Source organism: Ruditapes philippinarum, unplaced genomic scaffold (genome assembly GCF_026571515.1).
Source record: "Ruditapes philippinarum isolate M1 unplaced genomic scaffold, ASM2657151v2 ctg3902_1_1_1_1, whole genome shotgun sequence".
NCBI lineage: Eukaryota > Metazoa > Mollusca > Bivalvia > Venerida > Veneridae > Ruditapes > Ruditapes philippinarum.
The window spans coordinates 355-72,443 of NW_026853731.1; the positions used below are offsets into that span (position 1 = coordinate 355).

Sequence of the window (72,089 nt, forward strand, 5' to 3'; positions counted from 1 at the left end):
GATTGAGAAAATATGACGGTATTAGATATAGCAGGAACCTTCCCCAGAAAATAATTTGGTTAATAACATATGATCTTTTTAAATCAAACACATTTTATTACTTTGCAGTTAAGGAGTTACGAATAGTGTCTAGACAAACTATAATTAGTTATAAGTCATTCACAAAACATACACAACAGTCATGCCAACAGCAAATACATACCATATTTGATAAATTTATTGTCTTTGAACGTGGTAACTCATACTTATTATCAATTATGATATTTGTCATTGTTAACTTAACTTTTCTGTTGATATTTCTGTTCTTTGCTTAATTGGTGACCATTTACACTGTTGATTTGTAGATTTGTAATAATGTCATGAATTGCTTCTATTGTAATGTTTTCGCAATAAAGTAGTAGTTTTTGCCATATATTTTCTTCTTTTATAAGTAAGATATTTCTAAAGAAAGAGCTGATATTCCTGTTAATAGTGAGCCATTCTAATGCATTTCATCTAAAAACAGAATCTCTAAAGAACACCCAAAATTGAAAATGTTGCAGGCTCGGTTTGATCTGTAAATGGACGGTACTGCCTCCAATTTCCTATTATTTTCATGAAAAGATTGAAAATGTATTTAAAGTAAAATATTATGAAGTGAAAAAAGAAAGTGATTTACACATAACTGCAAACAACACTTAAAATTAACTCAATATACCAAAAAGAGGTAAATATATGCAAAAATAGCCTTAACTATGTTAGTTACGCAGTAGAAATATGGTTATAAATACTGCACACTCAGTCATTCATTGCACATAACATGTAAATTATTACTTGAATCTTTTTACTTTTCTTAAAATCTTAGAATATTTATCTCGACTTTGATTATTTTAAAATATTTTAGCTCATTTATAGACATGCCTTTAATAGTATTAAAGTAGAAATAATTGAACCTCCAAAGCAGAAAAACGATCAAAAAGAATATAAATCACTACAAACATGCACCACGACAATTATGTCGTCTGAATGAACGAAAACATAACATATTTGATTATACGAGTATATAAGTGGCGGCTTTTTATGCATCCACACGGTACAAATAACACTTAATAGAGAAAAACAGAATCGCAAAAGAACACCGCCTAAAATAGCAAAAATAAAAAGTTGCAGGCACGATTTGATTGAGCCTGTTTATTAACGGTACTGGTAAATGCAAGCTACCATCCACGCCCCTAGCACCGGCTTAAGCAGAATTCAACTTTTCATTTAGAAAGCGGATACGAAGTTTATATTACCGACAAGAAGTCTAAAGACACATTTAAAGCAAGCAACGTATATTAAGGGTGATAAACAATATTCTATAAATATTTGCAGCAACTAATCCTTGAGCGATAATGTACCAAGCCATTGTACCATTTCACTCGATCAATAGATAAATAAGTTAACTTATTTGTTTTCATTACTTTTGACAATTGAGGTATTTTGATGTATTTACTTTTCAATTTGAATACTTTCTTTTTTTCAATAATGAAGAAAATCTATGCAAGAGGAGTGATGGAATACGGTAGTTATCTAATTATCTAGTACCGCTCAGCACAGTTCAGTGGTCGTTAGACAAGCCCTTCCTTGGTCAGGTCCAAACAAGAAACCAGTGCTGCTCTATTTAGCGAACGGGAGGGTTTGAATAAGATTTTTATCCGCACTCAGGACTTAAGTCAAACATGTTAACTTTTAAACAAATGTATTTCTTGCAGCTTTTTTCTCATAACTGGTATGAGTGCAATAGGATAAGGAGCTGTCCGAATCAATTGTATGACATAAAGTCTTACCATACAGTACTTTAATGATATTATCATCATCTCCATCCATAAGATATAACCGCACGATAAAATAGTTCTTACATTAATCTAATTTTGACAACACATTACTCATTTTAAAACGAGAAACATATCATTTGATTCAGTTAGATGATTGATTAATGTATCTGAACAGAGTTTTTGCCTGAACATCAGGGGAAACACAAAGTCTTGCTTCTGTTTTATATATTAAATGAATTTTGAAAATCAATTCTAATACAATTAGTTTGTGTATTTTATTATTTTAAATGTTATTTCTGATGCTTTTGGCATAAAACAAACAGATAAAAATAGTTTCAAAACGGGAAAATAGAATCGGTAAATTGATGATTTGGCATAATGGTTATTTACAAACTTAAACATAAAACAATTTGTTTTGATAAATTGCGTTATTCTGTATCATATGTATTTTCAACTTTTAGGCCGAGGACAACTAAAGAAAAGTCATAAGAATTTCGGTAAAAAAATTTATGAGAGTTAACATGAATAATAAATGAGTGTAAAAAGTATGTTTATAAAATTGAATAAGGAGAAAAAATGTAGTCTTTCCACAACACACATTTGAAGTTGTTTCTGGAAAGTGAGGATATTTTGCCGCTATGTTTATTTAACAAACATGTAGATGACCATTTCAAATTCCAATTATAGTTGTTGATTCATATGTGTACAACCATTATTGTTTATATTAATTATTAACGAGGATTACATCATAAAAAGGCGAAATAATTATATTGATAACTGAAGAATTATTTTCAGTCTCACTTTTGTTTCATATGCTAATAAATCAACATCTTTTATGATTTACAATACATAAAATACGAGATATGAATGCTTAACTTAAAATACGTTGCTAAAGCGCATTAGAAGTCAAAACTTGTTCAGCTGTTTGGAAACCGCAAAAGAACATTAAAAATGCTGAAAAATATAAATAATACCCTTTTTAGCTTAATTTACCTTGAAGTAAACTTTAAAGAATAGTTTTGAAAATTTTAAAACATATTCTAACCTCCTAAAGTTAGTTAGTTAGTAAGCCAGTTGGCTAGTTAGTTAGTTAGTTTAGTTAGTTAGTTAGTTAGTTAGTTAGTTAGTTAGTTAGTTAGTTAATTAATTTGTTAGTTAGTTAGTTAGTTAGTTTATTTAATTAGTTAGTTAGTTAGTTAGTTAGTTGGTTGGTTGGTTGGTTGGTTGGTTGGTTAGTAAGTTAGTTAGTTAGTTAGTTAGTTGGTTGGTTGGTTGGTTGGTTGGTTGGTTGGTTGGTTGGTTGGTTGGTTGGTTGGTTGGTTGGTTAGTTAGTTAGTTAGTTAGTTAGTTAGTTAGTTAGTTAGTTAGTTAGTTAGTTAGTTAGTTAGTTAGTTAGTTAGTTAGTTAGTTAGTTAGTTAGTTAGTTAGTTAGTTAGTTAGTTAGTTAGTTAGTTCTTTTTTGTTGGGCAGATAAAAACCAGTAGAAAGCTTTTGCTTTAAAAGTCAAGCTGCATTTAATAAATTTATATGGACAATTTCAAGACATGATTCTGCTTCAATCTGTAGGATCTATTTGATTTATCACATAAAGGAATATAGCATTGTTTCTGGACCAGACAAATAAACCGAATAAATAATTTGACAGCAAACACGTACTGAGAGCAGTGAGTTTTCAACTGAATTTAGTAACTATTTCTATAAATATTTGTGCAAAATACTATTATCAACAGACACTCATTTAAAGAGAAATAATTAAGTAGAAGTTGTACATATTTGATAATATCTTATTAAATGAACATATTAAGGCCTTTCAACATTCCTTTTATTCCGTTTTTAATCAATATTTATTATCTAATAAATACTAATTATTGTCATATTAAACCGAGTCAGTTATACCGAAAACTAAAGTATTGGGATGAATTAAAGCAAGACGACAGATATCTGATTGACAAGATGTGTGTTCCATTCATAAATATTATCGTTATTCAGTTTCTTCTGACCGTTAATCAATTGTGTAGAACCACTTAAAACAGAGAGAAAAATTAATTCACTTGTCGACGAAGCATTTTATATTTCATCTTTTCCATAATAATTCTTTCACAACCGCAATCAAATTATTATAGTGATGTTTTAAAGCAAACGTGGTAGTAGGATGCATTTTAGGAAAGCAAAATTGATTTCTGCGGAAAGTTTAATATGTTAACTTAATATTTGCCTGTCAATGTTTGTCTTATTTGTATAATGACAAAATGATGAATGCATGCGCAAATCAAACATAAAAATATTACTGAGTCTGTACATGAAGGATGATGAAATAATGCAGCATCCCACAAGACAAATAAACAACTTATGCTCATTTAACAAATGTAGCAATGTTATACGAAAATAAGAAACGAATATGACCGCTACATCTGATAGCAACAGAAAGCAAGCATTGAAAATAAGAAAATAGATAAGGTCACCTACAAGTTCCAGAGATGAAACAAATAATTTATTTCTGAGGAAATTGTGAAAAGCAGAACATAAAAATATATCCGGCAGTAAAATCCAGAAAATTTTGATTACAAATAAATTGCAATATTGAGTAATATGTCGTCCGTTTGCAATTGTCAGTATTCTGCGTATCTTTGGAAATCCTTTACATATGTTAAATGATGTTAACAATATTAAGAACAACCGTTAATTTCATTGAGCGGACTTGCAGAATCAATGTTGCATATTCATAGCCACAGCTGAATGTTTAGGACTGGAGCCATATCCACATTATAAATTTAGCTTACAAAGGAAAAATTAATATACAAACTTCAAAGTTTCTTTTTAGGCATCAAACATGTGTTGTAGGGATTCATATTCATTAAAACTTATTTCAATAGAATGTGTTTCAAACAATGTCAGATAGCATATGCATAGTAATCTGATATTACTTCATGTAACACTCGGTCTAAATGGCATATACCATATGAAGATTTGACCATTATCAGTATAACTCAACATAAATCATACAATTTGTTGAGCTGAAGTGGTTTAATCAAATATTATATATATTTTGCTAATTGACAATGTTTCTGCGAACATATAAGCTAAGTATACGAGCATAACATTTTAATTTTATATTTAAGACCCATTATGCCTCAGAAATGTTATAAATTTAATTCCCCAAAATCTATTTATTTTTGAAATCGTGTTACAGTTTTACAAAATATACTAATTTACCATTTAAATGAACTGTCATTTGCTACCTCTGCTAAGTTGAAAGTTTCACACAAAACAATTTTAAACAAAGATTAATCGGTGTCACTTCAAATTTGGAACTGGCATTATGCCTTGCACTTTGGATAATTATAAAAACAGGCTATTTTGTGACTATCATCTCTTTTGTTGTATGACAGTAATAGACTCAATCGAGAGGATATCCCGTTTTAACCAGATGTTTATTAGGAATCAGTAGTTTAAATTTATTGTGAAAATATATAAAAAATATTTCATGTAAATAAACTATAAAAATAAGAAATAATGGTTACTGAACCCTCTATAGCTTTGGTTCGAATCCGTCCTTTGACTTTGATGATTTTCTCCATATAAGGAAGCTATTCAACTATATTTCAGAAGTCCTGAGTGTTCTCTCGCGTGTGCCTGAAAAAATAGACACGAATACGCACATGAGGTCTTCCTACACCAACCGGTATGGCACCATAACCCTTTATAAAGTGTGACTTAATTCAGTTATATATTATTGATACTATCTGCTGGTATGTTGACGGCAGCTTGTTCTTATCTCTTACGCCAATGAATAGGCTGAGACAAACCAAACCTGCATCATTTTTATAAAACCTTGTTTTATCTTTTTTCAATTGTATAAAAAAATACTGTGATGTTATCTGCTGACTGAAAGCCGATATAAAGAAATGTTTTTGATTACAGACATTAATATCACACATGGTGTTGCACAGAAATAACAACTTCACTTGCAAATCCGATAATCATTATCAAGCTATTTGATGTTTGTTGTTTCATTTGGTTTGTAATTTAATTTAAGTGTGTACGATTCCATACCTTCTTACATAAATGTTTGTCGTCGGATGTATTAATTAACACACTTATTGAATTCTAGATTAAATGTACGTTCTAGTAACAAAAATATTATATAAGATTTTTTTATTGTATGAAAATATTCCAAGAAATTATCTTTTGCTTCTAAAGCCAGTTAAATCATTGATTTATCTGGACTAAATTCAGTTAAATCATAAATTAATTTTATAAAAATGATATTCACCATGAAAATACCTACAAAATGAGTTGTTTGGATAATTTTAGCATTTTAGATCATTGATCTCCAATCCTGAGCACTTTTTTAAAACTTTTGACAAAGGAAAAAGAGTTGATTGAGTGCAAAGTGAGTCTGAAATGTAACGGGAATTAAAATTTCATTCAATAAGGGACAGCTAGAAATTCTAAATGAGAATTATCCATAGTATTTATACAACGATGCTAATATATTCTTACAAAAGTATTTTCCGATAGCCATCAGTTATCCAGCATTGATGTTTTGTCATTTATATTTGCTTCGTCTTAGGGATTGTCTAACAATGATATACTTTGCATGTGCAAACCAAAATATGTAGCTGATTCAACATAGGTTAAGAAATAATGAGAACAATATCGTTAGATAATGTATGCATTTTGCAGTTCTTAATGAAAACCCCGATAGCAGCACTGCGTATACGTCTGGCTCATTCTTAGTAATTATATGTTTGCCTATTTTTGTTATAATTTGTAGGCTTAAACCGAAATAGTATGTTTGTAAACATTAAAGCTATTCCAACATTCATTTCAAGACATATTTATTATATTTGATTATATTTTTATCGATTTAAACAAACATGTATTTTAATACGTATATTCTGAAGTGACCGACAATAGAAAAAATCCCAGACATGATGGTTAATTATCTTGTCAATTTCTAATACGTTATGAACAGTTTTACTTCTAAATAGGGAAAATATCAGTGTCACAAATCTTCAATTTTCACAAACACTTCAAATATCTAAAAACTATAAAAGATAGCTTTGTTTGCTATTTTTTCTTTTTATAATGAATAATTAAATAATAGCTATCAGTTTCACCAAAGCGGTTTTATAAAGTGAAATGCTTTTTCAAGTTAATGGGAAGTCCTTTTGATGTTTCTTATGAAAGTTTATTAAGCATTGAAAAGTCTTCATTTAAAATATTGAAAATATTTATTTTTTGTCAAAAACTGAATTGTTTTTCGGGGCCAAAACCATGTGTTAAAATAGTCACGCACTCTTGTTATAGCCTGGTTTTACCTATGCGCAATACATACCATATAGAGCCAAGTAAACAAACAAAAAATGACGATTATGCCTGTTTGCCAAAGAGTCATGCCCTCTTGTTATATTGAAATTATTGATTCGAGGGCCTCAATCACATTACGACGAGCAGCATTTAAGTAACTATGCCGGAAATACGGCGTATAGACATCGCCGCTAATCTTGGTTGTCGCCCTTTCTAAGAAACGGTCGATTAACTTACAAAACAAGATAACACAAAATGAATAAGAGAGAATGTTGTTTAATTGATGTTCATATTGTTCTGAGCATTTGCATTTCCCAAGTTGTTGGCCCCGGAAAAATAAAAGGCATACGTAAAACATCTATAATTGGATAAATACCGTCCAAGCACAAGGATTTAATGTATGTGTTTTGTATTAAATATACATCATGAATCTGTTTTAAAATTTTATGCTATAATAGCGTCAACGCACGTTTATTTCGTGTCATAAAGTTTGCATGTTGGAGCCATTCCTCGGGACTCTGCAGACGTTATAATATGGGAAAACGTGCGTTAACCCTATAAAATTCTACACGCAATAAGTGGTCACAATATGAATTAATGTGTAATTAAAGTGTAATTAAAAAATATTGCAGTTACAAAAGGACCAAATTTACTTGACTTAAAATAGGAAACGCAGCTTCCCATACATAGTTATTCATTCTTATAATTCAAATTAGACATATTCAGTAAGAATTTCATAGATTTCAATAAATCTCTGTGATGAAATTTTTTTAGGATTTTTATGCTCCCCGAAGGGCGAGCATATAGTCGCCGCCTTGTCCGTCTGTCCGTCCGTTGTTTTGTCTGGAACATAACTTGAAAACCCTTAGAGATAATTTGTTTAAACTTCACACAGTGGTAGAGGGCATTAAGGCGTGCAGTGTCAAAGAACCATAACTTTATTTTGCACTTTTTTAAATATCTCCCCTTTTAGAACCATCTTTTCAGGGTCATAACTCTAAAAGTATAAGAGATATCAACATTAAACTTTGTAGGTAGATAGATCTTAATGGGTAGATGTGCAGTGCACAAAAAACATAACTCTGTCTTGGCTTATTTTGGAGTTATTGCCCTTTGTTCATTTTTACATTTTCAACTTTGTCCGGGACATAACTCGGAAATCAAAAGCGGTATCAACAAGAATCATTGTAGGTACATGTAGATAGATCTAATTTATTAGAAGTCTAGTGCAAAGAACTATAACTCTGCCTTGTCTCATTCTGGAACTATCGCACTTTGAACTTTGTCAAGGGACATAACTCTGAAACTACAATATTTGTACTTTCCGGTGTCAAAATCTATTCAGGGAGCATCACCCGGTTGAAACCGGGCTCTTGTTTGAAAGCATCAGGTCACCAGATCACAAAAAGATTCACTTTGGCAACCAAAATTTAATTTCTTTCCTGTTTTTGTCAGAGACAAATGTCCGTGACTATTATAACTTCTGAGAAGAAAAAAACATTGTTGTCTTGCATAAAAATGTAAGCATTGGCAAATATTCTTTGTGTGACGTCTCTACCAGAGAATAAAAAAAAAAGTTAAAAATAGGATAGCAAAAGATATGTTATCATTGATGTAAGCTATCTGTCTATGTCCTACTGTACGATTATCAAATCAGTTTAATACGTAATCTTACAAAACAATCTCAATGCGCCTTTTTATATCATTTTTATCCTTGCTATAATATTCAATTGAATTAAATGACGTTCTATACAATTCCAAGCTTTTCTCTTCTATTTTCTATATTCAGGAAACTTTAACATAAATCAAATTAAGGAATATCCATGTTTCCGGAAACAACAAATCGACCCAAAACAATTTTGACAGTTGTCAATTAAATCTGATTCCGGTAATTTGCATATGATTGCAAAGTGGATATGATAATTTTACTTGTTTTCAGCTTGCTCCAAATAAACGCGATGATATCTTTTTGTTCAATTTGCCTTCTTTTATTTGAAGTATGCAACTGTAGCTAAATTTGCATCAACTAAAATATATGTTTGAGACATGCTTGTATGATTGATATAATCTAGGAAACCGTTCCAAAAGTTAATTGTATGGATTTCTAATTACCTGTATAATTCTGTGTTACTCCATTTTATTCTTATTTTAGATACCATTTACATTTGTGAATCTTTTATCGTCAAATATGTGGTGTGAGAAAAATAAATGCTGTGATGAATCTTTTTGTTTTAATCATTTTTTTTTAAATTTCTTTCACGAGACAGATGTCATGTTAGAAAAATGTAATACATACATCATACATTTCAACAAATATGCAATTTAAAGAAACAAATAGTGTTTTCGACCTGTACTTAGTTAAAACGTAACATAGGATAGAACATAACCAATCGCGATCATCAATTTTATAAAATGTGAACAGACCAAATACGAATTAGGATAGCTGTCTCTTTTAGAAACAGATTCCGGCATTAAGAAGTCACCCAATTACATGATTGATAAGCTCCCATAACAAAGGCAACCAATAACAAAAACTTGTCTGCATTTAAGAAAAAAAACTCTGCGCACAGACTGGATTTTAAAGAAAATTTTAATATCATTCTATTAAATATGTGTCCATTTTTGTAACTTTTTTTTTGGTCGCACCAGCAGAGTAAATGTTATTTTGCAACTTTCCAGCTTTTCTGGTGGGGGACGTTGTGTAAGCTAGATGGAAAGCTTCCTCACTTGAAATAAAATCCCTGGCAACCACAGCAGTGAGAGGCAAATTGTTTGAAGTCCAACCGGACACGGACACCATATCATTTAAAGTGGTTTTAGAATCAATAAAAATATTCGAAATGTTTCAATCATTTAAACTTGACGTTTTTATCAGCATTAAGTAGATTGTGCAAAGTAGATTTTCGCTAGAAGAATTACATATTTGTGCACTAAGCTTAGATACTCAGTATCCACCATGCAATTTAGAATCACTTGATAAGTATTGTATCTTTTGTAACATTGTTTTAGACAAGAACGTAGTTGACTAAAGAAATCAAGTCATGGGATTGTGCCATAGTTTACACATTTCCAGTTTTAGCAAACAAGAGCCAGAAGAAGTGTTCTATGAATTGATATCCTTTCTTTTATGTTCAGAGATTCTTTACTAAAATAATCTTTCTTTGCAAGTCTGATTGAGAAAACTGCGTGTATTGAATATTGCAGTAACCTTCCCAAATATATAATTTGGTTAATGCCATATGATCTGTTCATTCAAACACATTTTATTACTTTGCAGTAAAGAAATTACGAATAGTGTCTAGACAAACTATAATTAGTTATAAGTCATTCACAACAGTCAAGCCAACAGCAAATACATACCAGATTTGATAAAGGTCTTGTCTTTTAATTTGGTTAGTCATACTAATAACTATAAGAAATATAATGTTTATCATTGTTTACTTAACTTTCTTTTTGATATTTCTGTTATTTGCTCTATTGGTTACAATTTATACTGGTGATTTGCAATAATGTCATAAAATTGATCTTTTATAATGTTTTCGCAATAAAGTAGTATATTTTCTTTCTTTTTAGAAGTAAGATTCTTTTTATTTAAAACAAAGAGATTATATTCCTGCTAATACTGAGCCATTCTAATGCATTTCATCTAAACAAACAGAATCTCTAAAGAACGCCCAAAACTGAAATGTTGCAGGCTCGGTTTGATTGAGCCTGTAAATGGACGGTACTGGTAAATGCAAGCTTCTTCAACTGCCTCCAGTTTCGTGTTATTTTCATAAAAAATGAAAATGTATTTAAAAGTAAAATATAATGAAGTGAACAAAGAAAGTAATTTACACATAATTGCAAACGACACTTACAATTCACTCAAATTATCAACGAAAGGTTAAAACATATGCAAAAATAGCTCCAACTGTGTTAGTCACGCAGTAGAAATATGGTGATCAATACTGCATACTCAGTCATTAATCGCACATAACATGTACAATATTACTTAAATCTAGAATCTTTTTTAACTTTTCTAAACATCTTAAAACATTTGTCTCAAATTTGATTTTTTTTAACATTTAAACTCATTTAGAGGCTTGCAGCTTTTACATTATAAAAGTAGAAAAACTTGCACCACCCAAACAGAAAACAGATCAAATAAAAGAACATAAATCACTTCAAACATACACACATCAATTATATCGTCTCAAGGATCGATAATACAACATCTTTGATTATATGTATGGGTCGCTTTTTAATGACTCCACACGGTAAAAATAACCCTAAATAGAGGAAAACAGAATTGTGAAAGAACGCCGCCTAAAACAGCAAACATGAAAAACTTGCAGACTCGATTTGATAGTGCCTGTTTAGTAACGGTACTGGTAAATGTAAGCTACAATCCACGCCCCTAGTACCGGCTTAAGCAAAATTCATCTTTTCATTTTGAAAGCCGATACAAAGTTTATATTACCGACAAGAGGTCAAAAGAGTAAAAATACACATTTAAAAAGCAGGTAACTTATTCTAAAGATGATTAAACAACATTCATGTAGGAATATCTGAAACACCCACACAGAAAATGTTTAAGTACTGCTAACTGCATATTGCAAACGGCAATTGAAATGAATCATGAACGTTGCAGCAACTAATCACCGAGCGATAATGTACCAAACCATTGTACAATTTCACTCAATTAAAAGATAAATAAGTTAAAGTTAAGTTAAAACTATTTTCATAATTTTGACTATTGTGGTATCTTGATATATTTTCTTTTAAATTCGAATGCTTTTTAATGTTTCCATTAATGAAGAGAATCTATGCAATGGAATAGTTATCTAAGTTATCTACCGCTCAGTTCAACGGTCATAAGAGGAGCCCTTCTTTGGTCAGGTCCAAACAAGAAACCAGTTCTGCTCTAGCGAACTCGAGGGTCTGAATAAGATTGTTATCCGCACTCAGAACTTAAGTCAAACATGTTAACTTTTAAACAAATGAATTTCTTGCAGTTTTTTACACATTACTGGTATGTGTGCATTATGATGAGGAGCTGTCCGAATCAATTGTATGACACAAGTCTTACTATACAGTACTTTTATGATATTATCATCATCTCCATCCATAATATATAACCGCACGATAAGATATTTCTTACATTAATCTAATTTTGACAACACATTACTCATTTTAAAACGAGAAACATATCATTTGATTCAGTTAGATGATTGATTAATGTATCTGAACAGAGTTTTTGCCTGAACATCAGGAGAAACACATAGTCTTGCTTCTATTTTATATAAATGAATTTTGAAAATCAATTCTAATACAATTAGTTTGTGTATTTTATTATTTAAAATGTTATTTCTGAAGCTTTTTGCATAAAACAAAGTCTTAAAAAATATTTTCAAAACGGGAAAATAGAATCGGTAAATTGATTATTTGGAACAATGATTATTTACAAACTTAAACATAGACAATTTTGTTTTGATAAATTGCGTTATTCTGTATATTACGTTTTATCATCGTATTTATTTTCAAACAAATGTAATGAGAAAGTTTAGGCGGACCTGAGGCCAAGGACCACCAAAGAAAAAATATAAAAATTTTGGTAAAAATTTTTATGAGAGTTAACATGGAAAATAGATCAGACAAAAGTATTTTATAAAATTAAATAAGGACAATTACTTGTATTATTTCCACAACACGCATTAGAAGTTGTCCCTGGAAAGTGAGGATACGTTGCTGCTTTGTTTTTTTTTAACAAACATGTAAAGTGACTTTAAAGATAACCATTTCAAATTCCATTTACAGTTGTTGATTCATATGTGTACAACCATCATTTTCTATATTAATTATTTACGAGGATAACATCATAAAAAAGCTAAATAATTATATTGATAACTGAAGAATTCTTTTCAATTTCACTTTTTGTTTCATATGCTAATAATTCAACAGCAAGTATTTACAATGCATAAAATACGAGATATGAATGCTAAACTTAAAATACGTTGCCAAAACGCATAAGAAGCCAAAGATTGTTCAGCTTTTTGGAACCCATAACAGAACATTAAAAATGCTGAAATAATGAAAATATTACCTTTTTTGGCTTGATACCTTTAGGTAAATTTTAAAGAATAGTTTTGAAAATTTTAAAACATATTCCTACCTCCTAAAGTTAGTTAGTTAGCTAGTTAGTTAGTTAGTTAGTTAGTTAGTTAGTTAGTTAGTTAGTTAGTTCAAACTATAGGATCTATTTGATTTATTACATAAAGGCATATAACATTGTTTCCGGACGAGACAAATAAACCGAATAAATAATTTGACAGCATACACTGCGAGCAGTTAGTTTTCAACTGAATTTAGACTAATTTGTAATTATTTCTATGAATATTTGTACAAAATGCTATTATCAACAGACACTCATTAAAAGGGAACACATTTTAGTAGAAGTTGTATATCTAATAAATACTAATTATTGTCATATTAAACAGAGTCATTTATACCGAAAACTAGAGTATTGGGATGAATTAAAGCAAGACGACATATACCTGATTGACAAGATGTGTGGTCCATTTATACTTCAGCCTAATGAATTTTCGGATCACTCAGGTTTATCAATAAATATTTTACAGAAAATGCAAAATAGAGAAAGTCAAAATGATTTGTCAGATAATCACACATTTATCCGATGGGAGTAGGATGCATGTTAGGAAAGCAAAACTAACTTCTGCGGAAAGTTTAATATGTAAATTTAATATCTTCCTGTCACGGTTTGTTTATGTGTATAATAATAAAATGATGAATGCATGCGCAAAGTAAAAGTTCAAAGTCAAACATAAAAAATACTGAGTCTGTACATGAAGGATGATGCAATAATCATCCCACAAGACAAATCAACAAGATATGTTCATTTAACAAATGTAGGAATGTTATACGAAAGTAAAATGAATATGACGGCTACACCTGATATCAATAGAATGCAAGCATTGAAAATAAAAATGGTTCCAAAAATGAAACAAGTACAAAGGTGAAACAAAATACGTCTGAGAGAATTATCAAAAGCAGAACAGAAGATATATCTGGCAGTAAAATCCAGCAAATTTTGATTAGAAATACTTTGCATTATTGAGTAGTATGTCGTCAGATTGCAATTGTTAGTATTCTCCGTATCTTTGGAAATCCTTTAAATATATTAAATGATGTTTAGGATATTAAGATCAACCGTTTATAGCATTTAGCCGAGGTGCAGAATCAAAGTTGCATAAGCATGGCTATAGCAGATTGTTTAGGTTCTGCAATATAATTTTGCTTACTAAGGAAAAACAAATAGACAAACTTTAAAGTTACTTTTTAGGCATCAAACGTGTGTCCGCAATCTCACTTCTAAACTGATAGAATGGTCATGATACTTTAAGCCGATATTTAACTGTATAGAAGAGTTGTAGAGATTCCAGGTCATTAAAAACCTTTTTCAGTAGAATATGTTTTAAACAATATCAGAGAGTATAATGCATAGTAATCTGATTTCACTTCATGTAACACTCCCTCCGGCCTAATGGCATATGCCATATGAAGGGCTAACTATTATCAGTATTACTTCTAACACAATAAAAACATAAATCATACAATTAATTAAGCTGAAGTGGTTTAAACGAATATATATTCTGTATATATTCTGTAAATTGACCATGTTTCTACTACCATATAAGCTAAATATACGAACATACCATTTTAATTTTATAGTTAAGGCTCATTATGCCTCAGAAATGCTATGAATTGTACTTCCCAAAAACATGTTTTTTTAAAGTCTTGTTACAGTTTCAAAACAATACTCATTTGCCATTTAAAGTAGATGTCTTTCGCTACCTCTGCTCTGTTGGCTATCGGTATATTTATAGTGACTTAGTTTTTTATATGTAAGCCAGAATACTACTTTATTTACATTTTGCTACCTACATTATTGTACAATCAAGGCTACTGTCTTAAACGTTTAACATTTAATATGCTCTAAATTCATTATCAAAACATTACTGAACACATATTTGACCTTTCCAAAGAATTTTTAAAAAAATGGATTTCTTAGGCATAATGTGCCTTTAAGTTGAAAACTTCACACAAAGCAATCATAAACAAAAAAATAGAACAATTTTATTATGTTTCTTCAAATTTGGGCCTGGCATCATGCCTTGCATTTGGGATAATTATATAAACACAGGCTATTTTGTGACTATCATCTCTTTTATTGCGTAACAACAACCTGAGAAGCTCAGCTTAGCGTCCTTGTTGATGGTCCGGCCTGGAAACTACATAAACTGCACCTTTCATTGAATATCAAGAGTAGACTCAATCGAACGGATTTAACAATTTTCATTTTTGTTATCTCCCGCAGATAAAATTATGAAGGAATTATTATTATGGCATTTTGCTCCCGTTTAAAACCAGATGTTTATTAGGAATCACTAGTTTATAATTATTGTTGTATCAAAATGAAAAATGTTATTCCTTAAAGGTATTGTATTTCGCCTTATTTTTTGTCGGAAACCATTGCTGCTAAAGGCAAAGTGACAATAATTATTCCAGTAATCACGTATACTTCAAAACGCTGCATATTACAGATAATTTCGTTGATTCCCTGATTCTTGTCATCAACACTTTTATTATGATAAATGTCATATATAATCATATATAATTACGTTCTAATTCAAAATCGTTTGAAGTCAGACATAATGTGGCAAGATTATTTAAAATGTAGACTATTTCGATCTGTAGGTTTCAAGGTGCAAAAAATATATTTAATTTATAATTACTGAGCCGGGAGCATTTCATGGTTGCAGACGAGTTTTCTCTTTTCTCCAGATGCAATGTAAATGCAGTTATGACAAATATTTGACTGTCAAAGTATAAAAATCCGTTCAGAGACTTTGAAATTTCTTTCGTATGAGGAAGTTATTCAGCAATCGTTTAGAAGTCTTGTATTTTTTCTCAGATGTTTGCTTGTGTCTAATAATACACCCTCTTTGGTGTTTTATTTTATCTATAAACTAATCTACATGTGTATACGATTCTTTGCCAGACATTTTAAGTCAATTTTTAGTAAGTTGCTACATACATGTACGTATGTTGTCAGCTGTTGTCAGGAATACACCTTTAGAATTGAAGATAAAATGTACGTTCTTGTAACTAAAATATTATATAAATATTTTATTGTACGTAAATATTGAAAGAAATTCACCTTTTCTACTTATGCCGTTAATATTATTATTTTATCTGGACATCTTTTATTTAAATGATATGCCTTACGAGAATAACGTTGGATATTTTTAGCTTTCAGGTTTTAGATGTATCTAGACATAAATACAAAAAATTACAAAAGTTAACCATCTTGTTTGAAAAGAAAATGACAAATAAAGTTCAATTTTGTATGAGCTTTAAACAACAACAATTATGTTAACGTTTTCATTATCTGTAGAAAAGTTTCACTTATTTAACATTTTCCTTTCTTGAGAAGTGATTATAATGAACTATAGTTTTTAGATAACTTCAAATAAATCAATGTAAAATGTTTATAAAGAAATTCTTTGTTTGTTTATTAAGACAGGTACCTGTCACTTTACATCAAATAAGAAGAGGGTGGGATGCGAAAAAACGTCAGATTTTGTTTAATGACATCTGGGCATCAAATATTTTTTGATAATAATTATATAGAAACTATGTTTCATATTTGTGCACAATATTAAGAAAGTGTATCATGTTGATTTTGAATAATAATCGTTTTGGTTCGTTTTGCTTTCAAATTTCAAACATTTCGTAGTACGAAAACTTCTTCATTTTTTTATTTATTACAAATTTTAGATATAAATTAAGTAAATATAAATAAAATAATAATCTGACAAAACAAGAAGAAGAAAAAAGACAAAAAAAAAATTAAAAAAAATATATATTGCATCCGCTGGGGTTTGAACCCATGTCCTATCGAAACTCTGTCTCCTCACTGAAAATGAATACTTCAGAAAGGAGGTACTGCATAAGCCATCCAATACCTTAAAGATCATTGAACTTCAGCCTTGGCGGAGAATTCCATGGAACGTTTTCCAAATTCAGATGAAATTCTGCTTATACGCAAGCGATCTCATCAAAATTACCATAATTGGCTAACGAATTTATGAAGTATGTGTACAACTTAGAAAATCAAATTCCGAGACTCCTACGTGATATTTACAAACGCTGAGATAACTTGTTTTAAATCTCGACATTATATACGTTGTTTTTTTCATTTTCTTCTATAACATTGTTGTTCCTTGATAAATTAGAGTTGTTTTCATTTGTACCATAAGACTGTAATGATATTACATGTATTTCTAAATAGTATGGAAATGATAGTATTTTAAGTAATTTCAATGAACATTTTAATAAATGAAACAGGAAACATGAAAAACATAAAAGAATAATTGTAATGGTAACTTATTATCATAGAATGCAAAACTATATCATAAACACATGTGTTAACAATAAAAGAACGTAAAAATGTTTTGTAGAACGTAATATCTATTTTCGTGACATTATCAATATGTGCTATTAATAATTATGGATATATGTTTTGGTAAAACAATGAAGATAATTTTCATTCAGATGTTCCATGTGATAACCAAGGTCATAAACGTTTTTTAAAAGATCTTGATTCATATTTATGTGAAAGAAACTTAAAATTTATACTATAAGTAATTGCCAACATGAAATAACGTCCTTACCATCACTGAGAACTTTAAAAGAAACATTTCTAATTATTATTAAGGTCAACTTTGTATCAAACGTTTGTAGCATATGATTTCATTGTGTTCAATTGCTTTTTTACAAAATAATTCAATCACAACTCACCACTTCGACATGGGCATCATCCAAAGGGATTATTTTTATAATTAAGTTTACTTTAAATTTTAATGTTTTTCTATATTTTAACAAAATCATCACCTTATCATTCATCCTATGCTTTGGAAAAACCAAAAAAGAGTCACCAAAAATTAATTAAGAAGAACGTAAAAGTAGGGAATATGTCTGCAAAAGTGGATAAAAAATTTTTAAAAAAAAAGCAAAATTTTTTGAATTTCTTTTCCCACCCTTCCAATAACTTCTCTACAAAAATACAAATTTCACACGTTTCATCTAATTTTCTAAATGTTTCAGGTACTTTTACATTTACTTTTAGTTACAATTCGATAACTGAACAATGGCTGAACTTAGTCCATTTTTACATCACAGGGTGTCAAGTCTGGAGAAAACGGTGGAGGATGTTTCAGGAAAGTCACTCGTTTTTCCCAAAAACATACAGTAGCTCCTGTGTGTATAGGAGCGATGTCATGCATGAAAATACAGGCTTTTCGTTCCAGTCAAAGTACGAACTTTATTGACATATCTCTAATATTGTGATGTAACAGAACGGCATTTATCCGCATAAATTTCAAATGATTCTTATTAGAATCTAAGGAGTTGACTCTTTTGTTATACCAGCGATATTGGTTATCTCGTTAAGTGAAAGTCTTTCCTATTTTTGTTAATGATAAGCTTGACTTTATGAATGATTTATCAGTAATATGACAAGTTTTCTACCAGACTTACAGGAACAATTAAAAATATACGTCTTTATGCATTACATATTGGCCACCCTCGTACATCGTCAACATTTATAATTTTACAAAGGGTATTTCTTCTGGTTTCTTTTAGTAATTGATTTCTCATGGGAAATTTATGTGTTGGCACATCAAACAGTTAACATCTCCAATATCATAACTATCGTATTAATATTATCATGATAAGTTTCGTAATATATTTAATATCAACCTGCAAAAATGAAATACTGGTAAACAGCATAACTTTTTTTAAGAATTAAACAAAAATTAAAATGAACTCAATTTTTTTCGGGAAAAGGCAATTGCCCTTTACCAATTAAAAGGGGGTTTTTAACAAAATTTCCTTGAACATTTTAATGAATTAAAATTTTAATAATCAAAAATAGACAAGATTAATATTAACGTACATTTCAACATTAAAACTTTTCCCTTCATTATTTACAAATTATTTACAAGATCTGCTGAATAAAAAATAAAACTAGCGAAGTGAACGAAACAAAATTATAACTGTACAATAATATCACTATACAGTAGATTTCCGCGAAAAGAAAATATTAAATTTATTGCCTATGTGATACATGCCTCAATTCCTAAATCCTGTGTCATTATCGCCAAATTTGTCTTGATGGCTGACTGATATTCAGATGTGGTAATTTATTCACAGGTGATGTTTTAAATGCATCTAGTAACTCTTATTCATCGTAATCTTAAATTCTTGAAAAAAAGCAATACAATCGATCATTGCATCTTCTCTTTCATTTTCAAATCCGATCCATGGACAGGTATCTGAATATCAATACAAATAAAGTTTTGTATTTTGGCAATATGTCGACTTCAATATATACTTATTGTCGTTAAATTAAATAACGATGTTAAAAGGAATGCTTTTGTGAGTCGAGTTTTGATTTTGTAAGATAAACATATGTGGGTCAACATTTGTAATTGTGACGAGTGAGAGTGGTTCATTTTTCACATTGATAATTAAAAAATGAAAAACATTTACTTCCATAATCTTTATTATATTTTGTATTGCACTGTATTAAATTGTAATGTTTTGTATTACTAGTAAATTGAATTCTATAAAATTGTGTATTGAAAAAGCGTTTAACTAAAAAGACACGTACTGTCTAATCACTAAGTTAAACGTTTGTTATTTGTCAAAACTCAAATGCAATTCGAACTTCAAATTATATTGTGTGTCTGTCTAAAAAAAGCCAACATCAATTCATTTTTTTTTTCAAATATCCATATTTCTCAATTGTCAGATGAGATCATATTTGCATCACAAATACATTGTAAGTACATGGGTAATATTACTAAGTTACTTTATTACTGCATTACATTTTTACATCACATTTTTACTTTATCAAACGCACGCTAAAAGCGACGTTGTTTACATTCTACTTTTTGGCAAATATCAAGAAAATTAAAGTGGATGCTCTTCTCGTTCCATTCACGGGCTCTTACGCGCCTGCTCAATGCATACCTTAAGCACGGTGCTTCGCCTCAAATCAGGTCTGTGATTTTCTGTGATTTTCTGTGTTACTGGTATGCGCTAAATCTTAGAAGATTTCATATACTTTTACGCTGACTGTTCTCTTTTCTGATGTTATAAATCATTTTCACAAAATATATTTAAAAATAAAAACAGTAGTTAGACTTTGCTTCTATTGCATCATCTGTATTTACTTTCACAACTCCTTGGAATATATTTTGAGTTGGTAAAGTGCTAAATTAATTCTACGACTTGTTACAAAGAAAACAGTGTGCATCTTGATAAAAATGTTTCAATTTATATATTATAAATACATTTTAATTCATAATTTTCTTTTACAATTTAATCGGTTGACTACACTCAAATCATTTGAAAGTAGATGCTTTGGAGCAAAGTCTAGTTTTCTCAAATACAAGAATAACAAGATAAATTATAAAATGCCAGAAGCAACAACAACAGTCGGTAACATGTCGGCACAGACAACATTTTGCGTTCTTAGTCTGTTAATTGAAAATGGCCCTGACTGTATTTGAATTTGTCATTAATTTTGCCTCCAGACATCTAATTCATTATCCCGAAGTTAGCCATTTAGCGCAGCATTCCTCAAGAATAATAAACGTGTGATTATTTTCCAGAAGTTAAAGAAATTCAAGATAATTCTTCAATAATTGGACACGAAGGTGAAAGTGTCTAATGAATCTTCCTGTCAGGAATTGTGATTCTAACCCCATTCAGTTAATGATAGAGTTATTCAAGCAAGATCAATCAATTATCTATCCTTTCTCATTTGTTATAAATTGCTTGGAAATGCGTATCTGGTAAATAAAATACATGAAAATGATACAAAAAGCTTGCAAATGTTGGAAATTAACAATATGATATGAGTAACTATGGATGGACAATTATTGTGTGAATTAAATATAAATAATTTGTATATAAGCAAACTGAGATTAGCAAGCGCTTCAATCACTGTCAAAGTGCCTATCATAACGGTTTTGTGCTACCGATGCAAATAACTAGGAATGAAACAAAAAGCGAGGGTTTTCCTCCCTTGTTTGTTGTTGTTTTATTATCATAATTACTATTTTTATATCATTATTACTATTATTATCATCATCATTATTATTATTATCATATCATTATCATTTTTATTATTATTATCTGTTAATTATCTGTTAATACTTCTGACTAAGTAGGTATCAAAATCACTTTTTATTACAAAAAATAAAACACTTTCGTCCCACCAAGTTTCAGTTACTTCATATAGATCACTTTACGTTTTCGGTAGCGTACATAAGCTCGGTGAGATTTTCCATAACGCTCCCGGCTGATGTGCACGTCTAATCGTTACTTAAAGTGGTTATATAAATACCTTAAGTATTCGAGTCTTGAATGACATAGGAAGCCCATCAAAGGGCAGAAACCTGTAAAGAATATAATGAACACTATTGAATCATGTTATCTGCACTTACACAGACTTTCCTAAATATAAATACTGGATTGGTACTCTGTAAGATTGGCGATCATGTCTTCCACATTTGCATTCGGTGTGTGATGATAATATATTCATAACACATTCTTACAATAGCTTTGTCCACAGCTTTTGTCCATCGCAGAGGCGGTGGAGCGTTCGTCGCAGAAGCGATTATTTTTATTTTTTGTTTGTATTTCTGTCCAGAGCGTAAACAACTTTAATGATGTAAAGTAAAAAATACTTGAATATGTTTACATGTAGCCAGAAAGTCATAAGGCCGTCATGAAATTAACCGTGCTTGACATGCAGCGCTAAATGCATTATAATCCCATTCAAATGCAAGCATGATTTTTAAGAGACATTTAAACATTATTTCTGAATACAGACTATATGAATTAAGTAAATTTTGATATTTGCCCTGTCATTAGTTATTATAAGAAAAATAACATGTATGTTCTGCTCAAGAAATAACATGCGTCATTTATTATGTTTCTATCTGAACGGGAATAAACCGCTTTCATGGAATAATGGAATAAATATGAATATTTGTATCTCTTTATGAAAAAAAAACCTCATGCTCAAGATTTTCTAAATGAAAAATATATGCAATATTATAGACCTTTTTACAATACGATTCTTCCCTAGTAACCGATGTTGCATTTCGCGCATGCGCATTCTGCGTAGGACAAAAGCAATATAAAATTGACAACAGTTTATGATACTTTAATGCTTTAATAGTCGTGAATACATGTTATGTCAACCAGAAAACAGTAAATATGGGGTGACTTTAAGCGGTACGTACTTGAAACGTTAATTGATATTTACAACTGATATAATAAATATGCGGGACTAATAATCCAATGGTCAAAAGCCGCATACAAAAATCGTCAGTTTAAGGTATCATTAGACGCTTTTTTCATCCGTAATTTAAATTTAAACAGCAGGGTGTTAAAGATTAAATTTTATTACCTTGTATTACATAATATTACACAATGTGTATTGTACACTTCCTTTGGATTGGCCAGACGGTAAGTGTCGAACAGATTGACACGCGACCTCGATTGTTTCTTTCCAGCTAGTTTATACAATATCATTCAACCGGGACGTTTTAGAACCATGACATAGTTAATCACGTACAATTATGAAAATCGTAATTAAAGTAACTTTTATATATACCGATCTCATCAATGTTTATTGATTTTGTGAAGTGACAATTAGTGTGACTTGCATTAAAATATATAAACATGTGTTACGAGGAACCGGATAAAATGTGTCATTTCACTTTCTTTAAAGATTTTGAGAAAAAAATATTTATCTACTAAAAATATATTTATGTGACTTAAAAAATTATCTGTTTTGCATTACAGTCAAATAAAGGATAAAATCAGGTAAATTGAACACTAAAAATATATTATCACCGGGCTTATACTGACTTTCTTCAGATTGCTAATTAACCTCGATTTCATATGTTATAAAAATTCTTTTATCTTATTTATGAACTATTTCAACAACAATTTAGTTGACTCCCATTTGAATAATAGATATGATTCTACATTTTCTTTAAAAAAAATAAGAAAATCTCAATGTCAGGTCCGTGACCGTGAGGGGGAATTCTTAAACAATTTACTTTTCCATGCCTTTTTATGGCAAATTTGGCCACAAAGCTTTAAAGAAATCTATTTTATTTTGGTCAAAAGCTATTTTATATCATTTCCTACCTTTTACCTTAAACAAACTCGGAATTGTCTATGAACTTCTTCTATATTCCTATGTAAGGCTATGCTTTTTCTGCCCTACGCAGATTGCGCATGCGCGGGGAAATACTACTTCCGGTCGATTTTTCATAGCAACGAACCGCGTCGTAAAAAGGTCTATAGATGCCAGGGGCGTACCTCGGTTTATTATGAGTGTACGCCGAGTGCCAATTTTTTGACAGAAGGATCGCCAGAGACTTATATATCAAATATAGCTATGTGCTATAACTAAGGATTTAGTGGATATCTAAGCTAATTGTACTACTATTGTCTTTATCTATAGTTATGAAAATAACATCAAGTACATATATTGAATGTCAGAGAAAAAGCACGAAGTCTATCGTGAACACTGTTTTAAATAGTTTAAAAGTTATTTGCTTTAAGAATCAAAGCACAGAAGGCGCTGAATTTGTTTGGGTCTCAGAATGTCAGAAAGGTGAAGGTTGTGAGATTATAAAACAATTTAATTTTGTAGAGTGCCACCAATGCTTTCCAGCGTTTTAATTGTAGTAGATTGGCTATAAGACTAATTGCAACACTGATATTCAATCCAATGTTTATTTGACGTAAACAATTTGAAAAAAAAATGAGTTGCCTTAACTGGGATTTGAACTCCAGACCTCTCTTTACTAAGCGAGCGCACAAACCCCTCGGCCACGGTGAATTTGTATATTAACGGCCTGAAGAAAACCATATTATTCTAAATTAGGGTTTGTAACGACGCTAACTGTTGTTTAACACTTGTGTAAATAATCATGGTGCTTACTATAAGCATGTATATCTATAAAGAATAAAACAATATTAGAAATCTTCGACCATTCGGGAATTATTTTGCTTGAAAATTAATGCGCCTGTCGTGTGACCATATTTACGCAGTGATTTCCCCTGAATTTTCGGCCTTAGTGTTACATATAAATGGAAGTAACCGCTTCAAAAAAGCGCCTTCTCCAAATCCCTCCAGAGGCGTGCACGTCGCGGAGAAGGCACACGGCAGGTCAAGGTCAAGTCATCTTAAGTACCAGAGGTGATTGGTTGACCTGTCGTGACTAACTCTGGAGGGTGGCGCTAACAAGAGCCAAAACAAACACACACACACAAAAAAGCGGACTACTTTCGGCATTTGCAATTAACAGCATTAGACTCTGAAATTTCGCTACCATTATTTGTTTGGTCTGACGACCCAAACAAATAAAAACAAAAAACAAAACATAGCCAGGTGTCTCTCTTGTAAAAATGATGGGTTTTATTTCCTTTTGTAACAAGTTTAGTTTTTTCTTTGTTATTTTCTTTTGTTTCACCATAACTTAACGTGAGATTTAATCAATGAAAATATTCTTTAAAATGATCTGTATGACTTTAATACAAACACAACAGCTTAAATGTTTAGTGTAACGAAAAGATATCGTATTCACAGCTAATATGTAGTATCGCACGATCATTTAGCTTCCTTAAAATATTTTTAATGCGTATTATGTCAATGTTGTAGACAATAAATATTGTCTTTAACATTTTTGTTCTCAACTCTAGTCTTTCAATTTCCATTCGAAATATTTAAGTTATTTCACTACGAAGTTAAATGTCTCACGCACATAAAGCAATGTTGGTATGAAAAGACTCGTCAATTTGTTTTCTAAAGTCGGCGCAAATAAAAAAATTTAGACGTAATGTGTCTAAATGGTTATACATATAGTATAGTGATATATTTTGTAAATACTGGTATTCTTTTTTACGGTCAAATAAACAAAAGTTGAATTTGGTTTGTGACGATGGAATAGCAATAGTTCACAGCAAAGATCTGATTCACAGTACATTATTTGAAATGAATATAAGTTGAATGAGTATTCAAATAAGGTAACATCCTAAGCATACCTGTAGAATCAATTAGCAGCTACGAATATTTTGATGATCTACGCCCAAATTAATGATTTCATTTTTGATTTTTTTTTTAAACTTTTTCTTTTTAAACGCCAGTACGTATTGGCGTATCGGTAGGTTCGCCACTGGATGCACTGAAATTGCATCAAATGCACTTTATCAAGTTTGATGTGCCAGTAAAATTCTAATTTAAAATTTGGGATCTATTACCAGGTACATCATATTTGGAATTCGTTGTAACCATGTTATTGTTTCTTATTTGGGACTAATATATGAGTTTGTTTTAGGGAAAAACTGCTTATCATCGTGTCCGCTTTTACCATATACTAGTATGAATTATTTTGCAACATAGTCTTCTGATAAAATGTAAATAGCTGCAATCAGGAATATGGAAATTTCAGATATATATTTGGTAAACAGAAGTTACTAATTGAATGCGTCATTTTTTCTGAAGAAAAGAAATAGTCTGTATAAACATAACAAGCTTTTTAAGAGAAATTTTTGATACGATTTTACGTAGAGCATGTGTGACTGTGTGACGGATCTGGTATAAACTTTTTTTACAAATGAACGTTTTAAACTGTTCCGCTGTGTTAAATGAATGTTGTTTTCCTTTTCTTATTTTCTGCAAGTTAACTGAGTTTCATCACCAAATATAATTTAAATTCCTATTGGAACACGTGATGGTAGAAACTGTTGGACATATTCGTATTTTACTATATCAAATTTCAAAATGTTTTATCGAAATAGATTTCTTTTTTAAAAAAGCAATAAATAAAACTGTTTTAAAGGTTTAAACTGAGATTTTCTTATCTAATATTTACACGGGTAGCTTTTCTTGTCCAGGAAGAAAACTTACTCGTAAAAGGAGCAAAGATCAAAAATATGTTAACAGAAACTGTTTGATGAGTTCTTACATTAAAATTTTGATAAAAATTCTCAAAAAATAATAATATCAATATAAATTTAAATGATAACTATCTATCACTGCAAACGACTGTTATTTTAACATATGGTGATTTGTTAGTCACAAAGTTTTAATATAGGTTGTAAAGGAAAGTCAAGACCCGTGGGTTTTTTTAGTTAATTGTTTTGTTACATATATAGAGTGATCAATCACTTAGTGAGTCACAGAGAACATACTACACATGTTATCTCCCTTCCTGCCACATACGGCGGGCAAGCTAAACTTCCACTGCATGTTGCTTCTACTAGATAAAGCCGGTTATCTTCATCATCTGCGTCCCCATTTACAACCTTTTCCGGTCGCCTATCTAGGCAAACGTACTCAGTAGCACTTGCGTCGCCATGGTAGCCAGTGACGAGATAACCACTGTATTCCATCGTCCAACCTTTGGAACATATGTTTCTTCCCGGAACCATTACTGACACACGTCGTTTCGTGTAGCACACAGCACATGGAGCGTTATGGTTGTACATGTTATCTCCGAAAAATTCTGCAGCACCCGTTGATCTTTGGTTCCAGAATTGATACTCTACACCAGTGATTCTTCCGAGACTGTTTACTTTTCCATCCCTATATTGATCCCAAATCGGTGTGTCGGTTAAACAAAGGTAATTAGAGCCAGCCCCTGAATGACTCTTATCCGATCCAGCCATAAAACCTTAAACAATTACAGACAATCGTCTTTAAGTTAATGTGTGATAAGATTACATATTAAACTTTTGAAGCATGATCGATATGGTTAAAAAACAAGTTGAATTTATTGTTTTCTGGGCATGAAAGTAACACAATAACTATACTGTATTGGTATCAATTTATTTATTAATCAGATGCCCATTTATTTCATTTATCAAGTGCATAGGCATTCAGATTATTTATAAAACGTAAGGGTATTTGGTTAATCATGAAGATCTTTTTATAAGGCTATTTTGTGAGTTCATGTCCCATCTCGACAGAAGATGTGATATGTTGGTAAGCAAAGCTCTGTGAAATTCAAGGCTATACAAGTTCATCGTGAAGACAAAAGTCGTTGACAAAACAGATGTTAAACGTATCACATACAATTTAGTTAAAAAAAACATCTTACCAGTATATACAAGGCTAGTTTCATTATCAGGGCAACTCTTGCGACCCCATCTGATATAAGTATCACCCGCAGCACCCGCAGCACCCGCAGCATCTGCAATATATTTAACCCATTGGTAAGATAAACAACTCTCATAATTCTATCATCTTCATAAAAACTAATAAAAATCTTTAACATATTGGCGGAGACATAGATATCATTATCATCTACATCTCTGATATTGGTGCTATAATAATATTTTCCTTCGTAAGTATTGGGAATTTTATAATTTCATTAATCTGACATATCACCAAATTCAGCTGTTTATATCGATATTTTTCATCTTTTGTAAATTATATAATAAAGAATGTCTACACCCAAAATGGCTGCCTTTTTTGGCAAGGGATGTAAATATTGTAAAAATGGAGTAATATCTTTGTCGTATTTAATAAAATAAAATAAAAGATAATAAAAAGTTAAAAACGGAGTGCCGACATAAAACCTTATACCTATTTGAGCATATTGTTATTTTGAAAATATTGTTTTTCAATTTGATTGTCCATTTGTATACTAAATATATCTTTGAAGAGATAAAGTTGATTTATTCAGCGCTATCTATATGTAAAAGACCTTTTTACGAACAGCATGCAATTTTATTGTGATCATATATAAATTTTAATAAAACATTATTATGTTTAATTAATACGATTTAAAAGTAGAAATGCTACCTTTACTTTCCAGACGTTCTATTTTCTTGTTAGCCGCGGATACTTCTTTTCGTAATGAAATCAACTCTTCCAATATTTGGTAATCCAAGCCTTTCAGTTCATGTACAGTAAAAGTTGGTTGAACTAAGATGAACATGAAGTAAATCTTCAATAAGAAAATTATATTTTTCATTCTCCCTTGTTTTGAATTAACAGCTCCTAGTACGTCTATATAAGAGTCTTGTTAAAATCCAACTGACGATAGAAACTGCCTTAAGTTAAGGAGATACTTTTGTTGATACTTTTTTGTTGATATTTATCTTCCTATTTCTTTTCTTTTTAAAATATTTGTTATCTCTTACCACATCTTGTTTCATGTTTACCTACTATGACACGTTTCAAAATAACGCAGTTGAACAAAACAAAACAAAACAAATAAAGAAAAACAACTAATGAACAAAACAAATCAATTCATGAACATGTGAGCAATAAATAAATTAACGATGTGTTTCAAGTGAATTTAACATGGAATTTATTATGGAGGCTATTCGTTGCCAAAAATCCAGCCTTTGAATACTTCGGTTTTACTAAACAGATTAGTAAAAATCTAATTGTCGATCCGAGAGTTACATACTGCACTGGTATTAAGCATTTTGATTATCTCGATTTGATAAAATGGAAGCTGTAAATATGCAACTTAGATAAATTGCAAACTGTATTTATTAATGTATAACTTCAAAGTCGCGATATGTAGAAATGTAAACGATAGAACGTACACAACACGTTTAATGCTGTGTATCATGACGTTGAGAATGTAACTGAATCAACTTGACACATTCAGGTTTACAACAACACACTTTCCTTTTACATTCTAACGCGAATAACATTAAAAAAAATTGTAAACGATTTTACAACTTCCATTTATGTAATTATCACGGAAATAGACGAAAATTAATAGGTGGAGCCAATTTTCACAAAGAGAGGTAACTCTTGCTGGTACAAAAATATTTCACATACATCAACTGCATTACAGTTGACTTTAAACTTCCTCTGATTTTGTTAAAACGTATTCTAGAAAAGGGTATTCAAGTAATGCAAAATTGGTTAAGATATAATGTAACAATGTAACAACGTTTATACTGATAATGAGCATAATAATATTCAAAAACAAAAGTTAGTGAATTAACATAAGGGAATGTTTCCGATATATAATGACACACACCATAATTTATCGATATAAACGAAAGGGTTTGTGTGCCTTCAAACGTTACACGATATTATTCATACATTCAGCAAATAGTACTAGTATGCGATACATGAAACTCAATTTTGGCATCACGAATAAAGAGAACTGAACAGTAAGCCTGTAAAGAACTATGTCGGGTTGAAGAAAAACCCATAAGTGTATAACCACGAAACAATTCAAAGTTTACTATCGATAAATCCGTTGTATAACCAAAAACTTGTGAATATGTCCCAATTTATTATTAAAATAAATATTCAGTGTATCCTAGCATCTCTGTTTACCTCCATTGGGAGGTATTTTGAGTCATAGGATTTGATATAGCCTTGTAACACCGCACTTTGGGGTCAAACGCACTTTGGGGTCCGACCCTAAAGTGCGTTAAACTTCGCACCGCACTTTGGGGTCAAACGCACTTTGGGGTCAAAATGGAAAAATTGACCCCAAAGTGCGTTAATATGCTACATATCAACGCACTTTGGGTTCCAGAGGTCTAAAGGTGTAATCTGAGTTCTGCTTAAATACTGAATACTGACTTATTTTCGATCTGCGACATTGAAATATTTGAGGTGGAGTTCAAGATGGCGGTCAATACTTTGATGATGCTTAAGTGATAAAAGTTTCATTAATTTTACCACTTGAAATATCCAAAAATTGTGTTCATATAACAAAATAACGGTGGCATAAAAGTGACATTTGCATTTTTTTATTTAAGTTTTGCATACATATTTTTATTCAAGTGTTGCATATATATATATTTTTTGAGTTTTGCATTCATATTTTATTGTTGTTTTTCGTACATATTTTATTTTTGTTTTTCGTACATATTTTAGCCAATCAAAACAGCCTTCAAATCTCATAACAGCCCATAGTTGAGTATAAAACTAGCACAGTGGTTTGGTCACATTTCGGCCCATTTTTGGAATCGGTCCAGTCGTTTTTGGCCGCGCAAGTCTGGTTTCGGCCGACCTTTTTCGACCCATTTTTTAAATCATATAAATAAGTAGTAGTCCGTACAGGCAGTACTCAAAATATCAACTTTTTAAGTAGTCGCACATTAAGAGCGGAGCTTCAGAATAATGTAAAATTCTCACTGGAGGGCAGTGTGGGGTATCGATCCCCCCGAGGGTTAAAAATAACATTTTAAAGGCCCATTATGCTTTTATTTGTTTTTCTTAAAAGCTTTTTATTTTGATGTTCTTTTATATTATCAAAAAAATACACATTGGCGAATTACCTGAACCATCTTTTTCATCTGTTGCTTTTTGGCAATGATGAGTACAGTTATAGTGAATAAGTATTTTACGTGTATATGGCAGTCAAATACTACATTGTTTTGACAACTTTTATAACAAATAATTTCACATTTATCGCTACTTTATTCGGGTAACAAACATCTTACATTTCTCTGATACCATTATTTAACATTATAAAATTCATGTTTGCTCTTTCTAAAGATTTCCCATTAAAAAAGCCTCTGGCGAACGGTTGTTACGGAGCTTACAAAAACCCTTAAGTTTGTTGATAAGCTTAATAATATATTTGTAAAATTCACTTTTTATAGTCTGATCTAAAAACTTGATGTTTCACCAGAACCTTGCAATAGAGTATATTTATAGTTCTTTGGGAAAAAAATACTAACTGCATTTTATTTCATTCCCAACATATTTAAAGTGGGGCTCAACATGGCACCAAAAGTTATCAAGTAAATGACTGACAGAACGGGATATTTTTCGCAGCATCTTTTAACTTTAGGAATACACAATTTCTGTACTAGAGTTTTTTGAACGGTGGCATAAAAGTGACTTTTGCAACTTTTTTTTGTTTTTGATTTTCAAACACTTCGCCATCGGTAAATTACAGTACCCCATTTGCAAACGCCATTTGCAAATACCAACATTTTCATTTTTGGAGGTATCAAAATGATAACAACACTTTTTAGTATATAACTATATATATACATGAACATTTATATACATGTATATATATTTTTTTTCTAAATCAGTGGAATATAAGGACCTATTTAGATGTTTTATTGTGCATTATTGTAATACACCAGTCATTTGTAACCACCTCCCTTGCCCCCAGGGGAGTGCGGGTTAAAATAGAATCGTGTTTTAATGTCTGCACTGTTCCGGGGAATAAGGCAGAAATGTTATTATCTAAATATCCCCCCTTAGAGCGAAGATTTTACCAGTGGTCGGCTTGGTTTAAAGTCAATGCCCCCCCCCCCTCGCTATTCTCAGGGATGGGGTTGAGTGGTGCATATTCATGGAATAATAACTGATCACCAATCAACAGCCCTTTCCAATTAGACACTTATATGATAATACATAATAAAAAAAACAATAATTATATAAAATACATATTAAAGCCGCATCTACACCTTGTCAAGTTTCTTATGTGTCACATTTAGCTAAATAAATGGGTATTTTAATATATTATCGTGCAAATTTTTTACTGAAATGTCTTACAGAATTTATACCTTTGTCTATGCTAAGACTATCATATTTCTGTAAAATATGTAAATAACAAACGGGAAAATGATGCATTTAGCTAAAAACAATTGAGTAAATGAAGGGTGTACAATCTTTTAAAATAAATGGAAAAGTTGAGAAAAACATATTTTAAGCTTAATAATTGATACAAATTCTTTATTTGGTGATTTATTTAGTGAAAGTTCTTAACTTACTAATCAAGACCATTTAAATCCCTATTGATTCAGGGCACATGTTTGTGTCTATTTCATACTTTGATTTTTGTTTACCATTGTTTACCATATTTAAAACATAATGAACATAAATTTTCTCTGACCCCAAAGTGCGGTCGTTTGCCTGATGTAAAAAAAATGCATATGTACCTGTTTAACGCACTTTGGGGTCGAAATTGAACCCCAAAGTGCGTAACGCACTCTGGGGTCGGACCCCAAAGTACGTAACGCACTTTGGGGTTGGACCCCAAAGTGCGTTTGACCCCAAAGTGCGGTGTTACATAGCCTTTTATTATTAAATATGTGTAAGCTGACGCATTGTACTGAATCAATAGCAACTCTAAAATCTGTGTATACATGCTGTCAATAGTTGTTACCTAGACTTGCTGTCAATCTGATCAAAAGCAGAGAACTATTTGTGTGTACATGAAATACTATACAGAATATGTATTATGGCTTTTTTAGAGATAAAATAAACAAGTTATGCATAAATTGATAATCAACATACATACCTTTGCACTCATTTAAATATTATTATTGAAAAAACGGAAAAATATATCTATACAGTATGGTAAAAATAAAAAGGGTACATACAACTTTGGTTATAATTTTACTATTGTTAAAAGTTTTTTTCCTGTCAAGTCATACGCTAGAATTATTGTTACTAATGTAATAGTAAATGCTACTACTAGGAAAGACAACAGCCATAATTTGGTCTGTATTAGTAATTAGTCGTATCAAATTCTCTATCAGATGTTGACTTGAAAATTTGAAAGTGGTAAGGTTAACATCAGCTTAACTGTAAATGTTACTCATTCCTATGCAAATTGGGATAACCTCAGTAAAACTTATTGGTCGTTATATATAGTCTTATCAATAGTTTTTACTTCCTTGAAAAATATTTAACCTTAGGCAGTAAGTAGCCTGGTGAGTTTTATTATTATTATTTTTTAGTTTCTATTTCTAGGAAATGTGGTATCTACAACGTTTTAAAACTTATATGCCTATAATCCTTTAAAGTCCGCTGATGTTGATTGTATAAAGGCATAGAATGGCAATCATGCAAGTGAATTACAGTATGTTTGGTGAATAACTTAACACCTAAAATGTGTGGCAAACGGAAACTACGCCGCTTCTTGTCGCCGACGGAAAATACCGAAAATGAGCGGATAAATACGTTTATTTACGATGATGTAGTGGGCGGGAAAATGGGCGGAGCTTATTTTATCTCCTATTGAAAAACGTGTAACGCTGGATTATGCTGATCCGAATCATGATGGTTCGACAATGTAAAGCTAAGAATGTAATTTCTGTTTTGTCGGCGTATACACGAACAATGAGTATTCGAACACTTGGTATTGCTACTATCAGCAAAACAGTTAATGTTTTGTCGTTTAACAAAATGTATTTGTTGAAATGCATGTTTACAATGTTAAATCAGAAACATAGATAACAGAGATAGGCAACTTCCTAGCCAGTTAAAATATCATGCGTGCCAGCTAAACTTAAAACTTGTACCAAGTAAAACTTATTAACCAGATATCAAAATCAGTAAAATAATACATTTTCTGAAAGCTTATGCATTTGTCTATGGCTGCAGGTACAAATATTTGCAGTTCCTATTTAAATAAATGATACATCAATTTTTAAAGAGAACTACTTAATAATTGTTGTTACAAAACTATTCATATGACGAAAAAACAGGCTCAGTGGGTATGTTCTGCTATGTTTTTCTAAGTGAAAGTTATGGAAAGTTACCAATATTTAATATGCAGCAATAGATTAAAGATTTACCTTTCAAATAGTTTATAATATAAAAGGATCAAAAGTACATCCATCAAGTTTTATTTGCTACAAAATGCCTAATTTTTCACTTTTTGATAGGCATGAGTGATATTTCAATGGAATATATAGGAGCTGCTTATCTCTGTAATCTATGTCTCTGGTTAAATCGGCAAATTCAATCCGAGAATGCAACAATGGAGTTTACATACAAAGAAATACAATTAACAAACTGTTCAACTCAGATCAACAAGGCTGGATTTTTGGCAACGATAGCCTCCATAATTTATGTCCTACTTTTTACAGGGTATCGTGTTTTTTCCTCAATGATAACAAAAGGTGAGATATGATCAAGGAAAATAAATAGCTTTATGATGATACCGCAGACACAATCGTTACATTTTTTGAATAGTAGTTGTATGGCTAGCATGGAGACGTCTAAAATATATGCCTACACAATATTTAAACAGTTAAGAATAATTGCTAATACGTTTTCATTTTTATTGAAATTAATAATAATTGTTTTGAAACGCTCTTGCTGTCGAGTTTGATTTTCCAATTTATCATTATCGACAGCGGCTATTTCTCCCGGAGTTTGTCAATTTCTATGAGACATTTGGTTAATAAACGCATGTATTAAAGAAATTTTCTACATTCTCCTCCCCGCCCCACCCGTCCAGTTAAACACAGGCAGCCAAACACAGCGCTTAATATCCATTCCAAATATTAGAAAACATATTGTCTAAATAATAAATCACGAGCTCGAAATAGCACACTTAGAGGAATTTTCCCCTATGTTGCAAACTCAGACTTTTAAACATTTTCTGAAAAAATGTAGTTATAGTCAACTTGTTTGAACTTTGTGCGACGATAAATCAGGCGAACATCAACAACAAATTTATGTCTAAAGTCAAGCAGATTGACTAATACTCTTATTCTCTTTAATTAATGACCTAAGGGCTTGCACCAAAGCAACAATTACTAGTATAAGGGTAGGAGGCATATAAAAAGCAATATTAAATTATTTATTTTAAATACTTAAATTTAAAAATAGAACGGCACCAATACAAATAAAGTCTTAGTCCATTGGAACAGGATACAATATTTGAGCCGCGTCATGACAAAACAACATAGTGGGTTTGCGACCAGCATGGATCCAGACCAGCCTGCGCCTCCGTATAACAAGTAGAGAAACTAATAGCGAACAGCATGGATCCTGATCAGACTGCGCGGATGCGCAGGCTGGTCTGGATCCATGCTGGTCGCAAACCCACTATGTTGGTTTTGTCATGACGCGGCTCATTTATCTTTTGACAGACAACATAATATTTCGAATTGTTTTACTGTAAGAAATACAAATCGATACTCATAACAATAAAAATGTTATATGGCAACTTTAAAGATTTAGAGATGAAGGATATCCTCAGGTGTCCTTCCATGCATTGTTTCATGCACAAATGGGTACCCGAGTAAAACCGCCTGCGTTCCCAAGCTATCTGGATAGCTTCTAAACATGGAGAAATCCAAATCTATTATCTTTCTTTCCTTCTTTCTTTCTTTCTTTCTTTCTTTCTTTCCTTCTTTTTTAGCAAAAGAAAATACGATTTTCATATACATGTTTCATATCATCACTTTTTATTTACTTGATATTTATATGATATACTCACAAATCATAAATGACATGCTCTAATCCAAATTTAATTGCTTAATAATACATGAGGATAACATCAAACAATCATCAAAAAGCAAGCGAAAATGTTTATGAAATTTACCAGTCTTTCTGATTAATGATACAATACAAAGATAAAAAATGAAAATTTCGTGTGCTTACATATTTCCTCCAGTTGTCATTTTAGAACTTATAGCCCATAAAATTATGTTTGAAAACTTGTAAAGCATTCATATGCCATAACATAATGTTTTAAACTGTTATAACATTTCTACACAATAGCAATATGGTTTGAACTGGTATAAAATTTATATGTAACAAGCAATTATCATAGTATTGCAAGCAATCCATAAGTCCCCTACCGGTTAAAACCCCAGCAACATTCTGATGGGCCATTGGCCATTCAATTTTACCAGTGAATGAATGACATGAATGAACTTAAATCTTTTGAGTTCTAAGTTTGTCTATATCACAGTAATATGTTAAGTTTCCCTGCCTAGTAAGGAAATTATGTTTATACAACCTTGTCATATTATTACCATGTGGGATTTTAAAGTAAATCCTATAATGAATGTCAAGAAGTTGGAGTAAAAAATACCAATTTCTCGAAAAAAATCTAAGTTCAAGGGGGACATAATTCTGTAAATAGTCTGGCTAGAGTATTTAACCTTCTCAAAAATGTTGAGTGATAATAAGAAACATATATATGAAGTTTGAAGTAGATACATTAGGAAACAAAGAAGTTATTTAAAAAAGACAACATTTTTTTTCATAAAGATTCTAAGTTCAAGGGAGGTAATACTGATAATTTTTGTGCTAGAGTTGTAAACCTTATCACATATGATGTGGTTGATGACCAGAAACTTATATTTAAAGTTTGAAGTAAACACCTTAAGAAATAAAGAACTTATAGTGAAAAAGCTGAAAAATTTAAATCAGAAATCTTGAAAACCAGGCTATTTGTTGCCATAGCAACCAAAATTTTCAACATAGGAAGAAAAGAAAAAGATGTGCATAATCTCCAGACTGCCATCTACCCATATTTCAAGTTTCATAAAAAATATTTTTAGTACTTTTTAAGTTATCACTGGATCCAGTTTATGTGTTAAATTTGCCATATTTTCAGACTAATTGTTGCCATAACAACCAGAATTTTCAACATAGGAAGAAAAGAAAAAGATGTGCACAATCTCCAGACTGCCATCTACCCATATTTCAAGTTTCATAAAAATATTTTCAGTACATTTTGAGTTATCACTGGATCCAGTTTATGTGTTAAATTTGCCATATTTTCAGACTATTTGCTGCCATAGCAACCATAATTTTCAACATAGGAACAAAAGAAAAAGACGTGCATATGTCGTATAGTTGATTGCACAGGTTAATTGCACATACATGTTATATTCAAAAAGAATGACAACAAAAAGATCTTACAAGTGCATGTTTTTATTTCATAATGCGAACTGTAAAAACATGACGTTGATTTATGAATATTGTGGTACAGGATGCATACAGACTGGGCTAAATAGTAATAATATGTCAAAATGATAGATAGCGTATTTGGGAGTCGGCTAGATTTCATAACATTTTATGTGGAAGCTGTCGTTATATATTTTGGGCTGGAGATTCAGTCTAGGAGTTCGAATTTGGTATTTCACTTGTACACTTGTGTATTTGTATTTATATATTAAAAGTATGTAACATCCGTGAGTTCTCTCTCCGTTATACGACAACGGTTGATTTGGCGCCTAAGACCAGCGATGTCGAAGCGACGATTTTGGACAGCGGGACACAACGAAGTACCTGAAACAGAAAATTAAAGGTGAGTGATCGTTTATATACCTGTAATTTGCTAATTTTGAAGATGTCAGATCAAGAAATAGCTAAAAATTTTGAAAATTTGTCAGATAAATTGGACAATATTTCAACTGTCATAGGTACACAGGGTTTATCAGAAATAGTACAAAATGTTGAGGAAATTCTAAATATTTTAATGACTGGATAAAATCTGTAGAAAAATATGCTGTTTTAAAAGGTTTGGATGATAATAAAATAAAATTAGTCGCATTTCAATCAAGTAAAGGGACTGTAAGCGATTTTATATGTAGATATTTGCGTGATAATCCTCGTAATTCGTGGGAACAATTAAAAGAAGAAATAAGTACTAGATTTGGGGAAATTAAAGATTTACATCATGAATTTTATCTTTTGAGAAATTTAAAACAAGATTTTGGAGAAAGTGTTCAAATTTTTGCTGAAAAATTTATTAATTGTGCTGAAACCGCTTATGAAAATTATAAACTAGGAGATAATAGTTTAATTGAACTTCAGTTAGTGGAATTGTTTACGATAAATTTAGCGCATAATTATTTAAAACTTAAACTTATGAGAGAAAAGCCAAAAACTTTACAAGAAGCAATTACTTGCGCAGTGAATGAACAGAATTTCAGAGCTAGATTTTCTGCCAGAGTAAAATTTTCTAATTCTCAAAATCAGGCAAAATACAATAATTACAAAGCAAATAATTCTAATAATTATTATACAAGAAATTTTTGCGTGTACTGTAAGAGGCCAGGTCATCATGTGCGTAATTGTAGATTTAGGAAAAATGAAATATATTCTGTAGTTCACCGACAAAATTTTTCACGATTTAGAAAAAATAATAGCAATAATAGTTTGAAATCAAAGATTAAGTGCTGGAAAGGTAATAATTTTTGGCATATTATGCGAGAATGTCGTAAACAAAATTTTTACGACAGAAACAAAATAAATTTTCAGGAAAACTAGCAAGTTCCTGTCACAAAGGGGTCATTGACAGGAACGATAAAATACCAAAATTTAGTATAGCATTAGCCGGTAGTCCTAATTCATGCTTGATTTAAATAGAAAACTATAAATACAGATCGTTAGTAGATTCAGGTGCTGAAGTTTGTCTTCTGCATCGCAGAATATATAGAAAATTGAAGAATCCTCCTCAACTTATAAAACAGAAAATAAATTTATGTTCAGTTGACGGAAATTATTTACATATAGATGGTTATATAAATCTTACTTTTCAAATAGGGAAAACAAAAGCAACTCAAAAATTCTATGTTGTTTCTAAAATTAATAGAAATATTATTTTAGGCCGTGATTGGTTAACACAAAATGGCGTTAGATTATATTTTGATTTAGGCTGCTTAAGAGTTAATAATACATATGTACCCGTCGAAGAAGATATTCATATTGCATCAATTGTTAGATTAAAACAGGATGTTATTCTGAAACCTCAAACAGTTAATGTGTGCACTGCTAAGTTAAAACAAAATCCAGGCTTGGAAAATGATAAATTATATGAATTAAAAAGTATAGAAACTGGAATGATTGCTTCTAAACCAGGTCTTATGATAACAAATTATGTTATGAAACTTTCGGCTGATAGAAGATTTCCTATTATGATTGTCAACAATACACATAAAACTATAAGATTGAAACGAGATTCAGTAGTTGCTAAAGTTTCAGAAGTTGAGAGCATTAACTCAGTCACAGAGGCTCTTCAAACAACTTCCCCTCTTAACAACGATTTCGAACGTGATATTCATACACCTTCAGAGCATTTTAATATTATTAGAGACTTATTAAGGAAAAATAGAAATATTTTCGCAAATAAAGATTCTGAATTATCACAGACAGATACTGTAACCATGAAAATACCAACAGGTAATCATCCTCCAATCAAATTACGCCCATATCGCACACCTTTAAACAATAGAAAATTTATGAGTGACGCAATCGATGAGATGTTAGAAGCAAATATTATAAGAAGAAGTCATAGCCCTTATTCCTTTCCTGTTGTTGTGGTCGGAAAACGAGACGGTTCACAACGGTTTTGTGTTGATTTTAGACAATTGAATAAAATTACAAAGCCAACATCATATCCTCTCCCATTAATTGATGATATTTTAACACAACTAGGGTCTTCAAAATATTTTACAACACTAGATATGCGTTCAGGTTTTTGGCAGATACCCGTACATGAATCAGACGAGGAAAAAACTGCTTTTACGACATTCCGAGGATTGTTCGAATTCAACCGGACCCCTTTTGGCCTAGTTTCTGCACCTGGAGTTTTCCAAGAACTCATGTCACATGTCTTACAAGGTTTAGAGGCATTTGCTGTTAGTTATCTTGACGACATTCTGATATTTTTGAAGTCATTAAAAGAACATTTATCACATATACAGACAGTATTTTCAAAGCTTAAAGAGCATAAATTAAAACTTAAACTGAAAATGTGCAGTTTTATTCAGCAACAAACAAAGTACCTTGGTTTTATAATTGATCATGAAGGTATAAAACCAGACCTAGAAAAAGTAAAAGCTATTAGGTCACCTCCGGTACCAAAATGTGTTAAAGATGTCAGATCTTTACTTGGTGCTGCTGGTTTTTATAGAAGATTTTGCCCTAAATATTCTAAAATTGTTGAACCTCTAATCAATCTTACAAGAAAACGTGTTTTGTTTAAATGGACAAAAGAATGTCAAGAAAGTTTTGAACAATTAAAGAAAATGTTAACACGTATTCCACTTTTAGCATTCCCAGACCCAAATAAGCCTTATATTCTATACACGGACTCCTCAGATTTAGTGGTCGGAGCATGTTTAAGTCAGAAATGTTACAAATCTGGTATTGAAAAACCTATATACTTCTTATCTCATAAATAAAGTGAATCTCAAAGAAAGTACAGTACCATAGAAAAAGAAGCATTCAGTATTCATTATGCATTACAAAAATTAGATGTCTATTTACATAATGCAGAGTTTACTATATTTACAGACCATAAACCTTTAAAATATCTTCTAGAAGCACCTATGCAAAACAAAAGAATTCAGCTTTGGGCTTTAAATATTTCTGCCTATAACTGTAAAATTGAATATTTGCCCGGAAAATTAAATTTAATTGCCGATTTCTTTTCTAGACCTCCAGCTGATGATAAAAATGCTAACAAGTCCGATATTGAACTTTATGAGCCCGATATTAATGACAATGCCTTCGAAATAACAGTCTCAAATTCAAGTAATAATTCAAATAATGATAATGTACATGCTGTGAAAACTGATGAAAGCTATGAAGTAAATGCTTTTGATTCTACGCATCTTAATGCCAAAGAAATAGCAAACAAAGAATACCAATCTCAAGAGCCAATTGTAGAAGATATTAAACAATTAGAAAAATTAAATATGGCTTCAGAGCAAGATAAAGATCAAACTATTCTTGAACTGAAAATGTTACTACGTCACGGACAGCCAACTAAATCAGTGCAGAGCAAATATTTAGAAATTGACCAAGTTCTTTATTATCTGTCTAATGTAGATAATGATCCTAATCTTAGATTGTTTGGTCCGCAACACTTTAAACACCTTGTCATTACTCAATATCATTTAAATAATGGTCACTCAGGAACACAGAGGTTATTTACAACAGTAAAACAAAAATATTTTTGGCCAAATATGTTCAAAGAATTGTATGAATATGTTTCAAAATGTGTTGATTGTCAGTCACGTAATCTTACAAAAATAAAAGCACCTATGGGCGAGACAAGAATACCAATGTATTCATTTCAGACAATGAGTATCGACGGTATAGGACCCTATGAAAAAACAATGAGTGGTAATCGCTACATTATATGTTTTATTGACCTTTACAGTGGTTATCCCGAGTGTTTTCCTACTGCTGACAAAAGTACTGATACAATTATACATTTGCTTTTAGAAGAAATTTACCCTAGATATGCATGTCTATTACAAATTGTCACTGACAATGGATCAGAATTTACAAGTAATGCTTTCAAAGAAACACTTAAAGAGTTAAGAATTGATCATGTGCGTACAACTACCTATCATGCTGCCGGAAACGCTAAAAATGAACGTTCTCACCATGTCATACATGATATCTTAGCTAAAAGAATCCAGGGAAATCTCAAACAATGGGATATTCATCTTAACATGACACTAGCCGCACTTAGATTCAATGTCTCTAGGACTTCAAAGCATAGTCCATTTTATTTGTTATATAACCGTGATGCAATATTACCGGTGGACCTGTTGCTACAACCAAGGCAACGCTATCATGGCGAAGAATATCACAAAATTGCTTTACAAGAACAACATCATACTTTTCTATCTGTTTATAAGAACCTTAAAAAAGCTAAACGCGAACAAGCTTGCTACGCAGATAAGACCGCAAAAGATATCAAATTTGAAATAGGCGATCCCGTATTCTATAAGAATTTTCGTGAGAGAAGCAAACTAGATGTGAACTGGAAACCATTTTATAGAATTATGGAAAAAAAAGTCACCATTAACTTATATAATAAAAAATCAGCTTGACAATTCAACAGTTAAAGTCCATGCAGAACAAATTAGGCTTGCAAATATTAATGACTGGCCTATACCCAAAGCAGATAATACTGGCCGACCAAAAAGAAATGCCACATTTGTAGTTACACCTGAAAATAGCGATACTGATGATGCTTCAGAAATACCAGAATCAGTATTACCCCAAGTTTCTAAGAATGTAAGAAAAGAGAGGTCAAATTCTGATAGTGAAGATGATATTCCATTAGCTGAATTACAGAAACATCTTCGACAACAACAACAAATTTCAAATAATGACAATGCTCAAAGTAATGCACATTCAGAAGAAATGCAATCGCAGACTGATTCAGAATTATCAGACTCAATTTCCATACATTCAAGTAAATATCAATCCTCAGTCACAAGCAGCATATAATGCTATTCAGTCAGATTCAATGGCTGATGATAATGATTCAGATAATGAAATGTTTATAAACTCTATTTCTACTAAAAAGAAAAGTATTGTAAAACCACGATATAAAGTATCTGGTAAGGTAAACACAAAGTTACATAGTAAAGATAAAGGGTCGAAATCAAGTTTTAAAATGATTTTACAAGGATTAGCTGAATTGTTATAGAACGTTTTATTCCGTGTTATATGCTATACTAATTTTCGGTAAATTGACCTCAGGCAGTGTAAATAGTTATTAAGAGAAAAATAAAGAAAGCATAATATATAAACAAAAAAAAATACATCATTTGTATTATATATCTTTATATTTTTGGTGGTTGTATTCATTTTTTATATGTTATAAGAAACAAATATAAAAAAAACAGAAAATTACATCATTTGATTATAAAGTATCCTACGACAATAACTGGCCGTTATGCTTTATGAAAATTGAAAGCATTATCATCTTTATATATACTTATTTTTTTTTCTGTTACAATCCTCAAATAAGTTTTCTTTCTTTTAAAAAGGTGTATGACTAACAAATCCAAATTATATCCTTCTGAATCTTACACAATTATTTTCCTCCATGAAATACACAACTTTAAAAAATGGCTGCGTTTACATTTTAGAAAGCCAGGTCTAATATAAATTCGCAGTTAAGTAAACAGAAATATGGATGGATGGTTGGAATTTTTTCTGCTGCAAGAATGTTTGTTTTTATTATTAAAACAAGCGATCATTCATATTTTTTTATAAAATGAATAAATATCACCGTCATTTAACCTTGATTGGCGGACTTATTTTTCAGCTCAAGACTTCTTGTTTTAAATGAGAAATTCCGTCTAAATGGGGCTCTCAATGGGGGAAACGGATTTTAATATTAACATTAAAATTATGGAAATTTCGTTTTAACTTGTTTTTAAGCATAAAATAAAAAAGAAAATTTGTCTGTTTGTTGTGTAAGATGTAATTTTTATTTCATCTCGTGAACTTTAAAAACAGTATTTCCTCACTCGTGGCTATGCACTCGTGAGAATACTGTTTTTAAAGCTCACTTCGATGAAATAAAATTTCATCTTACACACAAAACAAACAATATCCTCTATATATTATAATTTTCAAGTTTGTAGAAAATATATTTCTTGATTTTTTTTTTTATGCTTAAAATGATCGTTTATTCGCTATATGTTTATTAAATAGATCGGTTAGTTTAATAATGTATTTTTAAGTAAATGACAGCACTTAATCGCATTTTCCAATTTGATTATTCACTTTTATTTCATATTAGAATACATGGTGTATACATACATGTTTTAATCCAACGCACAATTCATTAAATAAAGTTAAAATTGGGCATAAAGTTCTTATTGCCAAAATAAACAAAGTTCATAGCTTAGTTAAAACTAACAAAAAAATGTCTAAAAATTCAATATGAAAAAGTAAATTTTAAAAATATCAAGTATTTAAAATAAATAAGATACTTACATTAAAAACTTTTTATTGGGAATTTTTTATTATGCTTTTTATGACATTGTCCTTTTTTTATTTGAAAAAATTAGGGGGTTTTTTAAAAATCTTTAACCCTCTGAAACGGGCAAAAATGCAAAATATTGGTTTTTAAAAAAGGTATTGTTTTGTGTGCGAGCAACCGCCACAGGAAAACACCCCTGCTAGACATTATTACAAACTATAATATTTAACTAATGTTACTTTAATATATTATTTTTGTAGAATAACAATTACATTAACTGATAACAATGTCGAATGTTTATTTCTCAATCGATTCAATATAAAGCATTTTTTTGCATAAAGATTAATCGAACATTTAACAATAATTACTGTTTTACTTATTCAAAATTAATATCAAAAGTAAAGTTATTTTTACCTGTGCTGTCAATCCAAATTTCTCTATTAAAATGAATTCAAAAATGAAAAGGTTACACACGAAAATCAATTGACCAATCAGAGAGATAGATGACATCTCTGACCGGATATGACCTTAGGTAATTTTTCTTTTCAAAATAAAGTAAGAAAAGGTCGTTAGATAACATCTCTGACCGGATATGACCTTAGGTGATTTTTCTTTTAAAATAAAGTAACAAAAGGTTGATATATAACATCCTTACCTTGGGGGCAAAAACATAGACCTATATTAATTCATTTCAAAAAGGATTTTTTTGCTATATTTGTTAACAAAGAAAAAAATATAAATCTATGTAATAATCCTTTTTTTTAAATATTTTTTTATATAAGAAAAGGAGGAATATTTGTCGTACAGTTGATTGCACAGGTTAATTGGACATACATGTTATATTCAAAAAGAATGACAACAAAAAGATCTTACAAGTGCATGTTTTTATTTCATAATGCGAAATGTAAAAACATGACGTTGATTTATGAATATTGTGGTACAGGATGCATACAGACTGGGCTAAATAGTAATAATATGTCAAAATGATAGATAGCGTATTTGGGAGTCGGCTAGATTTCATAACATTTTATGTGGAAGCTGTCATTATATATTTTGGGCTGGTTATTCAGTCTAGGAGTTCGAATTTGGTATTTCACTTGTACACTTGTGTATTTGTATTTATATATTAAAAGTATGTAACATCCGTGAGTTCTCTCTCCGTTATACGACATATAATCTCCATACTGCCATCCACCATATATCAAGTTTCATAAAAATATTTTGGTACTTTTTGCGTTATCGCGGGATCCAGTTCTGTGGACGGACGGACTTACGGACTGACAGACAGACAGACAGACGGACGGACGGACAAACGGACGTTCCAACATTTTGGCTTTAGGGACTATTTTCTTTGTTATTTTCTTTGTTACCTTAAGGGCTACTAGCCCCTAAACCCTTTGATCACGGAATGAACCTATTGTTCTCTTTTGCTCTCTTTGCTGTTATATAGCCCCTAAACCCAAAATGTTTGCTCGGACGGACGGACAGACGGACGGAGGGTTAACCTAAAGTCCACTCCGGTTAAACCGGTAGGGGACTAAAACATTATGTTTGAACTGGTATAGCATTTTGTATGTCAAACATTATGTTTTAAATAGTATATCATTTTATATGTCATAACTGTATGTTTTTAACTGGCATAGCATTTTCTATGTCAAATATTATGTTTTCAACCGGTAAAGCATAAATTATATATATTATAACATTATGTTTTAAACTGGTCTAGCATTTATAAGTCATCACATTATGTTTTTACTTGGTATAGCATTTGTTTATTATTATACAATTATTGACTAGTGAGCCATTGAATATGATGTGATATTCACCGGCAGATGACATATTGACCGAGGCGGTAGCCGAGGTCAATATGACTTTTTGCCGGTGAATATCACATCATATTCAATGGCTCACTAGTTAATAATTGCTTTATAATATGAATAGGCTAAGAAATAATAAAAAAATCACAAAAAAGTACAACCTTATATACATGTACAAATTTTGCCTCGTTAAAGCGCGGGAAAAAAGACGCACGTGTTAGGCGTGCAACGACTATGCGAACGCTGCTCATACAAAAAAAAACAAGTTTATACTCATCATTGCGGTGTAGCCTTTAAGTATAATTGTAAATTAATGATATTTTAATCGAGAAATATGCTATAAAGAACAAAAAACAACAATTATTTTTTAATTAACACGCGTAATCAACAGTCTAAGGTGTATGATCATTAAATATGCGTCTCAATCTATTTTAAGACTGGGAAAATCCAATTCAGCCAGTGAATATGATACTACACCCAGTGAATATGATGTTATAAAAAGTTCCGTTGACTACCGTTTGGACCAATGAGATTGCAGCTATATTTAGATCATATAATAAAAAATTATGTTTTAAACTGGTATAGCATTTTATATGCAATAACATTATGCCTTTAACTGGTTTAGCATTTGTTTTTTACTCTTCATTGATTTAGTGGCACATCCCAAATGTTATAACATTATGTTTTACACTTTAATAGTTAGCTTACGTCACCTTTAAAGTTGAAGTCACAACAGTGTGATATATAATTCAATGATTTAGTGGTAAACACCTATTTCATAATGTTTTACGCTTCAATGATTTAGTGACACAGCATCGATGTCATAACACTATGTATTACACTTCGCTGACTTAGTGGTATAGCACCGATATCATAACGTTTAACGCTTCAATGATTTAATGGTATAGCACATATATCATATCTTTCTGGTTGGCTGGTTATCCCCGTCTGAATTCTGTGCGTTGATGGCGGAGGACTTCCGGGTGGAGATTTAAACTAAAACCGCTGTATCAGTGTCCCCAGAAATATGAAGAGCTCCTGTTTTGCTAAAAACTTGCCAACACATGACCTTCCACCTGTCGAATAAAAAACAGTGTTAACATGAGTTTAAGAGAATGTATACGTGAATGAAGTGGTTGGTACATCGTTAGAATTATTTTAATTTTTTGCTAGGTTTAAAAGTACTTTAAGAAGCTAGCTCTATAAATGCCCAACTCAAAAGCACTCACCCAAACTAAAAGGTGCAAAGTGTTCCTTGTCTTGAACGAATTCGCCTTTTTCAGACAGGAACCTCTCAGGTCTGAAATTATCCGGATCTCCCCACTTGTCTTTGTCCATCAACATAGTGAAGATAATGAACATTACGACGCTATTTTTAGGTATGGTGTAACCTTCAAACTCTGTGTCTTCTATTACAGAATGGGGAACTGTTTGAGGTGCTGTGTTGGGAACGGAACCATATATATACATATAAAATGACTATACATTTTCATTAATTTTATATATTTGGAAAGGTTTTAAATCACAGACACTGTTTATAGGTTATAGCTGATACAGAAACACTGACCTTCCGTAAATAATATTGAAAGCTCCCTCACATAAAAGAAAACCAATTCCCTTGGTGCTATTCGAGCCCACAGCGAGGAGGGAAAATTGACTTGAAACAGTGACCAATACCAATTATATATTATACTGAGCGGACAGGTAGAGAGAGATTTCCTTAATGTTTATGTATTTCAACGACGGCAAATTTCATTTTCCACCGTAATTCTTTTAATTAAAACATTATATGAAATATTGTATCTAAATATAACATAATCTTTAGAAAAGCCGAAGGCCGCTTTAAGATGATGGATAAAATGGAAAAGACTATTGACAAGTAAACGTTTTGCTTTCAGTTAAGTCATTGGAGTCTGACATATAACCTAGCTCTGGTTGGTTGGTGTTGTTTGCAAGAGCAATGACAAATCATGGAACGCTTTATATTCCGGAATAGTCCGACATTCTCCGAGTCGTAAATAGGCAACATATGTGTCTCTATGGCCGAAAACGACAATCTTGTTTACAATCAAATGTAATGTATACGGGAAAAGACGAACGTTGCCGAACTTTAACGTTGTTTTAATTTATGTAATTATTAAAATGTATATTATGATATGCACTAAAAGTTAAAGTTATAATGTGGCTAGCATGCATAAGTTGGTTAATTAAACGTATCTATTTATCAGTTATTTTTACATCAAAACATTTCACTTTCATCACTTTTAGACACCTTTCTTGACGATACCGGTCCTGGTGTCGAGCAAGAATATGTGGCTCAGTAAAGATCGAGCTCACAATTCATATGTTGAGAGACAGATACCCTCACCACAGCACATAAAGTACTAAACCTTTATTAAGCTTCTAAGCGTTTCATTTAGATAATGATATATATGCTTTCTGATAATGCAGAATAGTATTATTAACTTTTATATACATGTATGGTATTACCCAGAACAAATTACATGTATGTCAATAATTTTAGTTGAATTGCTTAATCGAAAGTTTGCTTTAGTCTATGTATTCTGTCGCAGAATCGTAATATGCTTTGTGTTTCAAGTCTTTACTCACCAATTGTACTATACCGCACAACCTCGCTTATAAAAGCTTGTAAATATGGAAGATCTTTCTTGTCATTAAGACATATGCTTCTTCCTGTACCTACAACCTGGAAATAAGACGTGAGCATTATCAGTAAACTGGTAGACCAGACAACAATTTAAAAAATGATATAAGTATTAAAATTATTCTGGAAGATCAGGTCAGATAAAAGGTAAAACAAGCACTAACAATAACAATACCGAACCAACCCGACTACAATCTTAAAGGTGACATAAGCAATAACAGTACAATTGTAGAACAGTCTACAAACCTAAAAGGTGACATAACCACGCACTAACAGTACAATGATAGAACAGTATACAGCCTAAAAGTGATATAAGCACTAACAGTACAATGATAGAACAGAATACAACATTAAAGGTGACATAAGCACTAACAGTACAATGATAGATCAGTCTACAACCTAAAAGGTGACATTACCACGCACTAACAGTACAATGATAGATCTCTACAACATAAAAGGTGACATTACCACGCACTAACAGTACAATGATAGAACAGAATACAACCTAAAAGGTGACATAAGCACTAACAGTACAATGATAGATCAGTCTACAACCTAAAAGGTGACATAAGCACTAACAGTACAATGATAGAACAGAATACAACATTAAAGGTGACATAAGCACTAACAGTACAATGATAGATCAGCGTACTACCTAAAAGGTGACATTACCACGCACTAACAGTACAATGATAGATCTCTACAACATAAAAGGTGACATTACCACGCACTAACAGTACAATTATAGAACAGACTACAACCTAAAATGTGATATAAGCACTAACAGTACAATGGTAGAACAGTCTACAACCTAAAAGGTGACATAAACACTAACATTACAATGGCAGAACAGACTACAACCTAAAAGGTGACATAAGCACTAACATTACAATGGTAGAACAGACTACAACCTAAAAGGTGACATAAACACTTACAGTATAATGATAGAACAGTCTACAACCTAAAAGGTGACATAAGCACTAACAGTACAATGGTAGAACAGAATACAACCTAAAAGGTGACATAAGCACTTACAGTACAATGATAGAACAGTCTACAACCTAAAAGGTGACATAAGCACTTACAGTACAATGATAGAACAGACTACAACCTAAAAGGTGACATAAGCACTAACAGTACAATTGTAGAACAGTCTACAACCTAAAAGGTGACATAAGCACTAACAGTACAATGGCAGAACAGACTACAACCTAAAAGGTGACATAAGCACTAACAGTACAATGGCAGAACAGACTACAACCTAAAAGGTGACATAAACACTAACAGTACAATGGCAGAACAGACTACAACTTAAAAGGTGACATAGGCACTAACAGTACAATTGTAGAACAGTATACAACCTAAAAGGTGACATAAGCACTAACAGTACAATTGTAGAACAGTCTACAACCTAAAAGGTGACATAAGCACTAACAGTACAATGATAGAACAGTCTACAACCTAAAAGGTGACATAAGCACTAACAGTATAATGATAGAACAGACTACAACCTGAAAGGCGATAGAGGCACTAACAGTACAATGGCAGAATAGTTTACAACCTAAAAGGTGACATTAGCACTAACAGTACAATGGTAGAACAGACTATAACCTAAAAGGTGATATAAGCACGAACAGTACAATGATAGATCAGACTACAACTTAAAATTTGACATAAGCACTAACAGTACAATGGTAGAACAGAATACAACCTAAAAGGTGACATAAACACTAACAGTACAATGGTAGATCAGTCTACAACCTGAAAGGTGACATAAGCACTAACAGTACAGTGGTAGAACAGTCTACAACCTAAAAGGTGACATAAGCACTAACAGTACAGTGGTAGAACAGGCTACAACCTTAATGTGACAAAAGCACTATCAGTACAATGGTAGAACAAACTTCAACCTAAAAGGTTACATAAGCACTAACAGTACAATGGCAAAACAGTCTACAGCCTTAAAGATGACATAAGCACCATCAGTACAATGCTAGAACAGACTACAACCTATAAGGTGACATAAGCACTAACAGTGTAATGGTAGAACAGACTACAACCTAAAAAATTATATAAGCACTAACAGTACAATGGCAGAACAGACTACAACTTAAAAGGTGACATAAGCAATATCAGTATAATGGCAGAACAGACTACAACCTAAATGTCGACAATGACTATCTATACAATGGTAGAACAGATAACAAACGAGTTCTACATCGTTAAAGGTGATAGAAGCACACTGGATGTTCAAACAAATAGCTTTGAAAAACACACAATAAAACGTTAAGTACATGATGTAGAACGTGAAAAGGTCTTATATAGGCTTAACATCTTTGTCTTCCAAAATCGAGTGCAGTTTGAAATAATTTATTTACTAAGACTATCAATATTAAAAATTACCTCGAGGATTTCTTTTCTGCATTTTTTCTGAATTTCCGGTTGCTTTATTAAATGAATGATTGCCCAGTTCATGGTATTTGCTGTAGTGTCAGTGCCAGCATTGAAGAGGTCGACAATCAGTCGGAACAAATTGGCCTCTAAAAATTGAAAAAAATGTAGATAAATTTCTCTTTTAAATAGCTCTATTCTAAATGGCATCAACAGTGTTGAATAATAATTTCTCTGTCTCTTATATGGAATGTGATATTGAAATGTTTGATACCCCGTAGTTATACTTCATGTTATTTTGATAGAAAAATTAACTAACATTCATTGCCGTCGTCAATTACATGTATAGTGAATTATTGTAAGAAACTCTTGTCATTTCAGTCTTGATTTGTACTGTGAAAGTAGCCTGTAGTACATTAGAAAAAGGATGGTAAATGAAATACAATATACGCACAAGATTTTGCAGTATTGTGTGTGTATTGTCCGGAACAAGGTTTTAAAGTTGTGTTGAAACTTATCTGAACAGGTATATGATATTAGTTCTGAAGATTTTAAACGTTTATATGGACTATATAAGCAATAGGTAATGGTTAAATTGCAAACAACCTGTAGTATCTGGTCTTATAGCCTTTATAGAATTTTTGTAACGGATATGTTAATTACAATACAGCAAACTTCCTTTACATGAGAAAACAAGAAATTACTTTGTAAATTTGCAGTAGGTGTGTTCACGGTTATCCAATGAAAAGCGACTTTACAAACATACAGCATTATTTTTTATAACGCATATGTGTTGGCTTAAAAAGACGAATACATATAGATAAATATGGTTAAAAGAACTGAAGAAATGAAGTTAAATATCTACCATTTATACCGTCGTCTCCACTTCCACCTTCATTTTTCAAGAAGAGGTCCACAAAATCCCGGATATTGTCGGGGTCAAAGGTTGCACGATGCTCTTCAATACGACTTTTAGCATATTTTTCAAGACTTTTGAAAACAGCTAAGCTGGCATTATTAACGTAATGAATATAATGCATTAATCAACTCTGTCCAACTTTATTTAAGTTCATAAGCATGTTTTTATCATAGCAAAAGCAGACAAACATGTATTCATACATGTAAAGACTTCTGTTTGACTGTTCGAACCACTGTTTACGTTATTTATTGTCTGCAATATTCAGTTAAAGTGTATAAAGCAATTTATCTGCTGTCTGTAGTTGAACGAATTCTTTAAAAACGAATGGCGCATGCTAAAAGGTAAGAACACTCACAAGAATAGCAGCATACTATTTTGTTCAGGAAAATTGTATTATGCTCACGTACATTTTCGAGGATGACTCTGAAGATTTTGAAAACACATGATTTTATTTACACAATATTTCATGAGATATAGCTTGATACCTTTTATTTTAATTATCACGGTATACTGTGTTTTATATATTTCGTTACAAACGCAAACTCTTACCTTTGATCCCGGGAAAAATCGTAAAATTGGTAAGAAGCTTTCGGGAAGAAAAAGACTGAGCTCTTTGAATATGACATTGACCTTGTGTATCAGGTCAATGAAAACCGGATCTTTGTATTCAAATCTAAGAGGCAAGAATCAAGAATAAAACAGTGATAACAATTACCATCTTTTATTTTGTCAATAATAGATTAGAAACTGTCTCTTACATGTACTATCAATTAATTCAAAGAAGGAGTTCATGTGCCAAGTGAGGGACGGCTATCTTTTACTTAAGATAAGAAAAGGAGCTTACAATTGGAGAAATAAACGAATATTGATGTTGATACTTTATGTGCTAAAAATTGGAACACTACATTATTAAGATATTTTATTTATTGTTGTTGCCATGGGTATGCAGTTCGAGTTGTATAAATAAAATAAATTTATACAAGTATATCACATGTAGCTAACTTTCTATGATCGCCAGTTTGACACTCAAACATTACTCGAAAATAATCTAATAAAATATTGTTGGGTAAAACCTAGTTAATTAAACTTTACAAAGGGAGGGTCAAACTAGATTATGAAAATAAAACGAAACAAAAAGTATTCAAAAGCAAAACCAAACAAGAGCCGGTTGAACCGGGTGATGCTCCCCGACTAGGTTTTGGACACAGAAAAGTATATCTTTTGTAGTTTCAGAGTTATGTCCCAGACAAAGTTCAAGTGTAATAATTCCAAACTAAGGTAAGGCAGAGTTACTGATCTTTGCACTGCACTTCTACTCAATGAGATCTATCTAACGACTTGCGCGCTACACGTCGTTTCAATATGGTGATCATTTCTGTGAAATAGTTGTAAAATCCGATTTCAAATAACGAAGTTATGGGCCGGACACGATTTTGCTGCAAGGTAATGCTGTAACCTTGACCTTCAAGGTAGCAACCCAAATGTTGCGCACGACACGCCGTCTCAATATGGTGATCATTTCAGTGAAATAGTTGTAAAATCCGACTTCAAATAACGAAGTTATTGACCGGACAAGAATTCGGAACGGACTGGCGGACGGACGGACAACCCGGCGACTATATGCTCCCCCGAATTTTTTCGGGGAGCATAAAACTATGATTACGCTTATAAGCCTTGCAGACATTCATATATCCGCCAATAGTTCATATTACGACACAATATCCATGACATGAACATATCCCTGCACGAATAAATAAATATGTAATTGCTACGATGCCAATAACTTATCAATAAAGGCACGAACCTGCTTCCGTAGACAATCCCTGCTATAATATTTGCGACGGCCATTTTGAAAGTATCACGATAATATGTTGGTTTTCCATCTAGTTTCTCTAAAACTTCACTTAGCCTGTGGAAGATACATAACAGCAAATATTGTAACATTGATCTATGCATATAAATATTTTTTTAAGTATACTTTGTTCAATGTTCTGTTAAATTGGCTTTCACAAAATAACTTTGGTGTATTTCCGCAATTTACGTTAATACTATTGTTTAACCGATATGTTAATGGTAAATGAAAACATAACAAAAGCATGATAGTATCTTACAAATTGCACTAAACGTCTTAAAGTTTGGCTTGAAACAAAACAAGACTAGCATCAGTTCATTGAATATATCTTACATTACTGCTTCTTCTTGAATTCGACCTTCGATACTTCTTTTTCCGACGCCAAACTCTCTCAGGGAACCAAGTGTAAATTTTCGGACAGTAGAATGGACATCGCCATTCAAAAAAACAAGTCCTGCAAAAATCAGTGTCGAATCAATGATTGCTTATTTGGCTACATTTTCTACCGCTACATTTTTTGGGGTTGTATTAAGAATTTGGAAGCCTATTTTAAATCCTTACACATTAATATATTAAGGGGAGAAACCAAATTTTATAAGGTTGCCTATCATCGCAGTATATAAACCAGTCTACTGCCTGTAATTGCTGGAAAGGAACAAGTTAAAATATAATAGAAATCCAGGAAAGATAAATGATCGGAAGTGACAAGACGGGGTACACATTGAATTATATAGGCTCGCAAGACATGATTTATCTACTGAGATCATGATCTAAGAAGAATGTTTTAGTCACACGGGCATGGTGGTCCTCCGGTAAATTTACAAGTTTTACAGGTGAAGGAAGTCCTCAGGTGCCCTTCAGTGCATTATTTCAGTCACAAGCAGACGCCTGAGTAGAACCGCCGACGGTCCACGACTTAAACCACTTGATCGCGGATGCCGCAAAATGAATTTATAAAAATTCATCAAGATCTGTGGTGTTGTGAACTTCTGTAAAAGGCAATTCTTTTTTTTTTCTTGGGAGCAATGAAAACATAAACAACAAAAAGATGAGAATTTCATATTCGGTTGAGACTGTTACTGACAGAAATTGAAAGCAATAATCTCTCTTGCACCAAGCTACGACTTTATCGCCATTTAATCCCCAATACAAAACAGAATTGGAAATATTAATACTTATAAATACACATTAAGCATGATAATTTACACATTCAAACGGACGATTTATATTTGGCACTGTTAGTCCACTTCAATCATTTACCTTGGTTATTGAATATGTAATTCGTAGCAAAGAAATTTGTAGGTCTGTATTTAAATGACTCGTTCATCGTGACAGCTGCCTTGGATATTTTCTCTTGACCCATAACTAGCACAATATAGTTATTTGGACCAAGTTTTAGCCGAACCAAGTCTCCGTACTTTTGTCGTAAGTTTAAGGCAACTTCATACAGTGCTCCCTGTCCTTTGACATCAAATATGTTACCTTTGAAAATATTTATTTTATTTCATTAAATCTAAAACGAAAATGCTTTGAAACCATTACAGGCCGCCCAACACGGCAGAATTGTAAATGTTGCAAATTGTTTTGATTAAAACGGTTAGTAGGTAACAGTGGTGTATGCACGCTACCGTTCGGGTCCTATGGCACCGGCTTAAGCAGAATTTAACAAGTAAGCACCATGACACCGACATGACTTTTAGTCATAAAATCTGATCCGTAGTCGGCATTTTGAGTCAATTTCTTTAAAACTTGTAGGATAGTTGGTTATATGTAAAGTAATCATCTAAATATCATGGTCTTATTATATAAGCACGTGGAAGAGATTTAATAACATTATAAAAAGGACAGTGATATATGAAATACTGGCATATATAACAAATTGTGGATATAATCCAGTCATTGGATTTAAGATTTTGAATTTACTGGCCCGAATTTAAGTTTTGAATTTATTCTACTGTATATTTAACTAAATTTTCTTAAAATTTACCCTTGCCTGGACGAATTTACACTGGCCATGGTCACCGGGCCAGTGCTAAATTCGATGACTGATAATCCAAATTCAAACGATGAAGTAAGTGAATAATGTACATGTGCATTTGATTGATTTCAAATTAGTTTTATTTAATGCGAATTTATTTTAGTCCGATTATTTTGGCGGCTTATAGCGAATCGAACCGTTACTGGAACCAACTCAGCAATGAGTGTAATGTTTTTTGCTTGTGGAAACAATATCTTCCTCGGGCAGGGTTTGAACCCACGCGGCCACCAATTCTTAGATTGCCAGTGTGACCCGTTCACTACTCCGCCTCGCCGCCACTCCCAAAGATTTAAAATTTAAGAACAAATGTTCCTTGTCCTTGTAACGAAATAAGTGCGTTAAGGTTACATAGATTACTATAATAAATCTGTTTCAATTTAAAAATAAACTACAAGAGTATTTAAAGTGTCGAATGTCATAAATCTAGGCTTATATTTTGATGAGAATCTTAAATGCAATGTCCGATTATCCGTACTAGATAAGACTTGTGCAAAAATAAATAGTAAAGATACCCTACATACATGTAAAAGGTTAAATATTATCTTACATCTGAAGTGAAACAGCTGTCATAAATAACGTTTATACATTGACCTTGTTAGATTATTGTTGCACAGTTTGAAGAAATGGTACTAAATCTGATCTCCTGACTAATCTATTTGAACTAAAAATACAAAACTAAATACACTTTAAAATAAAATAAAAAACAAATACGGACACCAACTAATGAATTATTTTCCTAACTAATATGGTTAGCTTTGAAAACATGCAATTATCAGGCTTGTGTGTCAAAATTGAAAAATATAAACACTCAAAAACGACAAACTTGACTATGTTGCAGGCTCGGTTTCATGCACAGTAGTGGTAATTGCAAGCTACCCATACCATGCTTAATATCCAAAATGCACTGGTCCAATTTTTCAATTTTGGTATTTAAAACCATTCATCATTTTAGGGGGAAAAATCAAGTCTCTTGGCTGAGAGGCGAACGGTGCGCACATACAATGATCTACAATATAGATTTCTTTAACTTTTACACTGATGAATAGATGATGGTCCATACCAATAATGGGCCATGGTTTTAGTCCCGGGGGTAGATTCGTGTATCTCTTTCCGCTAAATATATACAGACAACTAAGCACAACTGTGACGGCGACCAACATATAAACTGGCTCGAACAACAGTTGAATAAAATCCATTTTACTTTCCTTTTGTTCTTCAACTCTGTAAGAAAAAACATCCAATCCCCCTGTGAGACCCAGAACAGGAATGATAATTGCTTTTCAGATCGTAAGTAATTGGAAATCCATATGGTTCATAACTATATATAAAACATAGTTCTAAGAACAAATGTTGTAATCAATCCATGAGAATTAATGGATGCAAAATAAAATCAAAGCACAGAAGGCGCTAAATTTGTTTGGGTCTCAGAATGTCAGAAAGGTGAAGGTTGTGAGATTATAAAACAATTTAATTTTGTATAGTGCCACCAATGCTTTCCAGCGTTTTAATTGTAGTAGATTGGCTATAAGACTAATTGCAACACTGATATTCAATCCAATGTTTATTTGGCTTAAACAATTTGAAAAAAAAAGAGTTGCCTTGACTGGGATTTGAACTCCAGACCTCTCGCGAGCGAGCGCGCAAACCCCTCGGCCAAGATGAATTTTTATATTCAACCTGAAGAAAACCATATTATTCTAAATTAGGGTTTGTAACGACGCTAACTGTTGTTAAACACTTGTGTAAATAATCATGGTGCTTACTATAAGCATGTATATCTATAAAGAATAAAACTATCAGAAATCTTCGATCATTCGGGAATTATTTTGCTTGAAAATTAATGCGCCTGTCATGTGACCATATTAACGCAGTGATTTCCCCTGAATTTTTCAGCCTTAGTGTTACATATAAAGGGAAGTAACCGCTTCAAAAAAGCGGACTACTTTCGGCAAATGCAATTAACAGCATTAGACTCTGAAATTTCGCTACCATTATTTGTTTGGTCTGACGACCCAAACAAATAAAAACTCACATTTTGGCAATATACAAACTTTGATTGTTCGGAAATCGTATTGTTAGTGTCTTAAAGCGGGGGGGTGGGGTCATCAATAGGGTAAGAATACACACATGCTCATAATGGCACTTATTTCATATCTAAAGAAAACAAGGAACTACAATTTTGTGCAGGAACTGCAATTCAATTACTGGACAAGTATTAGCACCTCCAAAAATGTAAAAATTCAACCGGTATTCAAAAATATTTGTTTTCGTGGAATAGACTCTTCCCGAAAAATAGATCTTGAGCTAATTAACGTTAACTTTCTTCTTTAAGGGAAATATTTCAAATATGGTTTACCACCTATAAGCCTACAAAACACTGGTTTCGAGCTTCGTTCTGTATCTCGGTAACCAGACAAAAACATGGCGGATGGCGTGCCTCGTTTGTCGTACGGGTAGAAATTGTCAAACTTTATGGTCAAATCTTATTAATTGTATATGTCGCCGTCCAGGAACGGCGACAATAATGTGTTCACAACTGGGGAAAAAGGTCAACGCAATGTCAGATGTAAAAGTAAAAACCTCTAGTGTATGGTCATTATGTGCAGTTATTACATGGATACCATATATGTAACAAAATCTGTGAGTAGGACAAATGGCGCCATAGTTCTGTCAAATTATATGCAACAGTCAATCAGCTTTCTAAAATCTCAAATACGATTAAGTGTGTAAAGCTACAAAAAATATCATAAATGTTTGATTACAACGACTTACGCTTACGATGACAACTGGGTGGGTAGGATATCCCCACAATTCTTCGAATAGTCGAGCTAAAAAGTGATTACATACCTTTTATGTTGTTTACAAACAAATAACTATTTTTCTATTGTTAACATATTTACTACATTTATATATTGTAAACTAAAATGAAATAAACTAGGCAAAGTTATATACAAAGTATCATATAGTTCGACAACCAATTTACTATTCTTTAATTAATAAAGTGACGACCGAGTCGAGCCCAGAGGCATGACTAAGTCAATTTTTGTAGAGGATTGCAATGGGAGCACTCTATGCTCAAGTGAGATAAAATTCCGTCATCTGTAGAATAAGAACTGTAATTAATTATATATTTTGAGAATGTTAAATACAATTAAAATGAAATATTTTGATCTGTAGAAAATAATAAACAATAATGCATCGAAAATGACGTTATGCTTAAATAAATCTGTTAGATTACCTTCTTACAGTCCGTGCAAACTGTTTTTATTTGTCCTTGTTTACTTTGATAAATAGATAGCAAATAAAAACCAAAACCGTTCTATATTTTAAACTTATGAAGAAAATAGAGGATCATCACAAGTTTTATCAGAATTTATAGAAATAAACTTCAAATCTTCAAAATCTAATATTAATAGTTTTTAAAAAATATGAATGATGTTAAAGATTTCAGTCTATCATGTAAAATGAATTAAACTTTGCATCAAATAAGCCAAAATTTATTAAATTTCTTTGTATATCTCAAGAAAAAACAAAACGTCATACCCTTTGATATTATCAATACATATATTTACACAACCGCAGCTGGTAAATAAATCACATACAAAGTTCAAGTACATACATGTTGGCCCGTTTTTTTTTCATGAACCCTTTGCAAATGTATGTTATATTTACAATGCACAATCAAAACCTATTGTACACATTGATTTCGTGTGCCGCACATTATGCATGTTATTTTGAAATCATTTAGCAATGAATAAACAGGGGTTTCACCATTATTTTATACATTCCTGTTACTTTTCTTTATTCTTTGTTATATCTATACTGGTGGATGGGGACTTCAGATGACCTTCCGTGCATTATTTCAGGCACGAGCGGTCACCAGAGTACAACTGTCGACGTCCCGTAAGCTATGATAGCTTTCTCACACGTAAGAACCCTAAGTTCCTGACGGGATTAAATCCACAATGGTGAGGGGCAAGTGATATATTTCAAGTTTCAAGTATATCTTTTGATATGACCAAGACAAATAACACGTTTAAATACCCCCTCTAACTTTGTTTGTCGGGGGTACAAAGAATCAGTAAATTTAAGCCTATTCACAAAATTTTGATCAAATGTTGAGTTTTTTTATGAAATCTAGATAGCTTTTTTAGATGTTGCGCAGATATACAATTTATAGATGCAGGTTCATGTACAGACGGACAATATTGTTATTTCAATATTTCAATCACAGTGTGGATTCTGACTTGAATATATTTCAAATTCTCGTGAAGATAATAAATGTGAAGTTAAATCATAAGTACCTGTAGATTAAATTTTGACAAAACATACATTTATTTCATGTGCATGCATACAATACATTTTAAACATCTAAAATGTGTTATGAATCATGTCATGTATCATAATAATAGAATATGATAGCAATGACCCGATTCACTACATTTCTACGAGTGAATCAACACGTAAATATCAAGAACAAACATTCAAAAGTGTCATAAGGCTCTCAAATTACAAGGGTTAATATAAAAAAGCTAAAATAAATACTACTTTTAACAATGCTACGCAATAAAGAACTTATCAACTGTGTAAACAATTTTGGGGTCACTATAAAAGTTTGTGAGTTACCTGCCCTTTAAAGTGAGGTTATCACTCTTTAAAGGGCATCGTCCAATAACGTGAATTTAGATTTTAGAAATTGCTTCGAGATAAGTTTTCCTGCTATACAGTCTTACCGTTTTCTGATAATGTAACACGGATTTAATCATTGTGTGTTTAAATTTCAACGATTATGTCGTAAAGCACCGATGTTAGAACTTCATGTTTCTCACTAATATAGCACTTTATGTCACAACATGATGTAAATCATGTTTTACCTTCAATGATTTAGTGGTATAGCATTTTTGTCATAACAGGCGTTTTAGGCTTCAAAAATTTAGAGGTATAGCACATACAGTATGTCATTACAATGCGTTTTACACTTCAATGATTTTGTGAAATAGTATATACAGTATTATATTGTGTTTTACGCTTCAATGGTTTAGTAATGTAGCACCGATGTCATAACATCATATTTAACGCTTCAATGATTTAGTGGTATAGCACATATGTCATATCTTTCAGGTTGACTGGTTATTCCCGTCTGAATTCTTCGTGTTGATGGCGGAGGACTTCCAGTTGGAGATTTAAACTCAAACCGCTGTATCAGTGTTCCAAGAAATATGAATAGCTCCTGTTTTGCTAAAAACTTGCCAACGCATGACCTTCCACCTATGGAATAAAAAAAAATGCTGATTTTACATGAGTTTATAAAAATTAAATTACATGACCTTCCACCTATTGGATGAAAAATTGCTGATTGTACATGAATTAAAAAGAACATATATCTGAAAATGGTTTTGGTTCAGTGTTAGAATTAAGGATATTATCAACAATAAAGTGTCGAAATAATTTATGCACATATTCTGTTCCCGCTATGTTTGATATATTAAGCTTAAACCACAAGGGATATTTACTTATTTATATTTGAATAGTAAGTTGGTATTAAAACTGCATTTAATATTTTACTTTGTTTTACATTTTGTATGCATACAGGCCTCAACACGATTTCGTTAGATTTGAGTTTTACTCGAGGTCAAACTGAGAAAAACTCCGAAAACAAGCAATCTTTACATACATAAAGACTTTTAGATTAAAACATGAAACATCTTGAACAACTACTTAATATTTTCTGTTTCTTTTATTACATGTGACTTTTTAGTAAGTGACTTTCTTGTCAGTTTAATAATCGTAATATAAAGAAATATGTCATACATTTTTGGCACTACAAGCTATAGCTCTGTAATACCTAAATCATCAGTACTCACCCAAACCAAACGGTGCAAAGTGTTCCTTGTCTTGAACATATTCGCCTTTTTCAGACAGGAACCTCTCAGGTCTGAAATTATCCGGATCTCCCCACTTGTCTTTGTCCATCAACATAGTGAAGAGAACGAATATTACGACGCTATTTTTAGGTATGGTGTAACCTTCAAACTCTGTGTCTTCTATTACAGAATGGGGAACTGTTTGTGGTGCTGTGATGCAAACGAAAGGAAAACAATTCAAGTCAAAGATGCATAAGATGTCATTTTATAAGTTTATAAGTTTTTAGTTTTCTTTTAAGTCACACATAATTTGTAAAGATCATGTGGTAACTGGACAAGACAAACGTGGTTCCAAGGCACTTAAGAAATTTTCCTGGCTCTAACTCAGATGTTCGGTATTTGACTGGTCAAAAACGAGTACAAATGTGTGTGCACTGACCAATGAAAACCAGAGATTCACGACATACATGTATATCAGGAAAATAAACACGTTTTTAAAGCCTTGAGAAATTGGCGAAACTCAAGTAGAGACGATTTTTTTCTTTTTAAAGGCTGAATTATCCATCTCGATTTCGTTTTTGTGATTTAACCACACCGTATTACAGACAAACTCCTTCGCTTGTACCATTACTATATTGATGCCATGAAATATTGACAGTATTTAATTTAATTGCAACAGGAAATGTTCTCCACTAGAATAGTCTTACGTTTCTCACGTCTGACATGTTTCACGGCCCTCCCGTGAGATTCGTAAAAGCTTACATTTTTCACGGGTCTGACGAATCTCACGCTACACCGGCGCTGGTGATAACAACTTGTAAAAATCTGTAAAAATGGTAACGGCAGCAATCGGTCATCATTGACGCCTGTAATACGGTGTGTTTACCTCTATACGGCTTAGTTTGGTACTGGTAAAATACCGATTTGCTTTGTCGCAGTTTTGCAAATTTGTCATGGTTGTATATCTTCCGTCAAAGTGTTGTAGTATAACATTAATGAATCATTAAATGATTCTGACCAAATGCTTTGTGTTTAAAGTCTTTACTCACCAATTGAACTATACCGTAGAACCTCGTCAATAAAAGCTTGTAAATATGGAAGGTCTTTCTTGTCATCAAGACTAACGCTTCGTCCTGTACCAACAACCTGAAAAGTTGTGTACGTTTTAATAATATACCGGTCAATTAGACTATAACCTAACATGTGGTATAAGTACTATAAATATATAAGTTAAACAGACACACAAATGCAACATCAAATATGACAAAAGCGCTATCGATACATTGGTAGTACAAACTTTCAACCTATGATATGACAAGCGCTAGATCAATGCTCAATGCTCGGTATATCAGACTTGAATCCAAACAGTGGTAAGAGCACTGTAAATGCAATGACAGAAAACGGAATACCAACGTAACAAATGTGGCACAATCACTATCAACCACTATTATTGCACTAATCAAGCATACAGACATATGCAACGTTCTAAGCACGTGCACATCCATCCGGAGAAGCAAGCTGAAGAAGCTTAAGACCCCCCCCCCCTTTTGCGCTACTTAAAATAATTGATTTACTAAGAACCTTTTTTCTGTTTTATTACCTCGAGAATCTCATCCCTGCATCTTTTCTGGACTTCCGGTTGCTTAATTAGATGGATGATTGCCCAGGTCATAGTAGTGGCAGTAGTATCAGTGCCGGCATTGAAGAGGTCGACAATCAGGCGGAATAAATTGACTTCTAAAAATAACATTCATATTTTTTAAACGTAAAGCCCGTAACATTTAATTAATCGAAACCGAAGTCATTAGACTTTGCCATCGGTACAAAAACATAAATATACGCAGAAAATGTGCAGTGTCCGGTATTTGTAACACAATTATATTAAAATAATATGCAAGTGAAATTGGGCGTGTTATGTTAGACGTGTGTACAGTAACATATGGTAAAAGCAGATCAGACATTTGTTAGCTTAAATATTATACAACATATAACATCGTCTTAATGTCAGACATTAGTAATAAATATATGTAGATTAAATTCAACTTTAAAACAATTGTATAATTCAATATGACTGATAAATGAATGTTCAATATTTGTCATATAGATATATATAATATGGTAACAAGTAATTGATTGGTCATATAATTTATTTAGATCCACGTACCATTTATAGCGTCGTCTCCACTTCCGCCTTCATTCTTTAAAAACAGGTCAACAAAGTCCCGGATGTTGTCGGGGTCAAACGTTTCCCGATGCTCTTCAATACGACCTTTGACATACTTTTCAATACTTTTGACATTTGCTAGCACTTTGCTTAGCTGGAATAATCAATGTAAATATTAATAATAATTTTGTGGAAATTAAAATGAAAACGATTATAGAATTCTTCGTTTTTCGCATTTTTCGCATTTGTTTTTATTAATTTGTGAGCTACAGTCTCACTTACATCCCGGCAGAGCCCCGGTAGACGTCCGGGGTGATCTCGGAACGACCAGGGTACGACCGGGAAAAACCGGGGTACATCCGTCACTCTGCCGGTAACGTCCTGGATGATCCGGGAACATCCGGCATTCGACCCCGGGAACATCGGCATTCGACCACGGATGGAATAAAATTTTTAATATCACCGGGGTGGTCCGGGATGATCCGGGAAGTATAGCTTTGCCTGCTTCATCCTTAGCTCTGCCGGGAACGATCGGGGTCACACCGGGGAAGCACCGTAGCTCTGCCAGCACAAACCGGAGATTATTATGGGGTATTATATAGCCGGTAGAGCTACGGTAGAGCCCCGGTGAATGCAGGCAGAGCACCGGTGAATGACGGCAGAGCCCCGGAGGATGCCGGCAGAGCCCCGGAGGATGACAATGGAGCTACGGTTGATCCCGATAGAGCCCCGGCAAAGCCCGGTTCATTTCAAAAGAATCACGACAATTTGCGATAATAGCACTTGTTTGTATTAAAACCCTTCCCATTTCCCTTCTATCCAGTCTGGCATAAGGATTTTTCAGAAACTCAACATGAATTACTATTCTGGAACAATAGATATTATATTAAATAAAAAGTTTGTATCAATGTTATCATTTTCGCGCGTTTTCAATCCATCGGGGTTCTACCGGGGCTCTGTCTGGATCGTCCAGGGCTCTGCCTGGATCGACCGGGGGTCTGCCTGGGTCAACCGGGGCTCTTCCGGCGTCATCCGGGAACGACCGGGAAAGCACCGGGATGAACCGTAGCTTCAACTGGGCTCTGCCTGGATGACCCTGAGCGCATCCTGGGTGGTTTGTTGGGAACTACCGTAGTGCTGCCGGGGTTAGTGTGACCGCAACAATAATTTCACCCCGGATCGTCCCGGATCATCACGGTAACTTACCGGGATGGTCTTGGGCTCTGCCGGGAGTAAGTGAGACCGAAGCTTTAGATAGCAAACTTTGTTTATAAATGCTATACATTATTTATAATACACGTATATTTCATAACAATACAAACTCTAACCTTTGATCCCGGAAGAAATCGCAATATGGGTAAGAAGTTTTCCGGAAGAAATACGCTTAGATCTTTGAATATTTCATCGATCTTGTGAATCAAATCAGTAAAAGTCGGATCATTATACTCAAATCTAGAAGAGAAAGCAAAATGAAAAATAAAAAAAAACTTTTATGCTCCGCTTTGTCAAAAACAGATAGATCATTAATTTAACAATCAAAATAACTCAAAGGAAAGATAGACGAATTTAGAGGCAGAAGTTGCATGCACTTTGAGTTTTGAGAACCAAATGAGCAATGCAAGTGGCAGTCGGTTAGGAAAGATTCTTTATGGATTAAAAGGGATACTACCTTTTGATAAGTTCATAATGGTAAATATTGTTTCCTGCTGGCGTGTTTAGCTAATTTTTATAAAGATTCGACTGTTGAAAGGTCTAAAATGGTTGAGAATAAAACTTTTAATAAGTGTGAAAAAAGCACTAAATTCTCGGATACTTTTGAATTTGATTGAGAATATAGATCAAAACAGTGAAACAGTAAAACAAAAAAAACATTTCAAATGCAAAAAAAAACAACAAAAAACAATATACAGTGCTGTGCCTACAATTCGTATAGTATTTAATTATCCGCCCATACATTACCTAAAAAAATAAGTACAACCATTTACAAATGTACATGTAATAACAAATGACATTACGTTTCATTGCATTACTTAACATTAAATTACATGTCATCACATTATTATCACGTAATACGTCCCTGCATGTAAGCGGGGTCCGCTAAAACATGTATATAATTCAACAATCATGGCACGTACCTGCTTCCGTAGACAATTCCTGCAATAATATTTGCGACGGCCATTTTAAAGGTATCGAGATGATATGCTGGTTTTCCATCTAGTTTCTCTAAAACTTCACTTAAACTGTAAATAATATAAAGCGTATCTAAAGTAATATTCTTAGAAATAATGTTCCGCTATAAAATAAGATATTGTGTGTTGAATGAAATCGTTTTTTTTAATTGGCACATGCCAAATGTAGGTAATATGTACAATTTGCTATGATAACAACTTCATATATTTCATCCAATTTTATCTGATGGAATGGTCAATTTAGTAATCAGGTATCGCAAACAACTTGGCAACGTTTCTAGGTAAATTTCAAAACCGAAAATTGCCAAATTAGCCAAAATAAATGAGCTATAAAAAGATAAAACTTAAAAGGGAATATCAAAGCATTTCTATATACACTGTCTCAAAACTCAGCTAGTGTCAACATAAACATTCAATCTGATCATCTGAGATCTTATGCTACTAAATGAATGAAATGATCGTACATATTTTAAAATGCACGAGAACAATCGTGTGGTATGACCTGTACAGCGTCCTACAAATTACAATACAATGATCTTCCATTTTGTCTTAAATTTAAATTAAATACCAATGAGCATCAGTTCGTGGAATATGTATGAAAGACCGGTGGGACATTTCAACTTCATGACTTGAAGCTAGTAAATTCAGAGTTTCAACATACAGTTTCAAGAAGTTAAAATGTCACCACCGGTCTTTCGTAAATATATCTTACATAACTGCTTCCTCTTGAACTCGACCTTCGATACTTCGTTTCCCAACGCCGAAATCTCTCAATGCGTTTAGTGTGAATTTTCTTACACTAGAATGAACATCGCCATTCGATTGAAGAAGTCCTGCAAATACCATGTCAAACTAGTGTTCACTAAACTTGATTTCTAACCCATGTCACTTTGGAAATATTTTCTCCAACATTGTCTTGTTTCATTAAATAAAGGGTTTTAAAGTCTAATTTAAAGCTTAATATCTATTTATGGGATTCCGAGAAAGAACTATCTGATAAAATCATAAAATATTTCAATCTGAAACATTTTCAGTATAAAACTACATGCCTCAATACGAGTCAAAATAATTTAATAAAATCAATTTTTTTTAAAGCTAAGGAAAATCAAGATTCAAGTAAAAATTTAACATAATTATTATGTGCGATTAATTACTGGTTTTGCATTATCTGTCGCCATATTTCTACTACGTGATTATCGCAGTAAGGGCTATTTTTGCCTATTTTGATCTATTTTTGGAAATTTACATGGAATGTATGTGCCGTTTGTAATGTCTAATTTACTTTCTCTGTTCACTTCACAATATGTAAAGAAATGCTTTAAGTATTATGACATCTAAATGTAAAGCGTAAGCACAGTAATAACAGTAACTTACCTTTGTTTCTGAAAATATATTTTGTAGCAGCAAAATTTGTAGGTCTGTATTTAAATGACTCGTTCATCGTGACAGCTGCCTTGAATATCTTCTCTTGTCCGATAACTAGCACAATATTGTTACCCGGACCAAGGTTTAGCCGAACTATGTCTCCATACTTCTGTCGTAAGTTTAAGGCAACTTCATACAGTGCTCCCTTTCCTTTGACATCAAATATGTTACCTTTGAAAATATAACTAAATAGGATAAAAAAATAATGTTTTTTTTTTAATTTTTCCATAGTAACGAATGTTGCATTTCGCGCATGCGCATTCTGTGTAGGGCAAAACCTCAATAACGATGTATACAAATTTATCATATTTAAAGGCTTTAATAGATGTGATTCCCAGAAAACAGTAATTTTGAGATGACTTAAAGCAGTAAGTTTTTAAAATGTTAATTATTGTCTATAACAGAAATACGGATTGACAAAGATGTATATATTTCTAACAAAGAGTGTGAGGGATCTGATACTATGTTAAGAGATGAATTATTATCAAACTTAAAATGTAGTAATGTCCAATTCATGCCCGGCTTTTTTAAAACCTATTGCTTTAACATTTCAATGAAAGAAAATATTGTCCTTACCTATAATTGGCCATGGTTTCGGTCCCGGAGGAAGGTTAGTGTATTTCTTTCCTTTGATAATATACAAGAAACTTAGCACGACTATGACAGCGGCAATCAGATATACTGGCTCGAATAACTGTTGCATATAATCCATTTTGCCCTCACTCTGCAAGAAAGAAACGTATACAAATCAAATAACTCTGCATTGAGACAAAAAAGCTCAGTAATTGCCGTGGAATAACTCCGTAAATTCATACTGTTTGCATTTGACGTCCGTGGGTGTTCTACTGAACGTGTGTACTTTAATGAAAAAAAAAATGTTTCGTGTAAGACAAATGAGCCGCGTCGCGACAAAACCAACATATAGGGGTTTGCGACCAGCATGGATCCAGACCAGCCTGCGCACCCGCGCAGTCTGATCAGGATCCATGCTGTTCGCTTACAAACTCTATAACAAGTAGAGAAACTGATAGCGAACAGCATGGATCCTGATCAGACTGCGCGGATGCGCAGGCTGGTCTGGATTCATGCTGGTCGCAAACCCATTATGTTGGTTTTGTCGTGACGCGGCTGAAATAAATACATGTACATGTATTTACTCGACCATCTATATATTTAAAATTTAGTAATACAGATATTCAAATGATGTTGAATAGCATTTTTTTTAAAATTCATTAAAAAGATTTTTTTTAAATAATAAAAAAAATTAACAACTATAAAAACGATAAGAATAATCGATTAAGCTAAACATTGAGTATGGAAAAAATAGTAACCTTACCTGATGACAGCGCGTTTTACACTGTTTATAACTTATCATTTTTATGTTTACTTTTATATCGAATGAAAACCGTCCTCTATTTTAACCTTTTTTCGAACTCATGAATTTTAGAGAGCACAGTAGTATGAAGTTTTAACGCTCATGTGGGATCCGCAAAATATTGAAATCCCTATACGAATTCACGAAGAAATTTCATATCGGGAAAAATCAATGAGGTATATAAAATATATATAGCCAATGCACTTATAGGTCAATATCTATCTCATCATAAACCGTCCTACCTTATGAACTTACCAACACAGTTATTTACAAAACCAGCGTTTTTTTACACAAATGATAATTTAATGTAAAGTTCAAACGTAAATGTTTACGCATGACCTTTTTTTCTGCGCATTTGTATGTCATAAGACTTAGTGTTCTGACCTTAGAAAGTATGTAGGCATTAAATGAAATGACGACAAGATGTGTTATACACGCGGAGTTTAAAGTTTATGAAATCATTTTTACAAAACATTTATATGATAAATAAAGGATCTTACTGAGATTTCATTTCAAATGTTAATACCTCTATTCATAATTGAATAAAATAGCGATTCAAATTTCATGCATGCTTAAATTAAAGTATATTTCTTACTTGTCATATTACATTCACGTATTACCAACATTTAAACATGTATACAATAATTCATAGAAACTATACAAAGTTGTTCGATATTGAACAACCCCAGTCACTGCGAACATGTCCTTATACATGAGAAAGAGTAAAATAAGAAAGAAGGCGGACGGGATAGACATAAGCTCGCGGCCATTTATTTCATTCTGCTTATCAACACTGCATGAATATTGGCCCTTTCAAACGAACCACGGTCTCATTGGGTTTCATTTTCTCAGACTAATGTTAACAAATGCTGATGTTCATACTTGCTTGCAGCTGTAAAAAATGTGCATTTCACCATACACAAATTATATGCATTCTGATCGACAGCATTGATGACGTTTAAGTTGGGAGGCGGGGTAGGGGTAGCATTGGTATTCTCAAGAATATAAACAAATAGTTTCAATTTTCACTTTATATCAATTTAATTGTAATCAATACTGGTAAGCACTTTTGTAAAGATCTTTTTCATTGAAGTCCTGTAAGTCGTGTATGGCAATTAATTGAAAATAAAGACAATATACAAAATGTATATCTGCGGATGAATATATTTAGATATCTAATGATAAAAAGGTTATGCAATATAGACCATAAATCTGTCCCAATCCAGATGAGGATTGCTGTATAATGTTTTAATGTTTTTACAATTATATATTTTATTTGAGTTTCGAAAACATTTTCTCTGCAAATAAAAGCATAATATGTGGACACACTACCGTGATAATCCATGATCAGACTTATTTTTAAAAAGTAAGAAATGTTATTTCACAGAAGATATTTTTAGCTAGACGAAGAACTTGGCTTGATTTCAGATCATTGCTCCACGTTTGTCCTGTTTTGTTCTATACTGTAACTCATTGCCAGCTTGCAGCAACTGAAAGTACCAGTGCAGACCAGTGCAGACCAATATCAGTCTGCATATCCGTGCCGTCCAATCATGGTCTGTACATTTCGCAATTCAGTCTGTACATGTAATTATTTTGCAAATTTTCCCTAAATAAAAACTCAAGTTTCGTTTACACCGATATCCTTGAAATAAATGTTCATAAATTGCCGAATTTAGAATATCTATGACAGGCTTGTATATTCTTTTCATTTTATGATTTTACGAAGATTTAAGAAACTTGCGTAACGATAGTACATTGTACATGTATATTAAACGTTATAATAAGATGTGTGTCATATAAATGATGAATTAGAATAAACAGGATGATTATTCACACAAACACACATTGTATAGAGGATATTGAATGAGTGTAAGTTCAATACTGAATTTATTGCACGAGTTGAATAAAATTATATAATGCGAGCCTCTGGCGAGCATAATATTATTTTATTCAACGAGTGCAATAAATTCAGTAATGAACTTACACGAATTTAATATTCTATTTATCACATACCCAAAATAAAGACCAATAAGAGTTATTTTCCGTTGACGCGCCTATAGTAGAACGCTAACATTTAGCGCGTCTTTACACTATGTTTGCATCGCTAATGACGTCACGTCAAAATATATGCACGGCCGTGCAATACCATATTTACGGAGTCGCAAAATCGGCACGGGTGTGTGATAAATACCTTTACTAGTTTTATCACAAATTTTATTCAAATTTTGAATATCCCTGTTCTGCATGTCACAATATAAATTTCTACAAGTGCAACATCCAGAACCTAAGCACATGTGCATCAAGTCTATTCTTATCGTTATCAATTGTGATACGTCTATTTTCAATGCTTAAAGTTTTATAGATGATTTATGGCACTAGAAATATTCTTAGCAAAATCAAGGTAGTATCTACGGTGGCATAAAGGGGACATAGAATTTTCTTATTTATTACGTGCGCACACAATAGCTTTTTTCATGGCCACGCGATACTATTACGTGCGCACGCGATAACTATTACGTGTGCAAGCGCATATGTATTGCGTATTTGGACCCTGCCTTGGATCCTCGCATGAATAGTTCGACGCCCCGTGTATGTGTCGAACCTACAGCAGTTAGGGGCAAGTGGTTTTTTGAAATCACTCGGCTACGGAGGCCCTTAAATGATCCATGGAAAAAATAAGAAGACCATTACACGCGTTTTTCCTTTTTATCAGAAATATATGTATAAAAAGTCGTCATTTTACAAGAATTTCGGCTTTCAGACTCGCCATTGAAAAGGCACTTACAACATGCAGGAGTTCCTAAAATAATCCGGGTAATGCCATAATTATGGAATATAGGGCCACTCAGAATCGGGCGAGACGCGACATTCCGATGAGACACCAAGCGAAGCACGATATTGTAACAGGAGATCTCGCAATGTTAAACTATCCATTACGAAGAGATTTCAGAAATGAATAAATTTTTACTTCTTTAGATAGGGCAAGTATGAATTTATTAATATTCAAATAATAACCCAAAGAAATTCGCGATAAATGTGAAATAATGCGTCATAAAAGTAGCAAAATGTAAACAATGTAGTACTTTGACTTTAATACAAAATTCTAAATCACTTCAACTGTACAAACTGCAAAAAAGCAGCAGATGAAAAATGCTTCAGATAATTAGCCAATGAGTAACTTTTTGGAGCTAAAAAAGTATACCAAAGAAGAATACAAATAAAAGCATTTCTCATGCATAAAAGGGCCTTTAAGTGATTTTATGTAGACTATAAAGGGAATTCTGCTTAGCGGTATATGAGCTGGAATCAATTTCTTGTCTCGCTTCGACGAACGGGATGCGAAGCGAGACGCGAGATTTCGCGAAACGCGAGGTTTCGGCGAGATGCGAAACGAGTCACGATATTATATCATTCAATATCAACCGATTACGCTGTTCCGTTTGGACATAAGTAACATTTTGTCTCCCTGAACAGCTATGCACAATGGTACAAAGGTGAAATTGAGATGGTACGTCGATGGTACGATGATTAAAACACGATGACATGATGGTGAAATCACGATGATGCGATGACACGATAGAGAAAATAATATCGCGTTTTCATCATCATGCCAAAGCAGTTTCACCATATCGTACCGTCGTGTTCTAAAAATTACGATATTGAACGG

The 72,089-nt window shown here is 32.2% G+C and overlaps 3 protein-coding genes across 3 annotated transcripts; all 3 read right to left on the reverse strand.

The window, feature by feature from the left end:
* Nucleotides 1–26,389: 26,389 nt before the first annotated feature.
* On the reverse strand, nucleotides 26,390–28,364 carry LOC132737649 (short-chain collagen C4-like). Its single transcript, XM_060724981.1, has 3 exons — nucleotides 28,078–28,364; nucleotides 27,371–27,463; nucleotides 26,390–26,944 (listed from the first exon to the last, which is right to left on the reverse strand). Exons 1-3 carry the CDS (start codon nucleotides 28,247–28,249, stop codon nucleotides 26,448–26,450), a joined length of 762 nt encoding a protein of 253 aa, XP_060580964.1. The 5' UTR covers nucleotides 28,250–28,364; the 3' UTR covers nucleotides 26,390–26,447.
* A 16,901-nt stretch (nucleotides 28,365–45,265) lies between these two features.
* On the reverse strand, nucleotides 45,266–54,862 carry LOC132737651 (cytochrome P450 2C15-like; the record flags this gene model as incomplete). The annotated part of the gene is made up of 9 exons (XM_060724983.1): nucleotides 45,266–46,613; nucleotides 46,767–46,976; nucleotides 48,148–48,244; nucleotides 50,606–50,742; nucleotides 51,459–51,601; nucleotides 51,916–52,185; nucleotides 53,317–53,421; nucleotides 53,698–53,848; nucleotides 54,622–54,862. Coding segments are annotated over 9 exons (1,434 nt in total), but the record flags the coding sequence as incomplete, so codon positions are not given.
* Nucleotides 54,863–59,040: 4,178 nt separating this feature from the next.
* Nucleotides 59,041–68,534, reverse strand: LOC132737650 (cytochrome P450 2B1-like). Its single transcript, XM_060724982.1, has 11 exons — nucleotides 68,381–68,534; nucleotides 67,621–67,768; nucleotides 66,994–67,215; nucleotides 66,332–66,452; nucleotides 65,566–65,670; nucleotides 64,759–64,882; nucleotides 63,431–63,584; nucleotides 62,867–63,003; nucleotides 62,316–62,412; nucleotides 61,267–61,476; nucleotides 59,041–60,670 (listed from the first exon to the last, which is right to left on the reverse strand). Exons 1-11 carry the CDS (start codon nucleotides 68,417–68,419, stop codon nucleotides 60,483–60,485), a joined length of 1,545 nt encoding a protein of 514 aa, XP_060580965.1. The 5' UTR covers nucleotides 68,420–68,534; the 3' UTR covers nucleotides 59,041–60,482.
* Between the last annotated feature and the right edge of the window lie 3,555 nt (nucleotides 68,535–72,089).

What these genes read in the sequence shown, in the direction of transcription:
- LOC132737649 (XM_060724981.1), bottom strand. Translation starts at nt 28,249, where the DNA reads ATGAAAAATATAATTTTCTTATTGAAGATTTACTTCATGTTCATCTTA. An exon ending in AGAACGTCTGGAAAGTAAAG is followed by an intron (nt 27,464 to 28,077) that starts GTAGCATTTCTA and finishes AATATATTGCAG; the next exon opens with ATGCTGCGGGTGCTGCGGGT. An exon ending in AACTAGCCTTGTATATACTG is followed by an intron (nt 26,945 to 27,370) that starts GTAAGATGTTTT and finishes TAATTGTTTAAG; the next exon opens with GTTTTATGGCTGGATCGGAT.
- LOC132737650 (XM_060724982.1), bottom strand. Translation starts at nt 68,419, where the DNA reads ATGATAAGTTATAAACAGTGTAAAACGCGCTGTCATCAG. An exon ending in ATATATTTTCAGAAACAAAG is followed by an intron (nt 66,453 to 66,993) that starts GTAAGTTACTGT and finishes TGGTATTTGCAG; the next exon opens with GACTTCTTCAATCGAATGGC. An exon ending in CTTTGCACCGTTTGGTTTGG is followed by an intron (nt 60,671 to 61,266) that starts GTGAGTACTGAT and finishes TTTATTCCATAG; the next exon opens with GTGGAAGGTCATGCGTTGGC.